This window comes from Pogona vitticeps, chromosome 5 (assembly GCF_051106095.1).
Source record: "Pogona vitticeps strain Pit_001003342236 chromosome 5, PviZW2.1, whole genome shotgun sequence".
Classification (NCBI taxonomy): domain Eukaryota; kingdom Metazoa; phylum Chordata; class Lepidosauria; order Squamata; family Agamidae; genus Pogona; species Pogona vitticeps.
The window spans coordinates 145566940-145639028 of NC_135787.1; the positions used below are offsets into that span (position 1 = coordinate 145566940).

Here is a 72089-nt window from a genome sequence, read left to right on the forward strand (position 1 = left end):
AAAAATCACAAAACATGCTTGGGCATATAAGCTGAGCTCTGAGGTGGTTTATTAGCCACATTGCAATGACCAACCAATCAACCCATGAGGGTTTGCATTCATACAACAGACAACACAAACAATTATACAATACAATACAAATTTATTCTATAGCCAACAGCCCAATAAACAAACAATTATAACAACAACAAAACCCTACAATTTGTATACCCATGACCTTGGTAACAGCACCAATACAGAGATTGCTTATGGAATTGCAAAGTTCAAGTGTCCCTTTGAATTCAAAATCAGATAAAAATCCAAGACATCTTCCTCAACTGGGCTGGGTATCTATAACACAGGAGAATCTCCATAATTCTAAAGTAAAATATCAATACAATTGTATGCAATTTATGAATTCACTATGTAGATTCACCCCTCCAACACAAACATATAAAAATTATGTCTAAATCAAGTTGGCAATGGCCTTAGCAGTCCAACTGGCAAGTCTTCAGCTCTTTTTCTGAGATCCAAGCCTCTTACTCACAGCCCTTCTGTTTCTTAGGCCTAGCCCCTTTGGGCTGAACCAAAACTTCATAGGGGTTACGTGTTTCTTGTTTGCTCTCTTTATTAAGCAATCAAAAGCAGATTACAGGGATCCAACAAGAGTATGACCGTAACAGTATGACCACAGTTTCTATAGCAGTGTCTACATTTATATGAACCACCATTAATGAGTTTTATCTTTCTTCAGCCATTAGTTTTCTAGAACGAAAGGACTCACAATAGTGTTTTTGGAATAAACTGCTGTCTTTCTGCGTTGACAAACAGATCATCTTCCAGCAAAGATGAGCACAGAAGATTCTGAATCCCTCCTCATTTCAGAGGGCCAAGGTAGATGTGATTTGCTTCTTCTTGTTGTTGTTCATCATCATCGTACCGTGTTTCCCCAAAAATAAGACAGGGTCTTATATTAATTTTTGCTTCAACAAATGCATTAGGGCTTATTTTCAGGGGATGTTTTATTTTTTTCATGTACAGCAATCTACATTTATTCAAATACAGTCACGTCATCTTCTGGTTGCTGCACAATGGTGGAGGGCAGGGTTTCACTTCAATAGGGGTTATTTTTGGGGTGGCGTTATATCACGAGCATCCTGAAAAATCATACTAGGGCTTATTTTCAGGTTAGGTCTTATTTTCGGGGAAACAGGGTAGAACTGCAGAGCTGGAACAGACCCTAGAGATTACTGAGTCCAGCCTCTGTCAAAGAGGCAGAGAGGAAACAACCTCCCAGCCTCTGGCTTAGCGGTTAGATACCTAAGCTACTGAGCTACCCAGGATGATGGGAAGACTTTAATAAGGAAGTGCCAGCCTGTGACATATGCCAATTTTAATCAAATCATCACCAATTTGCACTATCTTAAAAACCCTTCCAAGTACAGTAACCATGGGATCCACCACAAAAGTTAAGAGAGACAGACAGCTTCTGCTTTATTTCCCAAATGTAACTGTAGCATGGCTTGTTTGACATAAACTGGTCAGGGAAAGGTATACTTTTTTTTTCAGTGACTCAGAGATTCCTGACAAAGATTTATGAACAATAGATGACTGCCTAAAAACAGTTTGAGGTACAAAAGATGAATTCCAGTCAGTAGAAGGCATTACATGCGGAAATAAGGCCTCACCCTCACTGGAAGACTTCTAAGCAGAAGCTGGGCAGCCATTTTGGGGAGGATACTGTAACTCTGATTTTTCTGCATTGAGCAGGCAGGGAATGGGAAAGCTGAGCTAGATAACTCAGCAGCCCTGAGCCCATACTAGACAGAACCCTGTAGATTTTTCCCCACAAAGTGAAATCTCAGATATTATGGTAGCTAACTGAGACTAATTAATGAGGTGGCAGTTGTACTTGATTGTGTGACCAGTATTCAATCAGATTTTTGCCCTGTGACAGCTATTCATAATAAATGACATTTCATTTTCAAAGTGAAAGAGAATCACAGCATTCTTCTTTAGTCCCTCCAGTGGGAGAAAACCAGTGTAGAAATGAGAAAGGGGGAAGGGACAGAGAATCTATGACCACAAGACTAACAGATTTATTATGGCATGCCTTTTCATGGACTCTGATGAATCTGATGAACATTATGTTTCAACACATATGTTAGACTAGAGCAGTGGTTCTTAACCTTTGGTTACTCAGGTGTTTTTGAACTGCAACTCCCAGAAACCCCAGCCAGCAGAGCTGGTGGTGAAGGCTTCTGGGAGTTGCAGTCCAAAAACACCTGAGTAACCCAAGGTTAAGAACCACTGAACTAGAGCAATTGTTCTCAGGCCCGTGTCCCCAGATGTTCTTGGACTGCAACTCCCAGAAATCCTGGCCAGCACAGCAAGTGGTGAAGGCTTCTGGGAACTGCAGTCCAAGAATATCTGGGGACCCCAGTTTGAGAACCTCTGGGTTAGAGAGAGAACATGTGTGTGTGTGCGCGCGCACGCACGCACGCACATGTATGTATGTATGTATGTATGTATGTATGTATGTATGTATGTATGTATGTATGTATGTATGTATGTATGTATGTATGTATGTATGTATGTATGTATGTATGTATGTATGTATGTACATAGTAAGAGTCCAGCAGCAAATCTCATGACGCCTTCTCAGCACTTCTAAGGGGGCGGGACGGAACCTCAAGAAAGCAGAGGAAAGTACCATGGCCTGGTCTTGGGTAATGAATTTGGTAGCAATTGCAGCACTGTAAGCACAGAATATGTCTTATTGTTGCATTTCCATGTGTGCAATCATTGACAACCAACCAGAGACAGAGAAACCCATGTTAAAAATTTGATTGTAGCAAATGCTGAAATTCTGTCAAAACTACAGAGGAGATGGTGGATCTTTTTGTATTAAAAGATGGATGATTAGAAATCATAGTGTCTTGCTGCTCTTACAGACAGAATCCTGGGAAACATGGATCATGAATCTGATGCAATACAGCTCCCTCTTCTCCTCAAGTGCATGTCACAAAATATCAAATCCACAGAGATCAACCAACCTCAGCAAGATCAATGAACTGTATTAAGTATGATATGCTTCATATGAGAAAGCCAAACTATCAAAATGGAGATGCCAGCACTTTATTGGAACAAATGTGCTGAAGCAACTTTGAAAAGAAGTTTCAGGATACATATCAAAAGAGAACAGTTGCATTACCAATTAGCCTGTGTTTAATGTGCCAAGAGGCCAATTTCAGTAACCATGTTCTGTGCTTAATGTGAATGTCTGGAACAGCTAAAAATGGTCTCTGACAGTAAATTCTCAATGGAATGATAAATCCATGCACTGTTGTTTCTTTTCAATGCTGTAGTCATTACAGCCAAGGTCATGTTGAGCTTGCATATAAGCAAGTCAAATCAAACAGATGGGAAAGATGTAAAGCCAAGAAATCAGTTATTTACAACAACAGGAATCAGTGATGCAAAACATTTCAGGATCAGACCAGCCTGGAAAGAAGGGCAACACTGATGATCTGCTTTTGCCCTTGCCAGAATATGTGAGACCCAAATTAAGATCATGTTCTTTCTTTATTCAAGCTGGTGAGATTTATGTGTCGGTCTCTAACTCCAGCTAATATAGCATCATTCTTAGGTCAAACTCTGTCCAAAGCACAATTTGTAACATCAGTTAAAAGTATTTAACCAGGAAAGGCAGACCTCGAAGGGATTCATATTTGGAGACTGAACAAAGCTTATGGCGAACTCCAAGGTGGAAAAGCAGAGTCAAGTCATTTTACAACAAAACGGAGAATTAAGAATCACTTTGTAGTTGAAAAGCAGACCAACTGGCAAGTCAGAACTGCCACTCCATGGAAAGAGAGTAGAAGAGGTGATAAATCCAGTGGATATGGCTGGATCAAACATGCATGTGTGTCATCTGTTGATTGCAATAGCTAATAATGACTTGCATATGCGAATGAGCCCTTGTAGATTTTCAAACTATAGATGGTAGTTTCTTTCATATTGCTTGACATCACCTGAAATGCAACTTTTTGTCAAACAGGAAAGCTCACATGTTGAGCTTTGATTCAACAGGGGCTAGTTAATAAGCAAGCTGGGAGAGATTAGAGTTTAGGAGAACAATCTCTTAGTAATGCTAACTCCTCAGATCCTCCAGAACCCTAACAAACCAAAAATAAAATCACCGGGTGACCTTATTCATTTATGTATTTATTAAATTTATACCCCAGCCTTCTGTTTTAAAAAATGGCACTCAAGGAATTAACAGTCATAAAATTAAAGGAAACCAGGTGTAATTAAAACATAAAAGCAACTAAAATGCACTATTAAAAAGTGTCCATAATTTTTTTTTTTTAAAAAAAGAACAGTTCCAACCAATTAAAATCCCTTCAATAGCAACACAGATTAATTGCCCAAGGTTTGACTGAGGACCAGAACATACAGGATGCCAGTTGTGCAATGAGCAGACAAGCTTTATTAACAGATGAAGATTATGTTATCCTAACACAAGATTCATTCAGCTCACAGGTTGCAAATTAGTTTGATTTGGTTCAGTGATTGGTCACTGGGAGGTAAACAAGTAATACATCTCTTGAAGTAATACATCTCTGGAGGCTTAACATTTAATTAATTTCTCATTTTTAAGCCAGGGTATTGTAGAATTTGGCCTGGAGTATATGGTCTCTGCCTGCCAATTAAGTGACAATGAAAGGTTACTCTCTCGTAACATGGAGTGGTACAGCCTGAGAACGGACATAGAGAAACAGTATTTAAACACACAAGCTGAATGTTGCCTTAATACTTAGGGCAACATTATTTTTGATTGATTGATTGATTGATTGATTAATATCCCTCCCATTTAGACCGAAGTCTACTCTGGGCAGCTAACAACAATATTAAAATAAAATAAAACAACAATATTAATACACTAGAGCAGGGGTCCCCAACCCCCAGTCCGTGGCCTGGTGCCAGTCTGTGGCCTTGGCAGGACTGAGCCACGGAGACAGATCTCCCCCCCCGCCCCCTGCATGCACTCCCCCAGTGCACGCACACACAGCCCGTCCACATGCACGCACGGGTGCCCGTCTTAAGCCAGATCTTAAGTTGGCTCTTAAAAATGCCCAGCAAGGGAGCCATACAAATTTCTGGGTGGAGATTGTTCCAGAGCCGAGGGGCCACTGCCAAGAAGGCCCACTTTCTTGTTCTTTCTCTCCGGGTCTCCCTCGGCATTAGGCCCCTCAGCTGCCCCTCCTGGCTAGAGCGAGTGATATGGGTAGATCTAGGTGGGAGAAGGCATTCTGCCAGATATTGAGGTCCGTTTAGGGCTTTATTTGTCATCATGAATACTTTGAAATCAATGCAGAAACGAACAAGTAGCCAATGCAAGGCGCCAGAGTCAGGGAGATATGTTGATGTTTTCTCACCCCAGTAAGAAATCTGGCTGCTCCATTCTGCACCATTTGAAGCTTCTGCATCGATGTCAAAGGTAGTCCCACGTAGAGCACATTACAGTAGTCTAATCTCAAGACTACAAGCGCATGGACCAGAGTGATGAGGCCCCGACATCAAGATAGCGATGCAGCTGGGCAATCTGCCAAAGATGAAAATAGGTGGTGTGAACCACTGACAATACCTGGGTTTCCATGGTAAGCACCGGATCAAGATGTACCCCCAAGCTGCGAACCTCAGTCTTTGTGCTGAGAGTCACCACCCCAAAAGTGAAGGAATTTCCCAAACCACCAATGTCTGGGCCACCCACCCTCAGGACCTCCGTCTTGTCCAGGTTCAGCCTCATTCGCCTGCATCCATCCCAGTACGGCATCTAGACAGTGTTGAAGGGACAGAACGGCATCCGCTGTTGTAGGGGGAAAAGAGATGTACAGCTGGGTGTCATCAGCGTACTGATGACACAAAGCCCCACACCCTCTGATGACCTGAGCCAGCGGCCTCATGTAGATATTAAACATCATTGGGGAGATAATCTAGCCCTGTGGAACCCCACAGTTGAGATTCCACAGAGCTGATACACTGTCCCCAAGCTGTACTTGGAGGTAAGAGGGATGGCTTGTAGAGGATGGGCCTTTTCAGCAGCTGCCCCCAGACTATGGAATGCCCTCCAGACTGAGATTTGTCTGGTGCAACACTGATGACATTTTGGTGCCAGGTCAAAACCTTCCTGTTCCAGAAGTTTTTTAATTGAAATAATATCAACTGTGGGTCCTGATGGCAATTTTTAGAGTATCTATTTTAATTGTATTGTAATTGTTTTATCTTTTTATTGTATATTAATTGTATTTTAATTGTTGTAAGCCACCCAAAGACCTTTGGGTAGAGGGGGCAGCATATAAGATAAATAAATATATAAATAAATAAATAAATAAATAAATAAATAAATAAATAAATAAATAAATAAATAAATAAATAAATAAATAAACAAACAAACAAACAAACAAACAAATAAATAAATAAATAAATAAATAAATAAATATCTGGTGTCACAGGCTGAAAGAGATGAAGTCTAATCGGGCAAGGCAGAGCGCTGGACATCTCTGCTTGATTTACTGTGTTCAAAAAAGGAGAGAGCTCCCGGTGGATGGCGTTCACTTTAGATTTTATAAATGCCGCAAATTGGTCAAGTGAGATATTAGTAGGAGGCCTATCACTTAGACCAATTCCAGATTGATCGCGGACTATACGGAAAAGTTCCACCTGCTGATTTGAAGCTTTGCTTATCAGGAAAGCAAAGTGAGCTAGTAAGATAATGGTTAGTCACAATCCTGAAAGCTTTCCAATTATGTTCCGTCTCCAATTGCACTCTAGCCTTCTCCTGTTCTGCTTCATAGCTTGCAGCTGCTGGTTAAACTAGGGTGCTGGATGAGCTCTGCAATGGAGAGGGCATTTAGGAGCCGTTGTGTCAACAGCCCTGGTAGCAGTGGCAAGCCAGCCATCAAACAGAGCCTCGACAGGAGCACCAGTCAAGTCAGCCGGAATCCCTCTCATGGAATCCTGGAATCCTATAGGATCCAGTAGCCTTCGAGGGCAGACCATTAAAATAGGTCCTCGCTCCCTGCAGGGAGGGAGAGCCACTGAGAGGTTACATTTAGCTGCCTAGAATGGTCCTCGCTTGACCAGATAGGTGGGATATAAATAAAATAAATAATAATAATAATAATTTAATTAGGCAATGATCCGACCATGACAATGGGACCAACACAAGGTCTGTCACTATCAGACCACACTCTCTCCGCTTGGGGGAGAATACGAGGTCTAAGGTGTAACTGCCCACATGAGTGGGGCCATTGACCTGTTGGGACATGTCCAAGGAAGCCATGATTTCCAAGAACTCAAGAACCAGACCGGAAACTTCTGCCTCTGCATCGATGTTGAAATCACCCAAGACCAAAAGCCTTGGGGATTCAAACAGTGCTGCAGAAATGAAGTCCACCAGCTCCGGTAAAGAAATGGCTGGGTCGCGGAGAACACAGTAACCCAGCAAGATCCCAATACCATCCCTGGCCCCAACCAACACGTGAAGGGCCTCAAGACCTGGTGTCACCCCCATGGAGCGCCTAACAACCTCTAGAGTGTTTTTATATACAATGGCTACTCCCCCCTGGCCCCTCCAGTCTACCCTGCTGCTGAACTGGAGGGCAGGAGAGTGTCAGGGGAACACACCCCTATCCAAGTCTCAGTTATGCATGTCAGGTCTGCATCCTCCTCCAGGATAAGGTCTTGAATAATCTGGGATTTATTGGATACAGACCTGGCGTTAAGCAGCACTAGATTTAGAGTGGAGGGGTGGCTGGTCTACCTCGAGTCTGATGGTTGGTCACAGTGCCAGAACAGTGAACAGCCTTCAAATATCTGTTCACTGTTCTTCTGCAATGAGTAAAAATCGAATAAATAAATAAATATCTCCTCTACCCATAATCACTCTGATATTAAAAGAAAGGCCCTCCACTCCATGTCAAACAAAAGAAAGGAAGAAAAAACATAGAAATTACAAATTAATACAACAAAAATACAACAATATTCCATGTAACAAATTTAATTAAACCATAACATAAAACAGACATGTAATTTTAAATTAAACAATAACCAGTTTAAACAATTTAAAAATGAGATATGAAGAAAGAAAGAAAAAAGAATAAATAAAAATAGAATAAATAGAACATTGTTTTATCATTATTTGCTATTGGATAATTACTATACTGTAGTAGAAACAAGGTGCATTAAACACAAGATACAGGTTTAAGCAACACATTTAGTTTTCCTTCTGTTAATTGTTCTTACAACTTGCCCTCCAAGGATTCCAGGATGAAGGTTTTTGTTTTTGTTTAAAAAGAAGCTGTTCCTGTGTGATTACTTTCTGGAGCTTTAATTTAGCTGTAACAAATATGGGCTCAAAACCTGTGGGGTTTTTTTGCCACCCATGTGGAAGGCAAATGGCATAACATCCAGTTGTTTCTAGCTGGCAATTAATGAGTCACCACTGGAATTTTTGGGACACATGTGCCCACCGACTTGGCATGCACTCCAGACTCCCCGGAAGGTTAATTGCCATCTAGAAGGCACTGGAAGTTACATTGTTTGCCTTCTGGATTCACAACAAAACAATAGGATTTCAGCTATAATATATGAATGAATCTTGGTTGATACAGATGCCTTCTTGATAGGGATCATTTTTAATTAATTTGGTTTGGGGTTTTTAATATATATTATCATCCATAAAGCTATCAGTATTTCTCAACCTCTTTTTTAATGGCTGTTAAATGTAACTAATTTGTGGATCATATAGGATGATTCCTATTTTGATGAAGTTCTTCCATAGAAACGAGTTATTAAACAAACAAGACCAACATGGCCATTTAATATTGCCTTTGTGTCAGCGTATTTATTATGGAACAGTTTAAAAGGAAAAGTATGCACTGAAAAAGTTCAAAAGCAGTTTTCTCAGAGCTCAAGTTGGCTTTGCTTCAAGTATTCCCCAAAGACTAGCTTTTGGATAGAAGTGACTGCAAGTTGATTTTAATAAACTTCATTTTTATCTGTAATAACCCCAACAAAATTGGACACAATGGGGAAACACAGTTGTCATTGATTTCACGCTAGCAGATAGAATTTTGTGATGAAGAAGAATGAATTTTAAATCTTCCAAGAGAGATTGCTGGCATCATTTTTTGCATGTCAAACAGTCATGTACAGTACTTTGAAACTGTAAGTGGTATTCATTTTTATGGCGGAAATTTCTCCTTCATTTCTTTATTTATGGAGCATTGGATGGATATTACCAAGAGTTATTCTGGAAGATAAATTTTGCCACAAGCAAATTATAATTGTTAAAGTAGATCTGTTTAAAAATATTTATCAAATGATTCTCATGATGACAACTGATTTTACAAATACTCTTCAAAGAGAAAATGGTTCACATACTATATGCTTCAGTATAAGAAACATGTAGCAAACACAGAATTGCCACAACTAGAGATTATTTAGTCAACACAGAGGTATCACCATTATGCATAGGTTAAGGGCTGGTCCTGTTATTAAGCAAACAACCACCACAACAGCTGAGATAAAATATGCTGGACACCGATATCAACAGATTAAATATTAGCCAAGGTTGCTTAACCCATTACTAAATGTAATAATTATGTTGTTATCTATTGTTATTTCTCAACTAACCAAAACCACCTTTCAGAACAAGGCTCAAATTCTGTCACTCTATATTACCATATATTCTTCTTCTGTTGTTTCCTTTAATAATGGTTGCTGTTTACAGAAGAGGAGTCTTAGATCATTACTATGTGTGAAATGCAATTTAAAAAACTGCTACCCCTTTATCTTATAGCATGGTAGATAGAACTCAATTATTTTTAAAAAATCAAATTAATTTAAATCACATTTTTAACAAGGATTTGAATTTTTAAAAATCCAATTTGATTTAAATCAAATCCACTATGTCTTAGAGTCTTGCATGAATTGTTTACCATGTAGTCTCTGTATTCTAACTGTTATATCTGACAAAATGGACGTGTTCCACAAAAGCTTACATTAAAATATAGCAATTAGTATTTAAGCTGCCACATCTTCTTTTGCTTTTGGTTTCTTTCAAGTTTCTTGCTGAAATCAAACTGTGGGTTCACAGTGTAATGCAAGTGTATCAAAATTTGATATGTTTTGTTATTATTATTTTATGGCCAGAGAGGCAGAGAGATACTTTTACGATTTTCTGTTTCATATGCCAAAATATCTCGGTTGCCCTGGTATGCTCTGCATTTTGCACAGAACATGAAGGGGTGCCATTCGCTGCTTTGCCTTTGGCATTAAAAAAATATATTGGGCTACCTCATATGAGTCTGAACAGTCTAATCCCCTTTTCCTGAAACGAACACAGGGCTTTGTCCCTTCAGACCATTTCAGGTAGTGGAGCACTATTGTTAACTGACATGGATACAGGCCTATTTGTGACATTTTAGCTGAATTGTCTACTTTTGCAAAAAGAAGGAAGAAGACAAGGCCTCACACAAGGGGCAAAATAAAAGTAAGGCTATATTGCCTTATGGCAGAATGGGCAAACCCAGGCCCACAGGTCTCCTATGCCCCCCAAGACCTCACCCCATATGGAGAAGAAATGGTTAGTCACAGCCCAGGGGAGGTCAATTTTAGCCATTTAAATGCTTCTCTAAGTCACAGAGGCCTGTTTAAAACTCCCACCTAGTCTTTTAAAGGTGCCCACTTGCTGATATGCACTAAAACAAGGCTGTGATGTCTGAAATAGTCCTCAGAGGGCCAAACTGTGTTCCCTGGATGTTTCTGGGGGGGCATCCTTTGCTATTTTTTGCACAGAAAAAAAATCTTAGCAAAGGTAGTGTGGGGGCTGCAACATAATGATAGTTGTATAGGCCAAGAATGCCCCCCCCAGTTGTTCCAAAGTGGCTCCCACCTACCTTAATTGAAGAAGGTCTTCCAGAGGTACTACAAAAAGGCAGTGATCATTTTCATTAAAACAAAGTATGGTCGGCTTCTTCTTCCTCAGCGTACACAAGCAAACAGGAAGCTGCCATACACTCAGTCAGATCAGTACTTGTTGACACTGCCTGGCAGAGGCTGTCTAGAATTGCAGGCAGGATTCTTTCTATGTTGATCTGGATATGCCAGAGAGGGAAGCTGGAATCCTTTGCAGAATTTGGCCAGTGTAAATGGGAGGGGATTTTCTTTGAGTTTGGGCTCGAAAAGAATTTCCAAATGTCTTTGTATGCAAAACAGAGAAAAGTTTATATGTAATAAAAATTCAATGTCGTACCAAATGAAACCAGCAGATATGTATACTGTTAACTTCTCTGGATTGCTGCCTTTCCCCTTCATGGATTGCTGCCTTGTTGTGGAGAAGAGGATTGAGTAATTCAGAGAAGCTATGGGCTATGCGGTGTAGGGATACCCAAGGCGGACAGGTCATAGTGGAGAGTTCTGAATAAACACGATCCACCTGGAGCAGGAACTGGCAAGCCATTCCAGTATCTTTGCCAAGAAAACTCCACGGACAGAAACAAAAGGCTAAAAGATATGACAATGGCAGATGAGCCCCTCAGGTTGGAAGGCATCCGATGCTACTGAGGAAGAGTGGAGGACAAGTACAAGTAGTTAAAGAGCTAATGAAGCGAATAGGCTCAAGCCGAAAGGAGGCTCAGCTGTGGATGCGCCTGGAAGTGAAAGGAAAGTCCGATGCTGCAAAGAAAAATACTGCATAGGAACCTGGAAGGTAAGATCTATGAACCTTGGTAAGCTGCATGTAGTCAAACAGGAGATGGCAAGAATAAACATTGATATCCTGGGCATCAGTGAACTAAAATGGACGGGAATGGGCAAATTCAATTCAAACGATTATCATATCTACTACTGTGCGCAAGAATTCTGTAGAAGAAATGGAGTAGCCCTCATAGTCAACAAAAGAGTGGGAAAAGCTGTACTGGAATACAATCTCAAAAATGATAGAATGATTTCAATATGAATACAAGGCAGACCTTTCAACATCACAGTCATCCAAGTTTATGCACCAACCGCCCATGCTGAAGAGGCTGAAATTGACCAATTCTATGAAGACTTACAACACCTTCTAGAACTGACACCAAAGAAAAGTGTTCTTGTCATTATAGGGGACAGAAATGCTAAAGTAGGGAATAAGAGATAAAGGAACAGGTAAATTTGGCCTAGGAGTTCAAAATGAAGCAGGGCAAAGGCTAATAGAGTTTTGTCAAGAGAACAAGCTGGTCATCACAAACACTCTTTTCCAACAACACAAGAGGCAACTCTACACATGGACATCACCAGATGGGCAATACCAAAATCAGATTGATTATGTTCTCTGCAGCCAAAGATAGAAAAACTCTATACAGTCAGCAAAAAGAAGGCCTGGAGCTGATTGTGGCTCTGATCATCAGCTTCTTATAGCAAAACTGAAACTTAAACTGAAGAAAGTAGGAAAAACCATTGAGCTAGTCAGGTATAATTTAAACCAAATCCCTTATGAGTACACAGTGGAAGTGAAGAACAGATTTAAGGAACTAGATTTGGAGGACAGAGTGCCTGAAGAACTATGGATGGAGGCTCGTAGTATTGTACAGGAGGTAGCGACCAAAACCATCCCAAAGAAAAGGAAATGCAAGAAAGCAAAGTGGCTGTCCAACGAGGCCTTACAAATAGCAGAGAAGAGAAGGGAAACAAAATGCAAGTCTGTATATTGTCTTCCTGCTTATTTAACTTATATGCAGAATTCATCATGCAAAAGGCTGAACCGTAGGAATCTCAAGCCGGAATTAAGATTGCCGGAAGAAATATCAACAGCCTTAGATATGCAGATGATACCACTCTGATGGTAGAAAGCGAAGAGGAATTAAAGAACCTCTTAATGAGGGTGAAAGAGGAGATAGCAAAAAATGGTTTGTAGGTCAACATAAAAAAAACTAAGATCATGGCCACCGGACCCATCACCTCCTGGCAAACAGAAGGGGAAGATATGGAGTCAGTGACAGATTTTACTTTCTTGGGCTCCATGATCACTGCAGATGGTGACAGCAGCCACAAAATTAAAAGATGCTTGCTTCTTGGGAGGAAAGCGATGACAAACCTTGACAGCATCTTAAAAAGCAGAGACCTCACCTTGCCGACAAATGTCCGCATACTCAAAGCTATTGTTTTTCCAGTAGTGATGTATGGAAGTGAGAGCTGGACCATAAGGAAGGCTGACCGCCAAAGAACTGATGCTGTTCTGTTAAATTGTGATGCTGGACTCTTGAGAGTCCTCTGGACTGCAAGGAGATAAAACCTATCCATTCTGATGGAAAACAGAGGAGAACAGTGCTCACTGGAGGACAGCTGAGGCTTCAATACTTCGGCCATCTCATGAGAAGAGAAATCTCCCTGGAAAAGCCCCTGATGTTAGGAAAGTGTGAAGGCAAAATGAAAAGAGGACGACAGAGGACGAGATGGTTGGAGAGTGTCATCAAAGCGAACAACAGGAATTTGACCCAATTCCGGAAGGCAGTGGAAGACAGGAGGGCCTGGCGTGCTCTGGTCCATGGGGTCATGAAGAGTCAGATACAACTTAACGACTAAACACCAACAACAATCTTCTAAGCTGGCCTGTAGTAAACCAACCATTTCAGCTGCACTGCATTTCATTATCCTGGAGATACCTGAAAGGGATTAACAGCAATGACAGATAATTAAGGCATCTGTAACATCAAGCATATGTCTGTATAATGGAAGACTAAGAGATGTGGGGAAGGAGAACTTAGCATTCTCATATAAGGGCAAAATTTGTCTCTTAGGAACAGGTCTGTCTATGCTTGAGGAAACCCCATTTAAGGTAACAATACAGGTTAGGAATAAGAGAACTAGCTTAGCTAGAACTTTATTTTTCTAAGTGTGTACCTTCTTTGAGATTATCTGAGATTTGCTTCATAACTTGCTGTGACCATGTGCTATTTTACTAAGAATCTTTTCGAGTAATTCTCAAGTTTTTAATTTTTTGTTACCATTCCATCCTCTTTTTTGCTCCTTTCTTTTTAAAAATAGATAAAATCCTATCCATGTGTTGGCTAGATTTTAAAGGCAGAGGAAATCTAGGTTCTATTTTTTAGTGTCTCACCATAGGATACTGTGGCAATTTGTTTCGATGGGGAAGTGGCTGCTTTTGTGTGTGTGTGTGTGTGTGTGTGTGTGTGTGTGTGTGTGTGTGTGTGTGTGTGTGTGTGTGTGTGTGTGTGTGTGTGTGTGTGTGTGTGTGTGTGTGTGTGTGTGTTTTGAGAAAACTTCCTGGAAAGCATTGATCAAAGGAGCTGGACTATCTGGGAGTAAAAAAGAAGATTTTGTTCTCTGATTGAGCTCAATGGGATCTCTCCTCCTGTAGCCTCTTGAATGCCCCAACAAGGTGCATGGCAGTACTGTAGTACTGAGCAGGTAACAGGGCAACAGCCAGAGATCAGAAGAGACAGATGTTAACTAAACAAGTTCTGACTTCTTTCATGTTACCTTAGTTGGAAAGTTTACTCCTAGTTCAGCAAATCCTGTTCCTTTACATATTACTATGTCTCATTCTGTGGAGCAAAGTATAGAAGAGGGAAGCATCATCAGTGTGGCTGGAGTTGGTGGGATTCATGGTAGGTCTGCATGCATGCATGTGCATCTTCTGTTGGGCAAGGACAATTTTACTATTATATAACATAAATGTTAACATTTTCCAGTTGTAAGGCTGAATGGTGCATCCATTTTTAAGTCAGGAGACAAAAGATATTTAAAGTCTGGGAAAAACTGCACCATTTCAGCATAATACATATATAGCAACTTGAATGCTTTGTTTTGTTAAGAGACAATCTTCAAATTAAAAAAAAAGGTGACAAAAATATTACACACAAAAAATAGGCTGCATTTCCTTTAAAAAAAAAAGTGCTGCAGATAATTAGTTTCCCTAATTTTAAACACATTTTTATTTCATAAGTCATGAAGAATCTTTATCCATCGGTGCTTCAGCTGTTCTCATACCAGCTGCTTCTGGCATTTGTTTTAGGATGCCAAACCAAACATCAATCTCCCATTCTACAAAGGTTTCTCCTTTGGCTGATGACATATTTCTGACACTTTCACAATCTTTCAAAATCTTCTCTGGATTTGGCAGTAAAGGATCATTGAAAACACCATACCAAGAGCCTGGAAAAGAAAGATGTTTATGGTATTATTTGGCAGCTTCAGATATCCTCCACAAACAGTCAATGCACAGCAAGAAGATTTCATTTGCAAACCTCTTGGATTTACGTGCAGATGAATTCTGCTATGCTGAAGTTCTTTTCCAAAGTAATTTTAGAAGCATGACTCATAAATAGTGAGGTTTTAATTAAACCCATATATACCACACTATGTGGAACTTGCATTTATTCTAAAAGATGGATTACTTTAAGGGTGAAGAAAGCATCTCATTCTTTGTGTTGCTTCTCTAAACTGTATACTGGTGCCTCTCTCTCTCTCTCTCTCTCTCTCTCTCTCTCTGTGTGTGTGTGTGTGTGTGTGTGTGTGTGTGAGAGAGAGAGAGAGAGAAATTTTGCAGCAGTTGGAAAAGGATTTTCATTCTTCTCTGTTAAACATAGAACTATTCCGTGATGGAAATCACTGAGTTCATCAGAAAGGAATCGTGACATTAGACAAAAAATGGCTTTCCTGAACTTTTGTGTAACTGTTATAATCATGGAAAAACCCATTGCTCTGAGTTTATTGGTTTATTTTATCGTTGTTTTTAACATAACTGCACCAGAAAGAGTTAATTTACATATGTGTTAGATGAAGCAACATTTTAATTAAGTGCTATGTGGAAAATAATTTTTAAGCAATTAGTATTATTCAATGAGCTATAATGGCACAGACAGTTCTAAAGGTATGAAAGAAATACATTCTTTTTAGAAGAAAGGGATGTATCCATGGAAGCTCACACTGAAATATAACAGTCTCTAAGGTGGCTCTATTTTTTTCCCCCACTGCTTTTGTCTGGATATTCTTGGCACCAGATGCAGATTTTTGTGGATTTTTGTCTGCAAGTCTATAGCTAACAGTCAAGGCAAAGGATAGTTGAATCTACCTGATTTAAGAGAGAACAGCAGCAGAAAAAAACAAAGCAAAGTTTGTAGTCCTGAGTACCAGACTTTTACATTTAAATGAAATACTCTTTAAAGAAATTTTGATAGGATGGAGTCAAAAGTATTAAGATGCCAAATAATCTACAGTCTGAAATTCAATACTTAGAATTGAGCCGGTGATCTGATCCATTGGTATCAAACACTGACCATGAGCAGAGTTTTGGCTGCAATGCTACAGTGCCACGAGGTTCCTATACATATTTACTTATATACTAATACCACTAATTTGAAGCCCTCCTGCAGGTGCACCTCCAAATGACAGTAGAAGGGTGGTTACAAATGACAGGGCCCTTGCAGTGATATAAGAAGTAAATAAAACATTTCTGTAAATTTCTGAAATGAAGAATTTGCCTCAGTTTTGCTGTTGCTCTGTTCATGTCCCTTGACTAGAGATGGTGGTATTTGTATTTGTATATGAATACCCCTGCACAGGTGGACATAATGAGGGTCCAGTCCCCTGGGGCCGGACTGTCCACTCACCTGTTCGCTGCTGCAGCCGGTTCTCCCTCCCTTCCAATAGCTCCGGAGCTCATGGGCAACTAGCCACTTCTGGCAGAAAGAGGGAAGGCAAGCCTCCCTACCAGGCTAATGAGTGGCTAGTTGACCATGAGCTCTGGAGCGATTGGAAGGGAGCACGGAGCTGGCTGCAGCAGCGGACAGATGAGTGGATGGTCAAATACGAATACCCCCATCTCTACCCATGACTTCTTCTTTTGTGCTGTGTTTATCAAACTGGAAGTTTGTCATTGTTGCACAGACCTAAAAAGCTTTAGGGCCAGTATCTTGTTCCGAGTTCCAACTAGAGTAGACCCACTGACTTAATGGGATTTACAGAAGTGCTGACTTATTATTCAGTAATTAATTCAGTAGGCTTACTCTTAGTTGGGACTAGCAACAGGATAAGAGCTAGGTGCTTTGAGAAGTAAAACAAGAAGGCTTGGAGCAAAAGACTATGTTACCACAGCATTTCACAAAGCCACCTAGATACGTGTTGCTATTATGGAAGATGCTTTTTCCACAAGTAGCACATTTTTATCAACATATTTTTATCAGGCATTTTAAATATGTTTATTTATTTATTTATTTATTTATTTATTTATTTATTTAATTTTATTTTATTTTATTTTATTTTATTTTATTTCTATCCCGCCTATCTGGTCATACTAGACCACTCTAGGCGGCTTACAATGTTTTAACATGCTTTAAGAAACAATTTTTATTTATTTATTTATTGGACTTATATACCGCCCCATAGCGCTACAAGCACTCTCCGGGCGGTTTACAATTTAATTATACAGGCTACACATTGCCCCCCCCCAGCAAGCTGGGTACTCATTTTACCGACCTTGGAAGGATAGAAGGCTGAGTCAACCTTGAGCCGGCTACCTGGGATTTGAACCCCAGGTCGTGAGCACAGTTTTAGCTGCAGTACAGCATTTTAACCACTGCGCCATGAGGCTCATTGTTTTAAATGTTTTAAATATTCTGTTTAATCTTATTTTTAATGCAAACTGCTTAATTTATTGTGATTTTAAATACATGTAGTTTTTCAGTTGTTAAATGCCATCGTGTATCTCTTTATTGAGAGAAAGGTGGGGTATAAATTGAATAAATAAATAAGAAATAGGTGTAGAAAGAATATAATTGTCCACAGAGTCAGTGTTGCACATTGTATTTGATAGACTCCTCTTTCTCAGAAGAAAGTGATATGGAACTCAGAACAATGTCAGAATTTCAACAGATTATTTAAAGGGGGGATATAAATAATTCACAAGTATACACACATACACAAAATATGTTACTTAATCTAACAATGATTGGCTCAATATAAAACTAGTATTGTATAGCAGACAGAAAGCTCTAGCAAGACTTAGATACGTTCACATCCCTGCTTAGCTGTGAAGCTGACTAGTAGAGACACAACAGACAGCTATAATAGTTTATAATACCTCAAGGAATGCTAGTCCGAATGCTAGCCCCATAACTATTACCATATTCTCCTTGAAGAATTTAACTAGGATATCTCTACAAAACTGAAAGAGAGAAAAGACAAAATTAATAAATTAATAAAAATCCTAATAACTCATGACTTCAAAGGTGAACATGGGGAATGGGAATGACCTAAACTGGTGGAATCATGCAACTACTTGCAGGATAGACTATTTGGATTTGGTACCAAAAGGGAAAGCCAGAACTCTGCAACTAAATATTTTTCTAGAAATGTAGTTTAAGATTTGGAAATCTTCTGTCATCATAGCAATTTGATAGAACAAAAGAAGATTATCACTTGTCTAGACTAGAATTGATTTAACAGAACTGGTTACAGACTGAATCTGGTCTCACAGGAAGGATCCTGTCGATGAGGTGGTGTCATGTCGGGGGGCGATCAGGTCCCTACAAGCAGGATCCTGCTTGCCAGTTGAACTGCTGCTGTCATTAATAAGGTTGTAGCCTTTTTATTCCTCTTATGGTATGTGTCAGTTATTTAAGGGATGACGGGTTGTTTAGTAGTAGGCCTACAAATCTGACTCTTACCCTTTTGGTGACGTGTTTGGGAAAGATAATAGAGCAAACCTATACTCCTCTGTAATTTGAGATGATACTATGAAAATTCAAGCAGTGCCTTGTTCCCTCTGTGGAAACGGTAAGAAACAATATAATTCTTTTTACCTGTACATATATAGACTTTTCACAGAAAGATGTGTCTTGGTCTTCCGGGGCACAAGTACAACCTTCATTTGGTCCCCAGTCAGCTTGCCCTTTCACTAAACCACAACATTTGTGCTGAAAGAGAGAAAATAAAAAAGGAGACAGTGAGTGTTCATGACTAGAGATGGGCATGAATCAGAAAAATGGTGATTGATTTTGATTCATGAATCATTAAGGTTGATGAATCACGTATTACAAATTTATTTTTTTCCTGACGAATCAATCGACTAGTCAATTTGTTTTAACTTTAAAACCCTATATAACGGCTCTCAAATCACCTAGAGACTCCAAATTTGCAAGAAATATTCCCCTGACTCTCCCCTACAAGCCCTGCATGTTTGGTGAAGTTTGAGTTTCAGACGTCCAAGTTATACTCCCACTACGTGAGTCCCGTTAAGAAAGTGCCCTTTGGCAGCTGGCTTGGGGAAATCCAATCTTCACAATACTTGGAGGGATTGTAGAGGGGTGTCGGAGGAAGCTTCTCTGTGAAACTGGTGCCTCAGGTGCTTTGGGGGTCATTTTACAGGGTTTCTAAGTAAAAAAAAAAAAAGACAAATCAATTCATCAATTTGTCAGAAAAAATAATAAATTTGTAACTTGTGATTCGTCAGTCTTAATAAATCACAAATCAAAATAAATCACCATTTTTCTGATTCATGCCCATCCCTACTCCCTAGCTACCTAATCAGTTACATAAGCACAAGAATCTCAAACCTCACTCATGAGGTTTATGAAATTTCTCTTTCAAAATGCTTTGCAAAGAAATCTCTCTTTTTTAAAATCACATTGATTGAGAATGGGAGAATATTTTGGCACATTAGTTTGTAACATTTTACTTTAACCATTTTTCTATAACATTAACTAGTATTATTTATTTCAAGAAGAAAAGGGCACAGTACGGCTATTACAGAACATTTAATGTGGCCATAACAGATTATTTATGCATGGGTCTGAAGGTAGGTCTTTATAAAGTTTAGTTGGTTATGAAGTAGAAGACAGCAGAAGTTGCTGGATCTATATTTTCATTCAACATCAGCATATATTTCATGTTATAAATAAACATAACATTATTATTCCTGCAGGCAGATTATTTAATTTCTTTGTACTGTGTTTCCTCAAAAATAAGACAGGGTCTTATATTAATTTTTGCTCCCCCCACCCCAAAAAAACCCCCCACACATTAGGATTTATTTTCAGGATTTTTTTTTTCATGTACAACAACCTACATTTATTTAAATACAGTCATGTCATCTTCTGGTTGCTGCACGATGGTGAAGGGCAGGGTTTCACTTAACTGGGGCTTATTTCTGGGGTAGGGCTTATATTACGAGCATCCTGAAAAATCATACGAGGGTCTATTTTCAGGTTAGGTCTTATTTTCGGGAAAACAGGGTATTCACCATGGAATATAAAAATATTACACCAGCTGAGTATCACTTGCATTCACTGAAACAGATTCTGCATTTTGCCAGATGGTTATAAGATAAACAGGCAGCTTTTTAAAAAGTAGTTTCCATGTCCGTTTTAGAACACATAATTTTGTTTCCCTTTTCAGTTTCTCAAGAGTTATTGCACTGAGTTTTACCTGGTGAGGGACACATGTCCATGACAGGAATTTACAGGACATATTGAACAATCCCAAACATTAAAGACATTTCAAAATTCCTAACTGTATGGTAATGACAACCCATCCTCTATCCTTTGCCTGCCTAGAATGTAATATTTTAAAAACCTATTAAGATTATTGTGAAACACATCTTAATAGAACCTTACTTTTATCAAACTCACTGTGTTCTTAATTTGTTGTGGTTGTCTTTCCAACAGAAAGTAACCAACAGACATGTAACAAATAGTTCAACTAAATGGAATTTTGTAGGCCTGCTTTTTCACATTGTCATGAAAAGAAAGTATTTTACTTACACACAAAAAACAAAATTGAAATGTTTTGGGTACCATGTCAACAAGAAGCCAAATAATAGTAATTTCCTCCATTAGCTAAAGCAGATGCTTGAATAAGCTCCACAAGGTTCTGTGTGTGTTTCAAAGCTATCTGAGTGGGTACTTATTAGTGTAGAGAATTCTTTCTTTATAAAAGCATGTGCTTAAACACATATTTCTTTTACCTCTAAAGCTGAATAATGGAATTCTCTTCAGGGGCAGAAATAAAGAATATTCCAGCTTGACAACAAGAATGTGATCCATTATTCCTCCAGATGCTTCCCCCAACCAAGCTTCTGCATGTATGCAGTCACCTTGAAAATGAACCCCATGCCTACCCAATGACCAACAATAGAACAAAGGCAAGCTTATTTTCAACTTCTTAATCTGCAAAACCTTATGGTTAAAAAAAGAGAGAGAGAAAATATCCTTTATCTCTTTTCTTCTAAATGCAGAGCTGGTGCCTTGTCTGTTTCTTACCTAATTCATGTACAGTACAAACAAATCTGGGCAATTTTAAAATGGAGTCAACATAACAGATAAACCTACATTTGGAGATGCAATTTTGACTAGCTTTAATTGACCAAGCCTTGTTCAATCTTCAATAGTAAAATGTAAATTGTCACTAGGACAGTACATTTTGGCTAAAATTGGCTACATTCATATTTCTAGTGTGATAAACCCAGCCCTTTCTTACATCAGACATGTTGACAGTGTTTGGCCAGGAGCAACATGACTCCTTGCCACCTGTCATCACAAGCTAGCCACACATGTTGGATGTTCCTGTTTCCCATCACTGTACAGGGATTTGACAGAGGTTCAAAAGAGGCAATACAATTATGTCATCAGAAGCATTAGAATGCCTTTAAAGTGTTAAGTTCATCTGATCATCCTAATATGAGATTTCTCAATTTCACAATTTGTTAATTCACTTGCTTTTGTTGTGTGATTAGTTACTGGCAGGCAAACACAGGCTTCATTTGCAAGTGTAATTTCTTGGTCAAGAAGGTATCCTAGAAGTTTCTCTGGTGGGAAAACATTTTCTCACATTCTAATTTGGAAGATGTTATCTTGTCTATTTCGGCCCTTTGAACAGGACAGAGTGACAATTCTGAAGCACCAAGTGCACTAATTAAATACTGCACTTTTATGAACTGAAATCCTAGGCATGCACAGACATAGGAGTTACACAATTTTGCTCTGCTGGAATGCAGACAGACAACCTATAGCCCTTCAGATATTGTTGAACTACAAGTCGCATTACAGATCATGTATATAGGATTGATGGGCATTGCAGTGCAACCACAGCTAGAGACGATGTTGCCCACTCCTCCCCCAATGCCCCATATAAATGCCACTATATAAGAACTTCAGTCTCCTCCTTCCTTTTAAAGACAGTAATTGACCTCAGTGCCTTGTGAAAAAGGTGGGTGAGGAGTCTAAACATAACCAACTGTAGGATTGTGAACTGTCCAGGTGGTAGGAGTTAGAGTGCCTGTACTTTTGTATCTTTATCTGCAAAATCAGCTAGTGCAATTTACCATGATTGCCTGCTAATATCTGAACATGATTAGACAATACAGTAATAAACGTTTACTTCGTGGGAATACCTCATACCTCATCTGAACACCCACATGAAATGACTTGGTTTTTAATACAGAAATTATATTTTAATCATTTTGTATTTAACCCAGCATTTTGGAGAATGTACATATTTGTATTTGTACTTTTTAATCTGCTAGTATTATATCTGTTCAGCTGGCACCATGCTTGTGTATATATTATTATTTGTACTTAGGTTTTAAATTAGTGGAAGTTGAATGACCGAAGTGGTCAAAAGAATAAAGGCTGCTCACTTTTATGTGATGAGCTAATGTGGGGGCTAATCTGGGGGCTAATGGTGGAAAATTTGTCAGCCATATCCCTGTACCACAGGAAGCGTTGTAGTGGCCTGCATAGGTTTCTGTAAATGATTATTCAGGATATAGAACTCAACTTTCTGGCACAGAAGTGTTGGGTTATTATTTTTAAGAACAAGAATATGCAGCCTTGACAGTATTTCTTTTTCTTAATGATGAGACACTAGGGTACATGTTTCCAGATAACATACTTGTTCTGATCTTTTGAAATAAATAGAATTTAAGAAATAAATTAACTTGCATTAATCTCAAATTTGCGAAAAATGGCCTGAAACTCTCGATCCATTTGTGCAGAACCTGATAACTTTGCAGCGTTTTCAGCAAAGGTTTTGTCCAGTGTTTCTTCAATCTGGAATGGAACAAACAAGATAAATCAGTGTTTTTAATCTAAGTTCTGTCAAACATAACTGATCAAAGAAGAACAGAAGAGTCCAGTACCTGAGGTTTAAAGAGCGCTCCCAAAATGCCTGCTACAATCTGGAGAAGCAGGATTGCTAGGAGTCCAATGAAAAACTGATGGAAGAAAAAGAATGAAAAATGAATAATCTAAGTCCGAGGTGGAATTACTACTGTTGATTTGGCCATATACTGTATATTTAGGACTGGACATTCAGAAGGCAGAGATTTTCATACGATAGTGACAACATGCAAAGGAGAACTGCCATTCTTCTTTTGTACATATTCAATAGTTGTGTAAAAGGGAAGAGTCTGTAAAATGTAGCCATCCATGCAAGGGTCAGAAAAATGGCATCAGCTGTGGCCCTCCAGATCTTGGACAGCAACTCCCATTAGATCTCTGTTACACACTCAATTTGCAGTGACAACATGTGGCAACATCTGGAGGAGCACATATTCTCACATGTTCCCTATTTCTACTGTACAGTCTTGTGCAGCAAAGCTGCATTTTCTCATGGTAGTCATATTATGACAGTGGACACTCTTCAAATCCTCATGAGAATTATGTATTGCTTTCCATCCATCATCCTGATAAACTGCTACTCCAGTGGCATGTGGCTGTGTGCATTGCCACCTGTGATGCAATTGGATAGTAGGTTAAGCTAGACCATGGGCATTTTAATAACTAAAAGCTAAGCACTGCTCTTTCCCCTGAAATATACTCCCTCCTTAACAACTACTGGGTCCCTTTTGGGGAGAAAGGCAGGGTAACAGTAAGTAAGTAAGTAAGTAAGTAAGTAAGTAAGTAAGTAAGTAAGTAAGTAAGTAAGTAAGTAAGTAAGTAAATAAATAAATAAATAAATAAATAAATAAATAAATAAATAAATAAATATTCCTATCCAGTCTGAAATCATAATCAGATTAAACCTATTGCAATTTATGGGATGTGTTAGTTGCAACTAGCATACAGAACTACTTCTGTGTATTCGGTACCTCGGAAACTCTGTAAAGGTTTGCCATAAGTAGGAATTTACTTGATGGCATGAATTTTTGATTATTATTCAAAACTATTCAAAAATACCAGGCTAATAATAATAATAATAATAATAATAATAATAATAATAATAATAATAATAATAATAATAATAATAATAATAATAATAATAATAATAATAATAATAATAATAACAACAACAACAACAACAACAACAACAACAACAATAACTACTACTACTACTACTACTATTACTATTACTATTACTATTACTATTATTCATTGGATAAATGGAGTGTATAACTTGTACACATAAGAATACATGTGCTGTGATGTGCACATGCAAAGGTTGTGTCCAGATACAGCTCTTAATCAGAAGAGTGGAGCTAGCGGTTGTATCACCAATTTCACCTCCATGTGTTCATTTCTAGTCAGGACTGTGTCATTAAAGAGCAAATAGATCTAACTTTATCCTGCCTAACTCCAAGCTGACTGGGAGGATATATGTGTAGGATTTGGTGAAGAATGTCTGAATCCCCCATATTCTTCCCAAATCCAGCTTTTTTGACAAGCAGATTTTTGTTAGCCTGACTAATTTTTCTCTACTTCAAAGTTTGTGGGGATTGGTGTAGACATCAACTGCAATTCTCATTTACCTACTGTAATGTGAGCTCCTATGGGGGGACTAAAATCTGTTCTACTCCAAACCTTTCATTCATTTAAGCATGGTAAACTGCTGGCAGAGAAAGAGGTTGGATGACCATGTACTAAACAGTTGGTGACCTTGGAAAATAAATCTTGTGTGATTCATAGGTGACAAAACTATTCAGTAACACTCATCTCCTATAATCCATGGCCACTTAAAAGGAACAACTATGCATGCCTTTTGGGATTGAAAAAAAAAGTCACTGCATTGCATGGTGTTAGAAAAAGCAGGGGGGCTCAGACTTACAGCAAAGTAGAATGCTGTCTAAAGATGTAATGGAATGTGCTGAATACTTCTAATTTTCATACCTTTCATAGTGTGCTTTATGATTAGTAATCATCTTTGATAGTAAGTATGATTTCTCAATTATAAAAATCTGTTTGGATCACATATCTGAACACTGAGTATTTCAGCTTTTAATGACAAACTATCTGTAATACACAGTTGGATTCTCAAACTGGGAATGAAACTAGTCATAGTGAAGGGGAAGAGTTATGGAAAAGCCTAAATAAATAATAGAAACCTACACAGCAGCCTTTTTTTTATTCAAAGAAGAGCCATTCTGTTTTACTCAAGTTTATTTGCTGCTGTAGCCTCCAATCTCATGTTTTCTTTATTTATCAGACGTTCACAGAGCAAATGTTCCTGTTCTTGCCTCTTGCTTTGGGACACTCAGAAACTGCTAATAAAATGTTTCACTAAAATGTAGTGAATTCCTGTGAACCAATACATGAATAACAGTACATGATTTCACGACTCTGGATGTTGGCTAAGAAAGATTAAAATAGAGTTGCAATGCTGAAACTTTACCAGGAGGAGCATGCACTCGCTTTCCTGAACGGCACCACAGCAACCCAGGAAACCAAGCACCATTATAATGCAACCCACAGCAATAAGGAGCTCAATGACAGCAAACAGGCTTCTGTCTATGTTGAATTCCTGTGGAGACAAAGATAAAAGACCTGAGATACAAACAACAAAAGAATCAATGCAGAAAGGGTTTTTTTAAAAATGTGGGGTTAAAAAGTAACCAATTCATTCCACTTGTTTGTTAAAAATCATAATCATCAAGAAGATCTCTGGCACCGTTCAAGCATGAACTAATATATAAGCTGCTTGAATAATTTAGTGAGATGAAGCACTTTGTCGGGAGTTCATTTTCTCAAGTGTACCTTGTAGGACAGAGATCATCAACCCCTGGGCCACTGCCTGGTGCTGGTCCATGGCCTGAGCCCAACTGGGCCGTGAAGACAGACCTCCCACACCCACCCCGCATGCACTCACCCCCGCAAAGGTGGCAGAATTGGAAGTGGCGGTGGAGGGGGGAATCCTGCATCAAGACCCCACTTGACCCCCAGAGGACCCTTTGCAATCTGTTGCTTCGCTCCCCCCAAACTCTTAGCCCCTCCAAAAGTTACCGCACCAGAAGGAACACTTTCTCTATCCACGCCCAGTAAAAAATACCTGCGGGACCAGTTCTGCCCAGCAACCCTTGATGCCAATGTCAAGCTTTCCTCCCATTGGTCCTTTATTTACCCACCGGCCAATCCTGAATTCATAAAAGGAACTCCGGTCCAAAGGGCGATCCTAGGAAATGATGGGGGGTTGGGCGCCCACATTGGGGATTCTGCTCCGGCTGTAGCCCGGGTCCTACTTCCTCCCCCCCTGAATCCCACCCCCTGCCTGCAGGATTCCTGCAATCTCTCCTCCCTCTTCGTCTCCAAGGGGGAAATGGCTTTTAAGAATGGAGAATTCAGAGATTGGCTGAGGGGGAAAACCATCTGGCCAATGGAGGGAAAGCCATGCGGGTGTCATCAGGGGTTGCCAGACAGAACAGCCCCGGGTTGCCCCAGGTAGAAAGCAAAAGTCTGGAGGTTCAGAGGGTAGTGCTCCACCTTGCGACTTTCCCCAGGGGAAGATTCGGGCACACTCCTGCAGGAGAATGCTGTGTGCTCGCAGACTTGCGACTCTCTTCCATTGGGGAGCAGCTCTCCTGCTGCTGGGGGGCTGCCTCGTTGGACGGGGCGAGTACCTGGATGAGCTAGATTTCCGCCCCCTCACCGGTTCATTTCTTTGGGGTGGGGCAGTCTAACGGGCACCTCGGGGTCCTTTGGTGTGCCTCCAGATGTGCACCCTGGAAATCCACTCCTTTTCTTTCTTAGCTTGCACGGCTAGTGGCAGGGGGGAAGAGAGTTGGAGGGAAGCAACTTGGAAGAAGGTGCGACCAGCCACAGAATTCCCCCCCCCCATTGCGCACATAGTTGCGCAATTCCGGGACTGGTCATGAGAACTGAGGGCCGGGTTTCCAACTTTGCAGGGGTCAGGTTGCAGCAGTAGGCGACTTATGCACACCTCTGCAAGGCCAAGGGTCTCCTGGAAGTTCTGAAAAGAAAATGTTTGAGCAAGGACAGGAAGCATTTGATCAGCATCAACTTGCAGTGGATATAAAAATTTAACATTAAAGTTTACATGTTAACATGTCAAGAGTTTGTGATGTAAAAAATGATACAAGATTTTTCAGAACTTTTTCCACCTTTAAAGAGACCTATGAACTGTACCTCTCAGTTGAACAACAAACAAATCTTTTAGGTGGAGGGAAGTAAAAATAAACAACTGAAATAATGTTGTTGCATATGTGTGCACACCCTTAAACTAATACTTTGTCAAAGCACCTTTTGATTTTATTACAGCACTCAGCCTTTTGGGGTTTGAGTCTATCAGTAGGGCACATCTTGACTTGACAATATTTGCCCACTCTTCTTTGCAAAAATGCTCCAAATCTGTCAGATTGTGTCTCCTGTGCACAGCCCTCGTCAGATCATCCCACAGATATTCAATTGGATTCAGGTCTGGGCTCTGACTGGGCCATTCCAAAACGTTAATCTTCTTCTGGTAAAGCCATTCCTTTGTTGATTTGGCTGTATGCTTTGGGTCGCCGTCATGCTGAAAGTTTCCTCCTCATGTTCAGCTTTCTTGCAGAAGCCTGAAGGTTTTGTGCCAATATTGACAGGTATTTGGAACTGTTCATAATTCCCTCTAGCTTGACTAAGGTCAAGCTAGAAGAAATTTAAGGTCAAGCTAGAGATCCCAGCTGAAGCAAAACAGCCGCAAAGCTGCCACCACCATGCTTCGCTGTGGGCATGGTGTTCTTTTGGTGATGCACAATGTTGTTTTTGCGCCAAACAGATCTTTTGGAATTATGGTCGAAAAGTTCAACCTTAGTTTCATAAGACCATAACACTTTTTCCCACATGCTTTTGGAAGACTACAGATGTGTTATTGCAAAATTTAGTCAGGCTATGTATGCTTTTCCTCATAAGAAAAGTCTTCCGTCTTGCCACTCGATCCCATAGCCCAGACCTACGAAGAATACAGGAGATTGTTGTCACATGTACCACACAGCCAGTATTTGCCAGATATTCCTGCAGCTCCTTTAATGTTGCTGTAGGCCTCTTGTCAGCCTCCCTGATCAATTTTCCTCTAGTCTTTTCATCACTTTTGCAGAGACGTCCAGTCCTTGGTAATGTCATTGTTGTGCGATATTTTCTCCACTTGATGATGACTGTCTTCACTGTGTTCCATGGTATATCTAATGCCTTGCTAATTCCTTCAACAACCTACTGCATAACAACTACCCCCATGCACGGATGGCCCTCCATTCACGGACACCGGTGGCAGCAGCCCCCCCCCCCCAGTGCTTGGAAGAATGGTCTTTAACAAAACTGGTCCCTGGCATTAAAAAGGTTGGGGACCACTGTTGTAGGAGAAGAGCCAGCTTCTGTGGCCTAGAACAAGCTACAAACTCTCAGAGTACCTAAAGAAGAAGGAAAGAGTAAACTACTTCTGACTATAGTGTATCTAGGAAATTCTGGAAAGGGGTGCGATAAATCAGAACTGAATTGACAGCATACACTCATTACTAACCTTTTGCTCTTTTAAATGGCATCAAAAATCTGATGCCCCAGAACTCTGCTACTCTGTTTCACAGCCGGAGAGGCCTTGTTTGTCCAATACCCAAGGACGCCCCACTATTACAGCAGCAGAGGACATGGCAGTTGTGTTGCTTACAGTGTATTGGCCAACACAATGCATATTGCTCAGATGTAGTGGGGAAAGGGTTAGGCAGGACATAAGAATATCAATATTAATCCATGTCCTGACAACATGAAAACCATAATGCACGTGCCATATCTACAAACAGAAACATAAGACTTTAAACCCAATAATTAGTCTCAATTAGAGCAGACCCACTGAATCAATGGGTACCTGGTGACACAATATTTATTTATTTAATTAATTTATTAAATTTATACCCCGCCCCTCTAGACCATGTCTACTTGGGGCGGCTTACAACATAAAATAGGACAATATAAAATATAAATAATCATAAAATACAATTAATAGATTAGTTAATACAATTAGATTAAAATTAGCAGAACAGAATGAGATGAAAGAAAGAAAATAAAAGACTTAGCTGACTGGAAGGAAGGCCTGCTTAAATAGCCAAGTTTTAAACTGTTTTTAAAAAACACCCAGCGAGGGTGCCAGCCGAATTTCTGCTGGAAGGGCATTCCACAGGTGAGGGGCCACCACCGAGAAGGCCCGGTTTCTAGTTTTTTTCTTCCGAGCCTCTCTCGGCGTCAGACCCCTCAACCGTCCCTGCTGGCTAGCATGGGTGATCTGGGTAGATCTGGGTGGGAGAAGATGGTCTGCCAAATATTGAGGTCCCAAACCATTTAGGGCTTAATAAGTGATCATTAGCACTTTTAATTCGACACGGAAACGGATGGTCAACCAGTGTAGTGCAGACAGAGTGGGGGAGATATGTTGGTGTTTTCTCACCCCACTAAGTAACCTGGCTGCCGCATTCTGGATCATCTGAAATTTCCACATCAGCCTCAAAGGCAGCCCCACGTAGAGTGCATTACAATGGTCTAATCTCGAGATTACGAGCGTATGTACTCGAGTAGTGAGGGCCCCCCGATCAAGATATGGACGCAGCTGGGCAATCCGCCATAGATGGAAATAGGCGGAGCGGACCACGAACGCCACCTGGGTTTCCATGGTAAGCACCGGGTCCAGATGTACCCCAAGCTGCAGACCTCATTCTTTGCGGAACGGCATCCACTGAAGTAGATGAAAAGGAAATGTAGAGCTGTGTGTCGTCAGCGTACTGGTGACACGAAGCTCCACACTCCCTGATGACCCCTCCCAGTGGCCTCATGTAGATGTTAAACAGCATTGGAGAGATGATTGACCCCTGTGGAACCCCACAATTGAGGCTCCACGGGGTCGAGACCCTCTCTCCAAGCTGTACTCTCTGGGGCCGGTCCTCCAAGAAGGAACGGAGCCAAGCAAGTGCTAGGCCACCTATTCCTAACTTAGACAGCCTCCCCAGGAGGATATCGTGGTCAATGGTATCAAAGGCTGCTGAGACGTCAAGGAGGACCAACAAGGACATATTGCCCCCATTGGCCTCCCTCAATAGGTCATCCATCAGTGCGACCAGTGCCGTTTCCGTACCATAGCGTGGTCTGAAGCCCGACTGGAATGGGTCCAGAGCACTGGTTTCGTCCAAGAGCTGATCTGCCACCACCCTCTCGACCACCTTGCTGAGGAAAGAAACATTGGCGACGGGCCTATAATTTCCAATGTTGTCCATCTCCAAACTTACAATACTTATGTAAGTTTGACTGATTGAATGGATCTACTCTAGTAAAGACTAACAATTTGATTTAAGCTGGTTTAGAGGTTGCTCAATAAACAGCTTACCTCCATCTAGTGAGTAGAAATTAAACAAAGTCTATGTGTGTACAACTTTTCCCTCTAGAAGGAAAGCCTCTGTGTGCATGGGCTCAAGTCTGCATAGGGTCTTTTTAGATATTCTGTTAATGAGCAGGGGCTAGAGAGGGCATGATTCTGCTTCTCTCCATCTGCATATTCATATTTACAGATTTTTAGAATCCCTCAATGTTGATGCAACATAACAGAAGGCAAAGGACAGGGTCTCAGTTAGGAAGAGGATGGTAACTGTTTGTTGGTTTATTTCTGTATTTGATCTCTTGCACCCATAATATAAACTTATGCTGGCAGGATAGGACAACCATCAGATTGGTAAGATACAACAGAAGCACAGTATAAATGGAAAATTAAAAACAGGTTTCTGTGGCTGGGTGAGGTGGTTGAAACCTTCTCCTGACCTCTTTCACACATTAGGCATAAAGAAAGGGGTGGAACACTATTGATGCCATTGGTGTTCATGGGTAAAAAGAGCAAATAACATCACTGTAAGATCTCTTGCCTTCCCACTTTTAAGACACTTACAGAATGGTCAGAGTGCAAATTTATGAAAATGAAGGATTTGAGGGTGAGAAGTACATTTCCCCTGATCATATGCATTTGACCATAACCATACCACTTTTACCTTTAAGTGAAATTTTTAAGTTAAAAAAGGAAAGAAAGTCTGACTGAACAATAACCATTATATTTAAAGTATCACATTGAGCACTCAGTGGATGGGTTAACAAGGTTTCTACTAGTTCTGCTGTTGGCATTCAAAGCAGCAGCCAAGCCCTGTGCAGAAATTGACAGAGAACTGAATAACCATCTACTTTTTTTTATGAAGTTCCACATGGCAGAGGAACTAGAGACCAAATTGCTAACATGCACTGGATTATGGAGAAAGCCAGAGAGTTCAGGAAAAACATTTACTTCTGCTTCATTGACTATGCAAAAGCCTTTGACTGTGTGGACCACAGCAAACTATGGCAAGTTCTTAAAGAAATGGGAGTGCCTGACCACCTTATCTGTCTCCTGACAAATCTATATGTGGGACAGGAAGCAACAGTTAGAACTGGATATGGAACAACTGATTGGTTCAAAATTGGAAAAGGAGTACGGCAAGGCTGTATATTGTCCCCCAGCTTATTTAACTTATATGCAGAATACATCATGCAAAAGACTGGACTGCAGGAATCCCAAGACGGAATTAAGATTGCCAGAAGAAAGATCAACAACTTCCAATATGCAGATGATACCACTCTGATAGAAGAAAGTGAGGAGGAATTAAAGAACCTTGTAATGAGGGTAAAAGAGGAGAGTGTGAAAAATGGTCTGAAACTCAACATAAAAAAACTAAGATCATGGCCACTGGTCCCATCACCTCCTGGCAAATAGAAGGGGAAGATATGGAGATATTGATTTCTAAAATTAAAAATGAGAAAATGTATTTCCTGGACAGCAGAGCTATCATTGAGAGGGTTTATGTTTCACAGCCAAGTACTGTATATATCTTGAAATCATTAATTATAATAGAAAGGAAAGCACACTTACCACTTGTGCAGGTTTGCTGACACGCATCCATATAGACATTCCCAGAATAACACATCCACTTATCTGTTCAAGAAAGAAAAAGTCACCATTAGCAATTGAAAAAGAATGTTAATCGTTCCCTTTACACACAGTGCCTCTATGGTTGTGACAATGATTTTGGGGGCACAGAAAGGGAATGAAAGCTAGTCATGTATTACACACCATAGACTTCCACACTGCTGACATTATCACCCCATAAGCTCCAGCTGCCCTTATTCATGGGGGTTTCCTTACTTATTGGTATCTATGCGTCTTTTCATTCTTTTGCTCCAATTTTCAGGGCAAAGTTTCTGGATATTTATTTCAACAACAACAAAGTCAATAGGTATATGCAAGGACTAGAAGGTTGTTGCTTTCATCCCTCCCCCCCCCCAACCCCGTCTGCTGTTAACTTTCTCAACCAGAGTCATAGTGTATGTAGTCTGGCTGAGCCTAAACTGAGTCTTACAACTTATCTGTCATTAGAAGAGGGGATTATAATTGTTTTTTCACCTCCCGTAGTTTGCAAATTAGTTTCCTTTGTTTTGTGATTGATTTCAAGTGCTAAACACAGCTTCATTTGCAAATCTGTTTTCAGATGCATGAAAGTCTGGAAAAGTACAGTGGTGCCCCGCATAGCGACGTTAATCCGTTCCGGATTAATCGTCGCTATGCAGAAACATCGCTAAACGGAACGGAAAAAGCCATAGGAACGCATTAATGCGTTCCTGTGGCTCCCAAACTCACCGTTCAGCGAAGTTCCTCCATAGTGCCGCCATTTATTTATTTATTTATTTATTTATTTATTTATTTATTTATTTATTTATTTATTGGACTTATATACCGCCCCATAGCGCTACAAGCACTCTCCGGGCGGTTTACAATTTTTAATTATACATTTTCGCGCCCTCGGTAAGCGAGGGCAGGCGCAAAAACACTTGCGGCGGCCATTTTGGGCACCCAGCGGCCATTTTGGAACCACAATCAGCTGTTTAAAAAAACATCGCAATGCGAAGATCAATAAGCAAAACGCTTACCGATCATTGCAATGCGATGTTTTGCCTGTTCAGAACATTGCTATGCGATCGCATTAGCGATCTAAAAATAGATTGCTATGCGGATTCATCGTTAAACGGTGCGCTCGTTAAGCGAGGCACCACTGTAAATCTGTAATGTATAGTTTGACCTTCAGATACAATCTTCCACCCTTGCATCTCCAGATGCTCTCCAAATGCAAATCCCATATTTCCCAGCCAGCACAGTCACTTGTAGGGAATGATGGGCACTGAAACTCAGTAACTTAATGGAAGTACAGGTTGGGAAAGGCTGACTTAGAACATATGTGTAGGATCAAAATGGCAGTACAATGCTTCCCTTCCCTTTCAACCCCTCCCAAGAAATCACTGTTTTCCTCTCCCTCATAATAAGTGCAGATGAACTTTCGGTTTGGGGTAATCAAGCCCAGCACACCCTATGCAGACAATGGAAATTTGGGGGGCACAGAAAGGGAATGAAAGCTAGTCATATATTACACACCAGCAACAACATACAGTAGTACTTTAGAGTGTCAGTGCTCTCCCCACCCCCAATAGAATAGTATTGTCCTCATTGCTTTGTATTTCTATTCTCATCATCTCTTATCATTGACATTGATGGCCAGAGAGATGAGCATTGTAGTCCAAATATTCAGAAGGTGCAAAGTCATACAGAAGAGCAAACTATGTAAATAATGTGATCATATAAAATTTTATTTCTCAATAAAATCATTGGAAAACAATGAGAAATGCAGTATTTCAGTTAGTAACAATTGTACAATACTAAAAAATGAATTAATACAATACAAAAAAAGCAAAACCAAAATACATTGAATGCATTTAGGTATAAAAATCCATTTTAAAAAAATGCTAGGCAGCCATTTACTTGGGAAAAGCTTGCCTGAATAGAAAGGTATTCACCTGCTTGTAGAAGGACAGTAAAGATGGGCCCAGTCCAATCTTCTGTGAGAGGGAGTTCCAGAATCTGGTAGCAGCAACAAAGAAGGTTCTGTCCCATTTGACATAAATAATTTAAGATTTCAAACATTTGAATTCTGAGAAAGTGAAACTGACAGATTTCTTCATTCTGTTAGAGGGCTTTAAGTATTCATCTCTTAAAAAACTAGAATAGAATGCTTGGGGATTCAATTATATTTGTGGTGCTAAAATAGGGCTTTCACCTCTCTTTTTTCTGACAGCCTCTTCTTCTTTGACCACTATGGTAGCCAGGTACAACATGACCCTCTCCATATTGGGATTATATGTTGTGGGAAACTTCTGCTTAAAGGTTGTAGCTGCATTCTGTTCCAATGACGTGCATACACTCCTGACAGGAAGCAGCAGCTGCCAGCAAGCAGGGTAACCCCTTCTTCTGCCCTTTCACTTAGAGGTAGAGCATAAAATCAGAGTTATTTCAGCCAATCCTAGTTACGATTAGGTAACTAGTATCCTATCTGAATTCTAACAACACACTAAGTAATGATGCTAAGTAAATAAAAGAGCTCTCAGGGCGTTGCTGGTAGGCTCCACTGGTTCGGACAGCTGTGCTGTCGACTCCTTTGTTCTAAGGCAATTAGCCTTCCTTTGTTCCGTGATCACTCATATTTGGTGCCCGAACAGGGACATCAAGCTGGAACATCAACATCGCCTGAGGCAATCAAAGCAGCTCACCTCACCCGGCAAGGGCTCGAGACACATCCTCATATCCTTTTAGGATCCTGGTGAGTATTATTAGTTTAAAAAATACCCTTACACCGCTTCAAAAACAGCATAAGAAAGACTTTATTTATTTGCTTCATAGAGAAGGTCACCATGATGTATCTGATTCAGTAGAGAATTTACTGAAGGAAATAGGTACTTTTTGTTGTTGGTACCCGGAAGGCGGCAGCTTTAAGGTTTCATATTGGGATAAAATTGAGAATAAACTTCACAAAAACCCTGTTGCTCCAGTTAAAGTCCTCCATACATCGCATCTTTGCTAGGATGCGATTACAAAGATCGTGAACCCTTTGTTAGCCCAGCCTTTAGCTAACCTTCCAACAGCCCCTCAGATTTTGCCACCCTCTAAGCCACCAGATCTCCATGAAAATAGAAACAATCCTTCTTCCTACGCAGCTCCTGCCACTCTTGCAACAGCCCCTTCTCCTCTTTCTGCTCCTGCCCCTCCTCCCTCTTCTCCCTCTCCTCATTCAGCAGTGCAGCAGATGTTATCTGATGTTATGGTCCAAGGAAACCCGGAGGATGTTGCTGCCACTCTCCCTCTTATGTCTGTTTGTCCTGTGCTTCATAACAATCAGGGATACCGTGTTCATGTAAGTCTTCCCCTTGCCATGTTTAAAAAGTTGAAAAAAACGTGTAGTTGAAAATGGTCTCCATAGCAGTTTTACCCTTGGGTTGGTTGATGGGTTTTGATGGAATGTAAATCTTATTCCAGCTGACTGGAAAGTCTTGATTAAAGCAATGCTCAATCCTGCGCAATTTGTACTTTTCATGCAGGAATGTAAAGACACTGCTGCCATTTTGGCCATGGATAATTTACAAAACAATATTGCTGCGTCTGCATATATGTTAAATGGAGATGGACTCTTTGTCACTATAGCACAGCAGATTACCATCCCTAGCAGGGGATTGGCACAAGTGGCTGACGTTGTTAGAGCAGCCTGGTTAAAAATCCCAGACAAAGGTACCCCTTTAGGGTCATTTGCCAATTTTCATCAGGGTCCTAAAGAGGACTATATGTCTTTCATTAACAAACTGCAAAGAGCGATTGAACGGCCGGTGGAGAATACTGAGGCTGCTGATATTTTGATGAAACAGCTGGCATTTGGAAATGCTAACATAGATTGTAAAATGGCCCTTCAGGCTATTTACAATAAACCAGAGACTGACATTGCTGCCATGCTAAAATCATGCCAGAATATTGGCACAGAAACTCACAAGGCACAACGTTTGTGTCACAGCCATGGCTACCTCCTTGAACCCTTCCTGAGATTGTAAATGTTTTTCCTGTGGCAAGGAAGGGCACTTCAGTTGGGAATGTAGATCAACACTCCAAAATAATAAACATCCTTCTAAAAATGTCCCCAGTGTCAGAAAAGTTATCACTGGGCTAATCAATGCCAATCTGTTCCAACACCGGAAAACTCCAAGTCGGGTGGTCCTCCACCCCCGGGTCAAGTGGGGGGAACACAGTGAATACTACCCTCGTTCAAGAAATCCAACTTGCTACTGTTAAAAGTGCCAGTCATGAATTGATTACAGTAAAAGAGGTTGACTATCAATTCCCTCTAACTGTCTATGATTTTCTGGCTGACTGCTTAGAGAAAAAAGGCCTTCATATGGCTCCAAAAAAGATACAAACCACACTTCTGTTTCTTTATCTAGGGCACAAACTGTTGCAAGCTACATCTTCTCCATTCTTACCAGAACTAAAAACTCCATCTCAATTTACATTAGTACAGTTGCAACAGTTCCTCAGTCACTTAAATTAGGCTCGTCCATTTTTGTGCCTTCCTACTCATGAATTGCAACCTTTGTTTAATGCACTTCAGGGACATCAGTCTCTTGCTGACTCCATACCCATCACCAAGGCTATGAAGCATGCAATACAAATTAATGCAGCATTGCGACGTACCATGGCCCACTGCATTCCTTCCTTTGGTCCCTTGCAGCTGGTTATCTTGAACACTCCCCAATTGCCTACTGGATTGTTGTGTAGCCCAAAGTCTGACAAGGCCGTTTCTGTAGCAGAATGGCTTTATTTATCTAACACTCTTCCCCAAAATGTTTACTCCACTCTAAATGTGATTACAGACCTTGTAATCAAAGGATGCTATCATGCCAAACAACTCACAGGTTGGGATTTTCTGTGTTGTTATTTACCTATTTCCAAAGCTGACCATAATCATTTAATGTCTACATCACTAACTTGTCAAATTGCTTTTGCAGACTATATTGGTGATATATGTTTTAATCCACCTAGAGACCCTCGCTTAACATTCATTCAGTAAGTACCCTTTCACTTTTCCTCTCTTTTCTCTGCTACTCCTCTCCCTGATGCTCTAACTGTTTTTACCAATGGTGCACCTACCAGAGGTGTGATTACCTTTCAGCAACCTCCCAGGACCTGGAAAACCTGTTTTACTTCTATTCAAAGCTCTGTTCAGTGTTCTCTTGACTTTTCTTTACTTTCCCTGTTTTTAAAAACCTCCTTGCTGCCAGATCACAACCTTTTTTTTTTTTGGCAGGTCACATCCAATGTCATACTGGATTTCAAGATGCTATCTTGGAGGGAAATCATCGTGCAGACTCTGCTCTTCGTTCCTTGTGCCCCTCTTTTCCAATCCTATTGACAGCCATTCCTTATCCCATCAGAATACTAAACAACTTCATAAGCAATTTTCCATTCTGCTTTCTCACTTTCTGCAATTAATGGGACGTTCGGCTTTCCCATGATATTCCTTATAACTGCACAGGACAGGCTATTGTGGAATGAGCACACTGCTCTTTTAAATTTCTCCTTTCAAAACAAATAAAAAAGAGACGGATCAAGCCCCAAAATGTTCCAGGTGTAGTATCAATAGCATTGTTCACATTAAATCATTTAACTATATCTGCAAGTTGTCGCCAGTAGAGAAACACTTTCATAAAGAAATCCCCATGGAACAGCTGCTGGGGACTTATAAGCAACCTCCTGGCCCTCAGTGGGAGGGTCCAGCTCCTTTACTAACATGGGGCCGCAGCTATGCTGCTGTGCTTACTCCCACAGGTTCCTTGTGGACCCTGGCTCAGTGTGTGAGGTCATATCATGGGAAGAATGAGTTGGCATCACAACCTGCAGAACCAGATTCCGGAATTCAACCCAGCGATGGCTCTGGAGTGGGACCAGATGACTGCACATCGCCGGAAGCACCCAGCCTGACCTGAAGGCACTTTTAGCACAAAGTTACTTGAGGGATGATAAAGACACTGAGTGCTGATGCAAAAAGAACTCTAAATCAGCAACAGATCCCAGAAACTCCTGAAACGTTTCTAGCAGCCATTATCTCGCAGCTGAATGCCAACTCAGTAACGCTGTTGTGTTGCATTCTCATTCTTGGAATTCTGCTCCTCATGCTCCTTATAATTTGCTGATGTTTTATTCAATGTATACCAATCTTCTTTTCCATAATAATTACCTGTCTCAAAGCTTTGCCTTCAGGCCTTCGCCAAAAAGATTTATATGTAGTTCACAAATATATGAAAGAATAGATGCCTTTGCTTAAAAAACAAGAAAAAGGGAGAATATGGGAAACTTCTACTTAAAGGTTGTAGTTGCATTCTGTTCCAGTGACGTGCATACACTCCTGGCAAGAAGCAGCAGCTGCCAGCAGGTGGGGTAACCCCTTCTTCTGCCCTTTCACTTAGAGGTACAGCATAAGATCAAAGGGTTATTTCAGCCAATCCTAGTTATGATTAGGTAATTAGTATCCTATCTGAATTCTAACAACATACTATGTAATGATGCTAAGTAAATAAAAGAGCTCTCAGGGCGTTGCTGGTAGGCTCCGCTGGTTCGGACACCTGTGCTGTCGATTCCTTTGTTCTAAGGCAATTAGCCTTCCTTTGTTCCGTGATCACCCACAATATGTGCCTAATAAATTTGGCCAGTTCAGATAAACATTTGACTATCATTTGAATATCGTGATAATTTACAAATTTTGTCATAAATAGAATGGAAATGACGTTTTGGGAGAACATGATATTGAGGGAAACATCCATCCTTATTAAGCAAAATTTCTGGAATCTGAATCCTGAATAGATACACATTTTAAAAATCGATTTTCAAACTAAATAGATTGGTTCTTTGCCCTTTTAATAGTATCTTTGTCTCATGCACACATACATCAAATATATACTACACTATAACATGATAAATCCGAGGAGCTAAGGGGCTTGGTGATAGACTGGAAAGTAACCAGGATATCAAAACTCCAGTTATGTCTGGAAAGTCAATTTCCTTCCCCCCCTCCTGCAACTCATTTGGTGAGATCCCATAAATGCAGTAAGAAGCAATGTACAGTATTTTTAAATGGATTTTTTTGCACTTAATCTGTGAATAGGCAACTTGTGGCCCTCTAGATGTTATTGGGATAGAACTTCCATTAACCCTACTCAGCACACCCAATGGTAAGACATGGGAGTTGCACTCTAACAACATATGGAATGCCATGACAGTCAGTCTCTAATTAAATCAAATTCTCCAATCTAGCAACAGCTAAGAAAGCAGCCTTCTTTATATGCATCCCAACCTATATTAAGAGCCTGACATACAGAAAGATGTAAGGGTTTCATGTCTAGGACCCAGTCTAATGTTATAGTAAGTCACAATGTTCTATTAATTTTGGTGAAGATCTTCAGAAATCTGGGTTTTGCTCCTGATATTGGAACATGAACACCTCTCAGAAAGAGAGACTTGTGTTTTTCAGTCCTCCGGAGAGATACCTGACAAAAGAGACTATCTGTTGGGTGGCTTTGCATATTATTAGCATCACAGAACTGTAGTCTTTCTTCTCTTAACAGCCTGTCAACATGCAATCCAGTCCAGGTCTCATGTGTGCTAAATGGCTGGAATTTAATGCTTTAAGAAGTATCAGAGCATTTTTCAACCTGGATTTCACTTTTTAAATCCTGCCCTGGCATCACAAAACATGATTTTTTTATATATATATAAAGTAGAAGATTATTGAAAATGCTACTTCAGTGTTACCTGAATTATATTTGGTTCATATAATAGTAAGTTTCCACACTTACCAAAAATACGATGTTGAAGACGAATATGGAGTACTTTATGCAGGTGTCCACGCCCATGTTGTCGCCCTAATTCAGCAGGAGCAACAGCCAAAAAGAAGCAAAATGTCTCAGAAAGGTCACTTTGCAAGTAGTTTTTTGGAGGAAGCTCAGAAGCTGCTTCCTTTTCTTTGATAACAGAAACAGAAATTCTGAGGAGAAAATACCTACTATGATTCAAACCTTGCATATTCTGTAGATAAATATTAACCACGTTATTTAAAAAGCACCAATTGTGGCTGTCAGTGACTATGTCTGGGCATGTTACACTTTACAGAACCAGCATACTGTTTTTGGTCTAAAACCTGGAAAGTTAACATGAAATTGAGAAGCACAGAGAATAGTACTTTTCATGCACCCCACAGGAAATGACACTGATGAAGAGCATCTAATCTAGTTTTTAATAGGCTGTCAGTGAGAAATTCCTGTTACAAACTCCATTTATCTTCCTAAAAATATGTGTGGTTTGTTGTTGTTGTTTGCAATAGGGACAGTAAAATGGTTAAGTGTGCTGGTCATGATTTTAAATTTTTAGAAGGCAGGGTGGGTAGGAACAGCTAGGAGAGACCTTTCTTTCGTTTGCATTTGGAGCAGAAACACCCTCCTGAAATTTTGCAGTAAGGTGCCTCTCTGCTTTGCCCATGAACTGTGGAGCCCAGTTGCTTTTTTCCAGACATTTGTAGTAGGTCAAAAAGACCTGCTTCCTTTCCTCAAGAATTCTCATAGAAGAAAGCTTGGGCATCTTCCAAAGCCAACCAACAGAAAACTTACTCATTGACAGGTAGAGTTTACTTTGGTTCTTTCAGCTGCACCAAGCCTTCTTAGTCTAATGATCAACCAGCATCTGATCATTTGTCATGTAAAACAGACAGTGCTGTAAGAGAGAAAGGGTGCCAATCCCCCAAACACCAACATTTTCCATTCCTGTGCCAAGCTCCATTGAATGTAGTTGTATTATCATTTCCTTACCTATTGTGTGACTTTGTAGTGGCCCTTATTTTTTTTTAAAAAAAGTGTCAGCATGCAGTAATCAAGAGCTGTTCAGAAAAGGTCACTGTAAACAAAAGTACAAATGCCTCTTCCTCCTCCTCCTTTTCACCCTCCCATAGGGTTGCTTGGGGATTGGTCTATCCTTCTCTCTTGATGGTAGGAGAGATGGTGCCCACCTAGAAGTCATGGCACTAAAGTTAACCGGGAAGGCATTCTGATGCAGGGCACCACCAGTGAATGTTAAATCCCAGTTAAAAATTATTAGCTTTAAACAAGCAAAAATTACTGGAGATCTCAACATTAACCAGTTGCCAGTGGCATCCAAAAGTTGACATGCTTGTTTTTCCTCATATAATAAGGACTGATAAAGCAAAGAGAAGGTTGCTTCCTAAAACATTTCAATCCAGTTGAAATGCAGCTCATTCTTCCCTTCATTAATTTATGCTTTTTCTCAATAAGGGGACTTGAGGTAGCTTACAAAAATATTCAAATGACAAATACCTTTAAAAATACATTACATTATTCAAAGGGAGTTAAACATAACACCACGTTAAAACAAATGAACAAAACACTTTAAAATAATCAAAATCACATTAAACGGGGTTTTCGAAAAAGCACATCTAAAGTGCCTCCTTTGGCAGCAAGTTGCTGAACAGAAAGATGTCTGTGTCAGATCCGAGGTTCCAGCACCATACACCATTCTCAGCTGTCCCATGAAGGCTGCTGGACAGGTGAGCTCTTAGGGTTCACAAGAAGCCACAGATTCTTTCTACAACAGATATTCCTCTCTGTTTTGTTGTTTCTGTGGAACTCAAATATTTAACATGAAAATCCATCAGGGTATCCTTGTATAAGTGGTTCATCCCTCCCTTGCACAAAAGGATAACTTACATATCACTCATGCTGAAGTAGTTTTTCTTCAGATACTTTGTGTTTTTTATTCTACTATTTATGAGTAAAAATTGAATCAGTCAAGCTGATACTATTTTAAATACTTTTCATTCCCTATACAAGAAAGCTTCCAGTCCAGAAATGTAAATACTTGTTATCATAAGAAATACTGTTAGAAGTACTCACCAGATCCAACCCTGCTTAGTTTCCAAGATCAGGTGTATCTAGGGTGATATGGCCACATGCATACTTATAGGCAGAAGGCTTTGATTTTCCTCTTGCGAGGCCAGGTTAAGAAAGGAGGTGAAATTCTGTCTCTTAAAAGACGTCTTTCTTTGTCAAAGCATCTAGCTTGTGCCTCCCAGCAGAGCTTGTTAACTTTAGTTTTATGACTAGCTCATGCACTTCCCTGCTGTTGGGGAATTCTAGGTGTTGCCATACAAACAACTAACCTTTCCATGCATTTGCCCCCAGTCCAATAGCCCCCTGACCCGCCTTGAGGAGTCTCAGACTCTGATGTGCTCACAGTTCCTGGATGATGGGGAAGGGTGTGTGTGAAAAGGTGGGGGTCCAGAGTAGATTGAGTTGTCTTGCTCTTCTATACTTAGAGTGCAAACATGCTGCCCCACACAGCCCCCCCCAGCATGCACATGGGGCAGCTGCTGCTTCCTGCTGCCCCTTCAACTGCACCTGCTGACCCACTCCCTCAATCCCAGGTCCCTTGGTACTCCTGACAGCCAACCTGATTCTTCTATCAGCTGTTGAGTGGGGTCTCCAATAAGCTGTTCATCTTATCACACCTGCTATCTCACCTGGCCTCCAATCAGCTGTTGAGTGGGGAAGCCGGATGCTTGCTCTCCCTCACACGCCTACTAACTCACCGGCCTCCGCTGCCGCTCCATCACCATAACAGGTCCTCCTGCATCTGCCCATGTGACTGGAAATCTCTGGCCAGATTGTCTAGCTGGTGGCCAGCCTGGCTGTCCCTGAGGTGCTGAAAGAAGAAAGGAAGGTGAATGACAGCGAGGCAGCAGCCGAGTCCTTTGGCTTTTCAGTTGGACAAGCAGACCAGGGTGAAGAGCCCTCTTTTGCTTGTCCACCTGCACCACAGTCTTTTGTCTGAATCCCACTCCCACTGGCCAATACCGGGATAGGAAGGGAACTCCTCTCCCCACCAGTCAATCAGAGGCAGTAGGGGAGTCTCTGGCAGCCGCCCCTCCTCACTCCACCAGACCATGTGGCTGACGCCATGCCTGTCCCAGACCCCCCGCATACACACACACACACACACACACACACACACACACACACACACACACACACACACACACACACACACACACACACACACACACACACACACACACACACACACACACACACACACACACACACACACACACACAAGCCCAGGTGAGGCCTTCTTGGCAGCAACTAGGCAGCAACTAGAGGTGCCCAGGTAAGTCTGGACCCCATTTAATCATAAAAAGTACTGTTAGGAGACATTTTAAATACAATCTATAATATAAAGAATAAAAGGATGGACCCAGATTTACCTGCGGCCCGCATTGTGGGTTGGACATTCTGGCGTCCCAACATGGTGGCTCTACAGGGCAGCACTGCCTGGAACCCTGAGCGCTAGAATCCCGGTCGGATTGCCCGAGTACAATCTGATTGGCCGGCAGAGTCGGGGGTGGGGAAGACTGTTGGCTGACAGACCTGAGGGACAGAGTTTTCAGTCTGGTCCACCAGTGCAGCATAAAAGAGGAAGGGACACTGGCTGAGGGATCAGTTTGTGTTTGGTGGCACTTCCCTCCCTCATCTGCCCTATTTTCTGTTACATTAGACTGAGTTTTCATTAGCTGAGGGATGTGAAAAATATGCTGTGATGGGTTATTGGTTTCCTTTCATCTTTGTCACAGCTTTGTCGTGGTTTGAAGCACTGGGATGGATCCGGTGTGTGTGTGTTGGAAGACAGCAGGCAGGGATGGGGCTATGGACTGCTCTAGCTTGGGGAACAGGAGCCCGGCCTTGCCCCTGGATGGCATATTGCACTTTTAAGAAGTTTTCAGGAGAAGGACTTTGGGTGAATGTCATTCACTTAGAGCAATCAATTATTTCCCTCTGTTCCTCAAATTCTGTTTCCCGCCTTTTTACCTCAGTCAGGGTCTGTCAGAGTTTTGTGTCAGTTTTAAAAATGAGTCTGTATGTTATTGTTTAGAACTGTTAGAGACAACTTAGTAATGGCAGTGTTTCCATGTTCAGAATATTTACATAATCAGTAAGCTCAATGTATCAAAGTAGTAAAGAAATGAATGCAGCCAGCAAGTTAAGATACCATAATAAATAACCAGTGAGCATGTTTTGTTTGTATTTGTAAGTAAAGAGAAACATTTTTATTATTTCTGTACCAGAGTCTGACTATTTGAATTCAGACTACAGTATATGCCAGTTGAAGGTAATGTGAGGTAAATCTGACTAAATCTGATTCAAAGGTAACTATGCCAAAAAGAGATAGTGTGTCTTTGAGGGAGATGTGTAAATTAAAATTACTAATCTGTGCCTGGACCTCTGCGTAGCTGTGGAAGTTGTCCCCCAACCTTTTTAAATCCAGCATTTCCACTTACTCTGCCCAATAGGTGGCAGGTAGCCACAGAGTGGCATATGCCTGTATGGTTTCCAAGGATCTGCCGTTCTGGGGTTGTCTCCCGCTAGGATCTGGGAAGATGGTAGCTTACATTGGGTTACATTCAGGTCTCCTGATGAACTGGTTCCAGTCCTGTTGCTAAGCCAGATAAAACTGCTGCTGTGGCCTTTTCCTTGCAGCCATGTGTGTAATGTGTTTATTCACAGGGCTGGCCCTTTTCAGCCATAGGCCAACAATGTATAGCTTTAATAAGCTGTAACATTGACACATATCAAAACTTCTCAAAGGAAGTTCTTTACCAAAAAGAATTAAAACAGTCAGTATAAATGTCTTCAGTTGATGTCCATGTCGTTCTCCCCTTCTCTGTTTCTTAAATGAGCTATATTTATATCATTGTCTTCAGGGAACAAACTGATCCTACTTGCAATCCTATTAGCCATCTGCCAATACCATAGTATTGTTGAAAAAAAAGGTGGCTGTATAACAGTGATTCTAAAAGAATCTCTGCAGTACTGATTGTTAATCAAAATATCTTTATCTTCCCTGAAAAGCACATTATTTTGATTTTGGCTGGTATTTTGCTGCACTAGTATACAGTGGTGCCTCGCTAGATGATTACCCTGCAAAACAACGAATCCGCATGACAATGAGTTTTTGCGATCACCATTGTGCTTTGCAAAACAGTGTTTCCTATGGGCAATTTTCGCTGGATAATGTTTCGGTCCGTGCTTCACAAGATTTTTTTTTTCTGGGACCAATGCTTCGCAAGACGAATTTAACAGCAGATTGGTAGCTTCGCAAAATGGCTTCCCTACGGGCGATCTTCGCAAAACTGGTGTTTTTGGGACTGAAAACAGAGATATAACCTAAAAGAGCTGTTGATCTTTATGTATTTGCTATCCAAGCAGATTTGGAAAAAAACTTATTTTCTATAGGTGCCACTCAGGCAAACATGCCACTCCTGCATACTTAAACATAAAGAAGAAAAGACATGAGAAATATTGCTGCTCTTTAGAATAATTAGAGTCATTTCATTTCCAAAACAGTCACCTTTGACATCTTCATGTTGGCAAGTAGCCTGCTCTTTTGTGGAAGTGAGTTCTACATCCTGGGAGCAGTTTTCAAAGAAACAGTTGTGTTAATCTGTGCAATCATAAAAAAACACACAAACAAACAAAACAAAACACTCAAATAGCATCTGAGCAGCCCCTGGAAAGGCCTCTATCATGTCCTCACCAGGCACTGCTGTGAGGATGGTGGGACCAAGACAAAGCCTTCCCACCTCCAAATCAGCTTAAATTCCCAACAGACTCATACAGAGATATACACTCCTTTGGGTAGCCTGAATCCAAGGTATTGAAGGCTTTATAGGTCATAATAATGAGCTTATTTGGGAAATGAAATTTGGTACATTGAGGTTCAAGTTCCAACACTGGTAGAGGAAAAAAGCCCATGAACATAGTTATGTCATGTTGAGCATGCAATTTCTATAGCACAGCCATGAATATTCTTTTCCACCCTTGACTCTTGCATTTATAAAAATCCAAAGCTCTCTTTCATGCTCTGTTTGTGTCTGGAGTGTCTCTGTAAGATTCCGTTCATGGGTGGATTTCGGAATAGAGAAAAAACAATGTGAGAGAAAGACACCACCCATCCGCAACCAGAAGAATTCAAAGCTGGCATTCTCCTCCCTGTTTGGTTTGTTTGTTTGTTTCTCTGAGTGCATTTGAAGAACTGCTTGTGCATCAGGTTACTGGATGCCTCTGTGCACAAGCTCAGAAAATGGAGAATTGTTCATGCAGTCCAGTGTTGCGCAGGTATATTGCTACATTTGGATTCAGGATAAGATGCTTATTATTATTCAGGGCTAAGCAATTTTTATTTTTCCTCTAGAATATAACCTCCAGAATGCCTCTGCCAGCATGGCTATTAGCTAGGCAACCTGAAGGATTTGGGGCATTGCAGTTTCCCCCACCCCAAAAAAGAAACTTGGTTAAGGTTTCCATTACATGAAAGCACAATCTTGTATTGCAAGAAATGTGTATCTATAAAGAGGTCTTCTACCTATTCAAAATCTGAGAACAGTTTTGTGTTTTCAAACCCTATGACTCATATTGATTTGTCTTTTGTAGGAAGAGACACCCAGTTCATGGGTAGATTTTGGAAATGAGGGAGCTTACTTACTGGTACGGGATTTGCTAACATTTTCCACTGAACCATTTCCATTTTCTCCCAAGGCAAGGGCAGAACTTGTTGTGATGATACTAAAGGAATTATTGTCTTGTGTTATCTGCAAAGCGTATAATGAAAAAATACATAATTACTAAGTTGTTAATGTTTAGTACCCTCTTCAATAGGGATCAAAAATAAGCTTACTTTTAAAATAAACTCAGACTTTTAAAAAGAAAAGTATTGCATTTGGAGTTTGTGAAAATATCAGCAAAAATGAGTTTATCTTTTCTAGGATCAAATTTAATCCTAATGAGAATATACATTTCTCTCTGACTAACAAGTTTATCGTCCTGAAGCAAGATATATGCTTCAGCAATCAGACTTACTAATTAAGTCCGTGTTTACCTTCCAGTGACCAACTGCAACAGAAAGAACATTTTAAAAAAGTTACATAGGTAAGGAAAATCACTTGCTCAAAAAAAGAAAAACAGATGTCTTTCATCATTTCTAAAAATGTGCTAAATGTGCTATTGTCTGGTTTGATCTTCAGTTTTTGTCATCTGGAGAAAATCACAATTGTTAAATTATTTTCCCTTTTCTGTTTCAAATTATCCGCAGAATATTTTATTGTTGTTTTGACTACTTTACAAATAGTAATATATACATGAACAGGGTGCCAGTTTAACAAACTCAATGCTAGCAGAGTAAAAAGAACAAATACAAATATGCACATTCACCAAAGTGCTGAGTTAAAAACAAAATACAAAAAGATTAGAATGCATACATAATTTCAATTTTTTAAAAAAAATAAATTATTACTATTAATCATGTGCATCAGAAAATCCCGCCTTAACGTCTTGGTAGCCAATGCAAATCTCGCCACTGTATCTGTTACTGCCTTGCTAACTTTAGATAACAAATAGATTATTTTATTAGCGTGATTTTTATCCAATATATCCTATAGCAGACTTGCTATAAGCTTTTTCCTAGGTCTGGTATATAAGGAGCAGTGCTCCACATATGCAAAAACTCTGTGATAAATGATAAGTTAACTTGTAACTTAAAGGTTAAGAAAGGAGAGATGAAAAAGAATAATTTATATGATATATGGGGCAGATTTCTTGAATATGTGCTAACAAGAGGAAAAGGGAAAGCTCCAAATCAAGAATCAATGCAGTTCTGGAGAAGAGGACAATAAAGGAAGAAGAAGAATAAAGATAGAGGGAAAAGAGGATTACTGCAAGATGTCCTGACTGTGGTGGTGGGGAACACAGTGAATTTGTATTTTGGTTTATGCATTTTATGTTTATGTTGTAGTTTAATAATAATAATAATAATAATAATAATAATAATAATAATAATAATAATAATAATAATAATAATAATAATAATAATAATAATAATAATAATAATAATAATAATAATAATAATAAAAACAACCTCTGTGCTCTCAGTGTCTGGGTATACCGTCCCTCCAAATATTGTGATGCCATTTGAAATCTTAGTACCAAAAATGCTTTTCTAAGGAGAGGGGCTGATGATTCATGTAGATAAAATCTGTGGGATGATTTCAAAAAATACAAATAAAGTGAAAATAATACATTCTTAATTGCATTTAAATCTTGCTGTATATAACAATCCTGCAGCTTCTCCTTTGTATATTTGCAATTCTGCTTCAACCATATAAATTAGTGCTTGTCCATTTTATGCAATACCTTATGTTGTTTTATCTTTCCTTGGGATTATGTATTTCTCCTGTTTTGGCAGTATATGAGCGGGCATCCTAGTTGTGGGGCTTGGAGTTTGCAAATCATGAAGCCATCATAATGCATGAGATATAAACTTGTATTTCTAATCATAATGGGCAAAATTTCACCAACAAAAAGTTCAGAAGTTCCACTTTGACTACGTGTGGAATTCTTCATTCTATAGCCTTTCAGCAGACTTGGATCCATCTCAGCTTCCAGGACCAACCAGTGTCACTGACATGACCCAGCTACCCTGTCATCCTCATGTGGTAACCTGGGTACTTATGCAGGGCATTTGACAGTGCCTAGGAAGAATGCCCAAACCTACCAATGTGCTGCAAATTGGAGATGCTGGTTCAGTGGCACCACAACTTGTGGGCAAGAGCTTATATATTTCGCTTTAAGGTGCCAGAAGACTTTTGTGTCAAAGTTGGGCTGGTCATTTTAACTAGAATAGACCCATTGAATCAATGGATTGACATAATTTAATTCACCATTCAGCAAGTGCTTTAGTGGGTCTATTTGCTTTAGTTGGGATTACTAGCTGCATGCTGAAGTTATGCAATGCTGGTTTTATTTTATTTAATCTATTCTGTTCTGTTTTATTTTATTTTTGCTTTTAGGGGGGATCGATTTATTTTCAGTTAAGTAACTTCCAGAAAGATCATTAAGGATTCTAAAATATGGCCTGTTCGGTAAAGGTGCTACACTCTTTGCTCAACTCACAAAAATATCCCAACTGAGTACATAAATGAGTATTAATTCAAAAACTTATGTACTACGTGAATATAAAGAGAAATAACTACGTTCATATTCTGTTTCAAATACTGTATGCCATTTGAAAAGGAGGAAAAGAACAATACATAAGGCGAACAATAAGCTAATATTTGTCTAGATTAAGCTAAATAAACAGAATGGAAAAGTATTTCTACTAGCTCTACCATTCCAAGATTTGAACATCAAGGCCCTTCTGTCCATGGGCAGAAACTGAGAGACCATAACTTTGAATTTTTAATAAAAGTTTTGGCATAATTGCGACTGACTCTTGCACATCCATAACTAAAGACCCAGTGATTTCATTTAATGGATTTTTGAGCATGGGAGCAAGTGTTTTGTTTTGTTTGGCCAGGACCTAAGTGCACTCTCTCTCTCTCTCTCCCTCACACACATTCATCCATATTATCTTCAACCACACCTCAGTGCTTCAAAAATAGATGTCCTTCAGCACTTGGTACAAGACAGATAAAGAAATAAAGTTGGGCAATGTGACAGCAACACAGTCCAAAGCATTGTGGCAAATGTGGCTTTAATGCAGGGAAACTCAGTTCTTTCAGCAATAAACTTCCATTTATAGTAATATGCCAAGTGCAAAAGAAGTACTGGGGGGAGGGGGAGGTCTCCCTCTCTTTTTCTTTTTCATTGCTACTACTGCTGGAGCTAAAAGTTTGACAAGCAAATATGAGGGAAAAGGATGGGAGGCACATGAGATTAGATGGTCATAGGGTGTGGGCAGGACTTGACTCCTCTCTGTTGCATTGCAAGTATTCAATTGCAAGTAGTAAAATGGGATAGCTCCTGTCAAAATGCTAAGCCCCACTTTGATAAATGATTTATGGTCTTTAAACTTCAGCCCCATTGGATGTCCTGCGCTGACCAAGGTTCAACTGCAGCCAGGCTAATTCAGAATTCAACAGGAAAATCAACGGGAGGGAATCACATGTTTCTGCAGTGCCAATCTGGAGTGAGTGGGGAAGTGGGGATGGCCCCTGTAGGACTATTTCTACCCCTCCTAATTTTTTAGGCCAATGGTTCCCAACTTTCGATCCCCAAATGCTCTTGGACTAAAACTCCCAGAAGTCTTCACCACCAGCTGTGCTGACCAGGATTTCTGGGAATTGTAGTCCAAGAATATCCAGGAACAAAAAGTTAGGAAGCACTATTCTAGACCACCTGTAAGCAGCCCTTGATGTGGCCCTGGCTTGCCAAGCAGGTCATGGTTTCTCAGGTCCAGGGTTTCCTGGATGAGATGGATTATCTATCATTTCAATCTGGTTTCAGGCCTGATTATGGGACAGAGACTGCTTTGGTTGCCTTGGATGACCTACACCAGGAATTAGTCAGGCTCTGTGTGTCCCTGTTGGTTCTACTTGACCTCTCACTGGCTTTCAATATCATCAAGTCATAGTATCCTTCTGGCCCGTCTCTCTGGTATGTGACTTGCAGACACTGTTTTACGGTGGCTCCAGCCCTTCCTAGAGAATTCAGAAGGTGGTGTTGGGGGATTCCTTCTGACACAAAGAAGACAAAAAAGTTGTGACATTTTAAAGGCTAACTGCTACATTTTAATGTGACCTATTATGGACAAATCCACTTCCTCAGACATAATAGTAGGACAGCATAGCAAATATTTATACAACTAGTTATACACGGGCCCCAAATGAAGAGACTGTTGTTTTCTGGACAGAAATAATCAACAATGTGACATTTCACATCTGGCAATAACAATTAAGTCTCCTGTGATATTCAGTTTCCCTCCCAGGCAGTAGAGATTATGGCCAGGTATATATTGGAACCACAAAACGCAGCATCCACTCCAGAATCAAAGAACATGAGAGACACTGCAGACTAAAACAACTGGAAAAATCGGCAGTAGCTGAACATGCCCTAAAACAAACTGGACAAAACACAGAGGTACTAGACAACACCAGCAATCATTATGTTACACTGCAGAGGGAAGCTATTGAAATCCACAAACACCAACAGAGCTTCAACAAAAAAGAAAAAAGTTAAAAACTCAACAAAGCCTGGCTCCCAGCACTGAAAAATACAGCCTGCAAAAGGTCAGTGAACTCTACCCATCCACAAGGACCAGTGATCACTGCACACAAAAGACCAGATAACAACACCCATCAATCACAGTGACAGATAATCTCTCTCTCTTATCACAACTATATACCCACAACAAAAAACACTCTGATTACCATAATCACCCAATCTCCTGAAAAGGACAAAAGCTGATCCCACAGCTATAAATACTCAACTATCCAAACAAACTGCACCAGAGCACAGACAGAGTTCTGACTCCTGTCCTCTGAAGAGACTGGCAAAATGTTAGGAAGAAAAACCTTAAGAACATGGCCAAACATGGAAACCCACAACAACCATTGGATCCCGGCCGTGAAAGCCTTCAAGAATACAAGGTGTACTTTCTTTTTCACATGACTGTAAGCAGTGCAGTAGAGAGTAGATACAGTTTGTTGTTTTATCTATATCCTCACATGCTATCTGTGGTTTGTGTTGACTGAGAGGGATTTCTCTGGCTAGTATCTATCCAACATTAGCCAATCATTTTTTCCAGCTTTTAAATTCAAAGAAAGTCCTGCCTCTCTGCTGAGTAGTCTAACCCTGTCTTTTATTGGTTCGTGACAGGTTTTTGTTCCTATTAATCTATTTGTCCGCAATATACACAAGTGTGTAATTTCAAGCAATTGTAAGTAAATACACATTTTTATTCTTTCTCCTACAAACATCTCAGAGTAAGTTAACACACTCCCCACTGAAATTCGGCTGGCACCCTCGCTGGGTGTTTTCAAAACTCAACTAAAACCTGGTTATTCAAACAGGCCTTCCCCCCCAGTCAACTAAGTAATTTTTTCTTTTTCTTTTTTTCCCCTCTTGTTTCTTGACTTTTGCCACCTTGTATTATATATGTTATACTGTATGCTGTTTTAATGTGTTTTAACTTATGTAAGCCGCCCCGAGTAGACGTCTAGAGGGGCGGGGTAAAAATCAAATAAATAAATAAATAAATAAATAAATAAATAAATAAATAAATAAATAAATAAATAAATAAATAAATAAATAGTGAGACTTTATGTGCCAGTTAATGAGAAAGGGGTGGACTCTGGAACTTATAGCTTTTTTTTTCCCTTTCATCTCTGTACTTCTGCTGTGTAGCAAAAAAAAAAAAAAAAAAAAAAACCAGAAATGCAAAACTCTGCAATATAGTTGAGGCCAGGGATTGATTACACAGGGGAAAGTTAGTACATTAGTGACAATTGCGTTATTAGTACTGGCCAGTCACTAAAACTGCGGGGAATAAGCCAAACATCTTAGCGTTGGGAAAACCAATGAACACATGTAGTACAATAAGACACTTCTTCTGAATTGTGTTCCAGTCTACTACTTGTGGTTTGAATTAGGATAGTGTTTTCTTATCACATACCACATACTTTTTTTTAGTCAGCAAGAATGTTTGATTTTAATCTTGAAATATGTTTGTTTTTAATATGATATTTATATATTTTAAAACGTTTGATTGTTTCATAGTTTTAATGGTTGTGAGCTCCTTCAGTCCCCTATGAGGAGAAAGGGGACATATAAATAATATAAACAAAGGTCTTGTCAATGTCCATACTTCTATATTTAATATTTTTTTAACATTACTATCTATAGTCCCACTCAACCATGTGTATTGTATGTGTATATATTTGGAATTCTAGGTAAAGTTCTGCATATCTGAGGGATACATAGTATCCAGAAAAGCTGTCTAGTGCTCTCTAAACATATTTCACAAGGCCGTAGGAAGAAGGCATGATGATGAAATAGGCATGAATAGGAACAAAGAGGCTCACGAAAAGAATATTAGAGACTCGTTGGTAATTATTCAGTATTGTGGGATCCAAGGAGGGCTTTTTCAACAATGGTCTTATTATTCCCTCCTTTAAGCATGCTGGTATCCTACCCTGCTGCAAGGAGTCATTCACCACTCTTACTACCTACTCAGCCAGTCCCATTCTATCATCTGCAGTGGGAGTGAGAAGCAAGGACTGTGGCAGGGAGGGAATGGATTTAACCCCTTTCTCTCTCGCAAGGTTCGTCTTTTATTTATTTATTTATTTATTTATTTATTTATTTATTGATTGATTGATTGATTGATTGATTTGATTTGATTTGATTTGATTTGATTTGATTTGATTTGATTTGATTTGATTTGATTTGATTTGATTTATATCCCGCCCATCTGGTATGTTATACCGCTCTTTTCAAATGGCACTTCCAGATTCTTTGTTCAGGCATTCAGTTAATTAATGATAGAGCAGGATCAGGATTGTTTCCTCAGGCCTTGTGCTCAGATCTTACACACTGTAGAGTCAAATATATAATGACTCTACATGGGTAAGCTTCCATTTGTACTATCCCATACAGGGATCTGGAAAATGAAGGGTCCCTGCTCATATGTGCTAATGACTATATATGTATACATGCACATAGAATCCTTGGCTATGTAGGGTGCATATTTATTCGCATGGACACTTGATCAAGACTTCTCTGGTCCTGAAATACTTTATCCTTAGGAAAAATTACAGTGATCCAGTGTTGCTTATGCAATAGCAAAAACAAATACAAAGAAACCAACCAAACAAATAAAAACAAAAAAATCCAACATATGTATTTGAAAGAGAACAAATCAATTTGCAAACATGATTCATAAAACAATCAAGCCACAGTCATTACAACTAAATCTGGCTGTGTTGCAACTGGAAGTTTGAGGAACCAGAATCTTGTACCTACCATGGAAAATTGCTAGTCCGTGCACTATCAGGATAGGGAACATGAAGCTAGTCAATGTTGCTGAAATGCAACTCCCCTAATACTGTGAAATTGGCTGGAAAGGCTAATTAAGAGGGGGGTGGACCTGTAAAAGGTGGGGGATATATAGACACCCAGCTACCCACCCAATCCTTGGCCTTTCCTCCTAGAACAGGGATAGACTAGCCACTGATCTCAACAGGGACAGCTTGTCCAGTCCATATATCTTTATTTCCTTGGACAGATTGTCCAGTCCACATATATCTTTATTTTCTTGGGGAGAATGAATAACCTAATTAATAATGTGTTGGAAAATAGTTGTTCATGTTTCATTTAACTATGCTGGCCATCCACATTATACTCAGGCCACCCCAATTCAACATTTTTTGGCCACTGGCCTAGGAAGGTCAGACATTCCACACACATTATGCATATGGCGTAGCATGCAATAGGAGGAAAAATATATTAGACAAGCACATGATTGCATAAGTAGGCTGTTCATTGTGTTGATCAAACATGTAGGAATGCCAGTCTCACAAACAAATGAACTGGCTTTAAGCCACCTTATAGCAAAATTCCTCTACTCTGTTATAAATCACAGGCTGCTTCACATATAAACACAACCGATTAGCTGTCCTAAAACCTTGCCCAAAGATGCCACACACCCATGCACGCAAATGGCAGGAAACACTTCACAACCAATGGTTTACGTATGTGAAGGAACAAACCTCACAAGTTGAAAATGTTCAAGTAACAAGGAAAAAAATAATTGCCATTCAAAATAAGCTTGCATAAATGACATTCGCCCCCCACACACTTTGTTTAGTCAATGATTGATTGTTTAGTTTGCATGGTCTCCATATTTATGACAAGAAAGCTTTGCCAAATATAACTGTTGATTGGGTATGTGTAACAACAAATAAAAATAAACCTGAGTCAGCTGGAAAAAATGTCTGTTCCCCAGTTAACTAAACTATTGCGGTGAGAATAGAAAGTTAAGGCATTTGATGGAAAACTTTTATCACTTTAAAAAATCTCTCATAGATATATACTGCATGCTCTGAGGCCCACATTCATCCTTGAAACCTCCACAAAAGTCGTTAATTGGAACATAAAAGGGCAAATCCTGGGGATCTGAACAAGTCATTTACTCATCAATGTAGGTGGTGGTGATGACACTTGAGAACACAAGAGTGCACAAATAAAGAAATGTCAGTCACCTTGGAGTGTGGCAGAGAAAAGAATTTAAGCCAGGATGGAACGGTAAGGAAAATGTTAGAAAGAGTGAAAAGTCAAGTGAAATGGATGTGAACAAGAACCACAGTTGGTTTTGGACAGAGTGAAGAAAAAGCCAACCCATCTCAGAGCCTGAACCCCTGATCTCTGGCTATGGTCTTACCTCACATCAATAGGTGGAGTCTCAGAAACTGCCAACCCTTCTCATGTCCCATGGTTCAATGCTCCATTAGACAGTCCAGACACTACAGGAAATTCAAAACAGCAGCCATCTTCCTAGATTTAATTGCTGCCACCAATGAAGATGATAGTTGGGGTCGAAAGGTGGACCAAGCATCTATACCTGGCAGAGGGAGGGAAATCTGCTGTGGTGCTTGAATTTCTGGATCTGCCCAAGTATGCTGGATATGAGTGCCTTACAAAAAGAGACCATAAAAGAATTGAACTAGGAGATCATTAACAAACACACAAGTCCTTACTTGAAAGAGACTATAATGAAGACTCTGAGTATATATAGACTGTTATCCCTTCAAGCCAGTATCCACAGATCTAGGAGACTGGACAACAATTTTAAAGCTGGATGGCAAGATGGCGTCGGTAGTGGGCGGCTAGCGTTTTACCTCCGCCGCGCCGGTTCACCTCTTGTGCTCCTTTGCTATCTTTTTCTTTTTCTTTTTCTCCCCCCCCCCCCTTTCTTTCTCTTCCCTCTCTCCCTTCCCTCTTTCTGGACCCCCTCCTCACCCTCCAATTACTGGCTGCCGGATTGAGTACGGGGCCGCGGGGCTGGAGCCGGAGCTTAGACGCGGAGCCGGGAAGAGGTTCGATCTGGGCTTCCCGGTCTCAGCGGAGCTCGGACGCTCGGGTGCCTCGTTGTTTCCAGGAGGTGGTGTTTTCGGGCGCTTTCGCTTTTGCGCCGCTTGCGTGCAGCTTGGGGAGCTGATTTAACATCGTCGCGGAGCTGCCCTGCCTGAGAACGGGCTCTCTGGTTAGGCTTGAGACAGCCCTTCTCGGGGGAGAAAGGACCGACTCTAGTGGCTGGGCGCCCTTCCTCCCTTGATAATCTTCGCTCCGACCGCATGGTCGAGGTCCTAGCTTGGAACCGGGCTATTAGTTCTCCTGGGGCTAACTGCGGGGACCGCGCTGTTTATGAGACCTGTGGACCACCGGCTGCTGTGGTGTAGAGGCGGATTATCGGTGGCGAGGTGGTGGAAGGAAGATCCTCATCGTCCAAAGACCGAGCCAACTTGCTGGACGACCGCCATGCTGGGTTCCCTGCGGGTAGCTCCCCTTCCAGCTTCGGACTGCTCATCCTGCCTTTCCTGGTTTAATTCCAAAAACATCTTGCCACCTTTTCAAGGAAGGGTAAGGGAGAAACCAGGGACTAACCACTCTTTAGCCTGGTTTTTGCTGCCCCCGACGCTACCTGCGCTCATTATTTTGAGCCAACTCGTGAGTAACATCTTCACTTCGGCATTCCCTTTGGACTTAATATCATCCCAAACAGCCTTTGAAAAATTACCACCATTATTAAGTACATCAAGACCAGTAAAATTCAAAGGACAAGGCTGCGAGGTGGTAGAGGATGGACTTGATCTAGATGGGGGGGGGGTAACACTCTTACTATTTTATTATGTTATATTATGCTTTTAATATATTATTTAATTTAAATTAATTTACTTTGTATTATGTTTATAATTGTGTATGATAACGTATTATGTTTATTTGTTAAGTTTTATATTTTTAGTGTTTGTTTTCTTATTTTTTCTTCTTTTCTTTTCCTTTTTTCTTCTGTCTGGCATGGAGTGGAAGGCCTGCTTGCCCAGCGAGGGGCCTTTTAATATCCCGGTGGTCATGGGTAGAGGGCGATATGGCGCTGGCACAGCCCCTGTTCGTGTTAGTTGAACAGCGAACAGATGTTTGAAGGCTGTTCACTGTTCTGAGGCTGTGACCAACCCCCAATATCGAGGTAATCAGTTCAGCCAGCCTTCCACTCTAACCCTGGTGCTGTTGAATGCCAGGTCTGTATCGAATAAGCCCCAGTTGATTCATGATCTTATCCTGGAGGAGGATGCAGACCTGGCATGTATAACCGAGACGTGGCTCAATGGGGAGGGTGGTCCTCCCCTGGCCCTCATCTGCCCGCCCGGTTATGATGTCCAGCACCAGGGTAGACTGGAAGGACGGGGAGGGGGTGTTGCCATTGTTTATAAATCCAGCTTGGAGGTTACCAGGCGTTCCTCGGTGGTGAGGCCGGGTCTAGAGGCGCTCCACGTGTCGATAGGGGCCAGGGATGGAATTGGGATTTTGCTGGGCTAACGCGCTCCCTGCGGCCCAGCCACTTCCCTTCCGGAGCTGGCCGACTTTGTCTCCGCGGCACTGTTGGTTTCCCCAAGGCTTCTGGCCTTGGGTGATTTCAACGTGCATGCGGAGGCAGAGGTTACCGGGCCAGCTTTTGAGTTCCTGGAAACCATGGCTTCCTTGAACATGTCCCAGCATGTCAACGGCCCCACCCACGTGAGTGGTCACACTCTGGACCTGGTCTTTTCCTCCAATTGGGGCGAGAGTGGTCTGATGGTGGCGGACCTGGTGTCAGTCGCCTTGTCATGGTCAGATCACCACCTGATCAAATGTAACCTCACAGTGGCCCTCCCCCTCTGCAGGGAGCAGGGGCCTATTTTAATGGCCCGCCCTCAAAGACTTCTGGATCCGATTGGTTTCCAGGATGTCATGAGAGGGATTACGGCTGAACTGGCTAGCGCTCCTGTCGACGTCCTGGTGGACAGCTGGTCCACCGCTGCCACCAGGGCAGTAGACACGATCGCGCCCAAACGCCCTCTCCGGCGCAGAACTCGTCCGGCGCCCTGGTTCACCCAGGAGCTCCGGGCGATGAAGCGAATAAGGAGAAGGCTAGAGCGTAGATGGAGGAAGAATCCGACGGATAACAATTGGATAGCTGTCAAGATCGCAACTAACCTTTACCTGAATAAGGTGAAGGCTGCATGTAGATCATACTTCGCTAACCGGATAAGCGAAGCGTCCAACCAGCAGGCGGAGCTCTTCCGTATAGTGCGCAACCTATCCGGAGTTGGTCCGGGAGATGGGCCTCCCCCTAGTTTTTCTCCGGACCAATTTGCAGCATTTTTTAAATCTAAAGTGGAGGACATCCGCCGGGAGCTCTCTCCCTTTTTGAATGCAGTGAATCGAGCTGAGATGTCCAGCGCTCCGTCTTGCCCCGTTATTTTCGATTCTTTCCAGCCGGTAACGCCTGACTCTGTGGCCAGGGTGCTTGACCGCTGTCGGGCCACCACCTCCTCCTTGGACCCTTGCCCGGCCTGGCTAATCAAAGCAGCCAGGCCGAAAACAACTGAATGGGCCACAGCAATAATAAATGGGTCTTTCCTGGAGGGCAGGTTTCCGCCTGCCCTCAAGAAGACACTCATTAGGCCCATACGAAAGAAACTTAACTTGGCGGCGGACGAAATTGGCAATTATAGGCCCGTCGCCAATATTTCTTTCATGAGCAAAGTGGTGGAGAGGGTGGTGGCAGACCAGCTTCAGGCTCTCCTGGATGAAACAGATGCCCTGGATCCATTCCAGTCGGGCTTCAGGCCGCGCCACGGTACAGAGACGGCATTGGTCGCCCTGTATGATGACCTGCTGAGGGAGGCTGACAGGGGCAAAACGTCTCTGTTGGTCCTCCTCGATATTTCGGCAGCCTTTGATACCGTCGACCACGGTATCCTCCTGGGGAGACTCTCTGAGTTGGGAATCGGTGGCCTGGCGTTAGCCTGGCTCCGCTCCTTCTTGGAGGACCGTCCCCAGAGAGTTCAGCTTGGGGAGAGTGTCTCGGCCCCGTGGAGCTCCAATTGTGGGGTTCCACAGGGGTCGATTATCTCCCCAATGCTATTTAACATCTACATGAGGCCGCTAGCTGGGGTCATCAGGGGGTGTGGAGCATCGTGTCACCAGTATGCTGACGACACCCAGCTCTACATCTCCTTTTTACCAACTGCAGGTGATGCTGTCCTGTCCCTCCAGCGCTGCCTGGGGACCGTACTGGAATGGATGCAGGAGAATGGCCTGAGGCTGAACCCGGACAAGACGGAAGTCCTGAGGGTGGGGCCCCCCGTGGTTGGTGGCTTGGTCGACTCTCTCTCGTTTGGGGGGGCGACCCTGACTCCGGTGAGTGGGGTCCGCAGCTTGGGCATACACCTGGACCCGACGCTTACCATGGAAACACAGGTGGCGTCGGTGGTCCGCTCCGCCTTTTTCCATCTTTGGCGGATTGCCAGGCTGCGGCCCTATCTCGACACGGGGGCCCTCACTACCTTAGTGCATGCGCTTGTAATCTCAAGATTAGACCACTGCAACGCGCTCTACGTGGGGCTACCTTTGAGGTTGATACGGAAACTTCAGATGGTGCAGAATGCAGCAGCCAGACTTCTCACTGGAGGGAGAAAATACCATCACATCTCTCCTATCCTGGCTAGACTGCATTGGCTGCCCATCCGTTTCCGTATCGACTTCAAAGTTTTAATGCTTACATATAAGGCCCTATACGGTTTGGGACCTCGATATTTGGCGGAACGCCTTCACCCACCAAGTTCTACCTGGATCACCCGCGCGAGCCAGGAGGTGAGGCTGAGGAGCCTGACGCCGAGGGAGGCCCGAAGGGAGAAGACACGAAACCGGGCCTTCTCGGCGGTGGCTCCTCACCTTTGGAACAATCTCCCTCCTGAGATTCGCGCGGCCCCTACCCTGCGCACATTTAAAACTCAGCTAAAAACATGGCTTTATGTTAAGGCCTTCCCTCCTGCCAGCATTTAATCTAATTTAATTTATTTTTCTTCTTTATCTGTTATTTATGATTTATGTTATGTTTGTTAATCGATATTTTTATTTTATGTTGCTATAATTGTATTAATATTGTTGTTAGCCGCTCAGAGTGGTATAGATTTATCAGATGGGCGGGATATAAATCAAATAAATAAAAAATAAAATAATAAATAAAGCTATACTTCTGGGAATGTAAGATCTCAGGAATCCTAGTAATTAACTTATGTGACTATTAACATCAGTGGGCACTAACACAAATAATCTCATGGAATGTGAAAATCAGTGTGCAAAATTCCAAAAGGCTACTTTAGCAACGGTGTTGTGTGTAGAAACATGTTAAAACTGAGTATATACCGTATCTTGGTCATAACTAAGCTCATGAAACTATTATTCTAGCTGTTAGGTACTTCACAATAGAAATACACCACATTTTCTTCCAAATATGATTTGTTCCAAACTGACCAAGGTTGGTATAGAATCAGGGCTGTCTGGATAGCTCAGTGAGTTGGAACATGTGATAGTGTGATTCCTCACTGTGTCTCTCAGGAGAAGAGCCATCCTTTGCAGCCTTAGGCAAGATCCACAGTTCCAGAGTGCTCCCAGAAGGCTTTACTGATAAACTATTTCTGAATCTTTTATACCTAGAAACCCTGGGAAAAATTGGCATAAATCAGAATTCACTTGGCAGGACATTGTTAACAGACTCTTAAAGGGCAGACAAGGACAAGGACAGTATCCATCAATGAGTGTGTTTGAGAATAAAAGTTTTCCTAGGTTCATATTCATATTTCCATATTTTTAAGGGATGAATAGTAAATCTGCAATATTAAGAGAGGAAATTAACTAAAGAAATGATTAAATACTTTGATTAGTTTAGAATGGTATTGGCATACATCATAGACCATTAAAATGTTACAATATGTGAGCTCCGCCCCGTCGGGGCCAAATCTATGAACAACGATAACAAATAAAGTTTCCTATGGAAACTGCTTATTTCCACAGTGGAAAACCTATGAGCAGCTCACACAGGAACTAGCAGGCACAGGGTGGAACTGTGACGATGAAGCCCTCCTGTCTAGAAAGATTCTAATTGGGCAAAAGAAAACCTATACAGCTGGATGAGGAAATGTTGGTCCTCCAGGTATTTACATAGAATTTCAAATCCCAGAAGCCCCAACCAACATGGCCAGTTATAATGGCAATTTTCAGTTTCTGGGAGTTGAAGTCCAAAACACCTGGAGCACCAAATGTTCCCCAGCCCTGCCTCAGAACAAGCAAGCAATGCTACTGAGTGATGGGAGCCAATCGTGCACTATGGCTGAGAAGAAATCAAAGTTTTGTCACTAGAAATAGGCATAAACCACCAGTTTGGTGGTTCAAACTGGCTCGTTTATTGGCCAAACAGGTGTTTGGTGCTTCAAAGCTGTGCCTCTTCCAGCAGGTACCCACTCAGAGGCAGCAGCCTGGCTTCCCTGCCCCACCTGCTCTGGGCACTGCCTCTGAGCGCCTGCCAGAGGAGGCACAGCTTTGAAACACCAAACACTTATTTGGCCAATAAACGAACTAGCACAAACTGGCGGTTCATGCCCATCTCTATTTGTCACTGAAGACAGTTTGTTTGTTAAGGTGGAACTGCAAAATGTGCTTAATTATTTTTGTTTAAATATGTTAAGGAACAAATCAATACTTGGATATTGTATCACCTTTAGCATGTGGTTCTGTTGGCACAGGTGGATGCAGATCTGGTTAGAAAAGGAGGCTGAGGCAAGAAAAAGATGTTAGAGGTAGCCTATGATGAGTAAATCCCTTAACTAATTAAGTACTTGAGTGTCAGAATGGGTTTTTTTTTTCACTTTGACAGTATGCAGATTTCCTTGCTTTCTTTGTGGATTGGCCTTTAGAGCACTGAAGTCTGAACACTCATTCCATATACAGGACAGTCTCAATCATCACTCTGCAACATTAAGCTACTAATTTTGGGCCATCTCTAACGTCTGTGGCTTCAGAGTCAGAGCCATCCTCTTTAATCTGTAATTTAAAAGATTTACTGGTAGATCTTGACACTAGAGTGTTTATAGCCAAATTTTCTTTGTGCTGTGTAATTTGAAACAGTGATTTAGTAAAAAAAAAAAATTGTCGTATTCTCTAATGTCTGAAATCACAAAGAATTATGCTTTTTCTTACTGGATCCAGTGACTGTCAGAACAATAGCCTTTTGTGTGACCTTTTCTGTCGGTTTTATCTGACTTTGCTGTTCCTATTGGCTGAAGTTGCATACAGCAATAGGAGACTCAGGAGCTTTGTTTGCTGCCACCTGATGGTTAAATGGTTGTAGCACACTCAGTTCGCTGCACCCATCAGCTGCATCCCCATTGAGATGCCTTCCATTTGTGTGTCTTTCAACTCTATACTTGAATCAACTGCAAAATCAAAAACACTGACTTTTTTAGATTTGGAGAAGATTTAAGCATAGATATATCTATGCTATATATTTAAGCCTAGATAAAAGGCGTTATCTGTACATATTAGGAATTGAGCTAGAAAGGGATAGATGTGGCACTGATGCTAACCCAGAGTAGACCTTTGGTCTAGATGGGTGGGGTATAAATCTAATAAAATAAATAAAATAAACCCATGGATAATTGAATTTCTTGGGGGGGGGGGGGGAATGTGATTGTATGGCAGCTAACAACCTGAAAGGAACAGGGTATTCACAAGGTATGGACCAGAACTACCTCCCTTCCAATCTTTTCAGGAAGGGGATTCAGTTCCATGTTCAGGGGATTTGTTCCATGCACTGCCATAGTCATGTAGAATATAGTCACTGTGACCTGCAGCCACTGATAGACCACTTACAGATGAATGTGTCCAGTCTCCTCTTGAAGCTATTTAAGTCACTGATCCGCACCACATCTTGTGACAATGAATGCCATTGTTTAACTGTGCAGTGTGACAAAGTGCTCTCTTTTATCTGTTCCAGTGAGAGGATCAGAATTAGATAGTATAATAAACAAGCAGGAAGAAGGTGGGGTCAAATCTAAAGAAAGAACCAAGGTAATGAGAAACAACTATGAAGTCTAGATTTTCTGTTTGTTCCTTTTGTGACATTTGCTGAACTGTAATGTGAACACGGTGATGTCATAGGCTTCCCATAGCACAGCATGTTATTGCCAGTGCTGTGATTGACTCTTGTTTATTTCTAAAACTAGAAAAAGGAAATTACACTGGACTTTGTGCCATAAGAGGATTAGAAGAGTCCTGGTCCCACTGAGAATGGCATGAGAATGGCAAAGGTGTGTAGGCGTGTCTCCCAGATCTCTGCCATTGTCTGAAATAAATCCATCAAGAACAGGTGTTGTTCTCATATAGCCATTCTGACTGTACATAAAGCAGCTCCTTCTCTGATTTTGCTCCTTACTCAAGACTAAGACAGTGCTTATTCCCTTGGGCCACTTTCAGGGTAATAAATTAGTTATTTTCTTTATTTATTGCAATGAGTGAGAGGTAACTCTGTGCCCTTCTATAAAATCTGTAGATTTGTATCAAAGATCTTAAGCCAATTGGCACAAGCAATAAAGATAGCCCTTTCAGCCATAGGAACAGTTTCGTGTCTGAAGAAGTGATTCATAATCTACTAAAATCCCCACTGAAATAAATGTGTTAGGCTTCAAGATGCTTCAGTACCTTTGTTTTGGTTTTGATTTTTGCTTTGCAGCTATCAGAACAGGCTAATGTGGTTCCCTCTCTGAACAGATAAAATCAGAAATATATATGTATTAGGACAGCATATTTACTGCAACCAAAGTGTCACAAAAGACTGTGTGAGCTCTCAAGTTTTCCGGAACCCTTCATCAAGCTAGATGGTAACTCAGTGGGGATAAGGATGAAATGAACTAGTTGACCATAACGAAATACAAAATCTACAGTTCAAGTTTCCTAATCCCTGATTTAGGTTATTTCTTAGACAACCTGATGAAGTTATCAAAACAGCACAGAATTTTTTAACGTATTGGTTGGCCAATCAAAACATTGTCCTTACAGGGGATTTTGGATCCCACCCCTCATGGCCAGCATAGTTATCTTTCTTTTTTGTTTCTTTGGCTTGGGAATGTACAAAATTTAGCTGTTCAGCATGAGAATTCTACACTTTCAGAGGATTTTCTAGAATGTGAAGATGGCTCTCTATTACAGTATTTGACAATAACTATTAGATCAAGTTCCGTAATTTGACCTCCTGCTTTTTAAATTTTTATTTTGCTGTAGCACAGCATTTAAAATAATTTTCAGATTTAAAAACAATATTTAAAAGGGTCTAGTATCTCTCAACAATTGTTTTCCATATAAAAAGAAATCCATGGTTTTCACCTAAGGCTGCAGACAAATCAAAGTAACTTCAGGATTTCCCATTTTCATGAATAAAGCATCAGCCATACATGCGTTTCTACCTCCCAAAAGTCCTGAGGACAGTCCTAGGCCAGCTGTCTCCTCCAACCATTCACATGGAGACTGCAGTCCAAGGGCAACTGGAAGACCACATGTTCCCTCATGCTTGTTGCAATTACATGGAAACTCCATGACTTCAAACTTGCAATTTCTGATAACTTCCTAAAACCATTGTCCTTTTAGTAAGTTATTCAGCCATTTGAAAATTCCATCCACCATATGTTTCAGTGCATTTACACACATGTGCCTAATCTTTCAATGTATACATAATAAACCAGACTTATACTTTGACAAGGCATTCTCTCAATCCCAAAAGAGCTTCTCATGCTACTTTCTTCCCCTCTTCCCCCCCCCCAGACTTTATGACCAGAATCAGCTGCATCTCTGTAGGCCCTTGCACCTGTAGCAATCTATCTGGTTTCTGAACACACCAATCTACCCCAATTTTGGAAGCAAAACATGGTTGGGCCTCATTACTACTTGGGTGGAAAGTACCAGGAAATACCAGGTACATATCCAGCCTAAGAAAATATCCCACCTGAAACTCTGTATAAATTCTCTCATTAGCAAGAAATTAAAAAGAGCTGTGTGGTCATTACACATTAAAAACACAATAGGTGATACCTTTACAGACTGCTAAAGAAATCATACAATCTGTTAACTTTAATGTATCGGATGTCCAGAAACAAACACGTGGCTAAATCCAACTGCCAAGATCTTTTGGTCTCTTAAGACATTGGTGTGTGCCCGACAAAGTGGACATCTGAGCCACGAAAATTTGCAGAGTATTTAATTTCTTTAGTGGTCTGTAAAGATCGAAAATTGAAAATCTGACTGCAATACAGGGGTTTTTTGACATAAAGAAATAAAAATGATCACTGCAAAATAATCAAAACTGCAAAGATTGTTAAGCCATATGATGTTATCTTCCTTAGTATAGTCAAGTGATATATTACAGAAAGCATGTCATCAGAAGAGGGAACTCCTTAAGTGCTGAAAGAACCAGATTGTCACAGCATGGCTTTGTGTACATCCCATAGTTTGCAAGTATGCTTGCTTTGTTTTCTCAGGCTTTTCTGCACATAAACATGTACTCCATTCTGACTGCTCAGAGATGAATACTGTAGCTGCCCAGATCCTTTTTCTTGAAATTCAAATGTGATGCGAATTTCAAATGATATGTTCTCTGTAATGTATAATTTGATGATGATTTTAGGGTCCTAAACCGCCAAATAGCAAAAAAAATCATCATCATCATCATCATCTAAGAACTGCAGAGCTGGAATGGACCCTATGGAACAATCACTCAAGAGATTAAAACGCAATATTCCCTACTCCAGGGCAGGGGGATTTGGCTGTCAGGATGTTTTGAACCACTACTCTCTAAACATTGGCAAAATCAAAGGTTTCCTACCTCTGGTCTACTTTGACTACCAATTGTTTACAAGGTTCTTTAACAGAGGCCTTATAAAGCTCTGGCAGCTGGAAATCTTTAATCTGGATTTGCCAGTGATTAAAGCTATGGTGCTGGAGGAGACTCTTGAGGGTCCCCTGGACTGCAAAGAGAACAGACTTATCCATTTCAAAGGAAATCAACCCTGAGTGCTCACTGGAAGGGCAAATCCCGAAGCTGAGGCTCCAATACTTTGGCCATCTCATCAGAAGAGAAGCTTCCCTGGAAAAGACCCTGATGTTGGGAAAGTGTGCAGGCAAGAGGAGAAAGGGACAACAGAAGATGAGATGGCTGGACAGAAGATGAGATGTCATTGAAGCAACCAACATGAATTTGACCAAACTCTGGGAGGCAGTGGAAGGCAAGGAGGGCCTGGCGTGCTCTGGTCCATGGAGTCACAAAGAGTCGGACACGACTTAACAACTAAACAACAACAACAAAGCTGGGAATTTGTGTGTGTGAAACTTGTCATCTGCCATTGAGCTCCAGTGACAAGACACTTGAGACCAGTAGACAAGGATGAGCTTGAACCCACGGATTCAGCAACAAAAGATATGGCAGTGCTAGCCATCTGTCTCCTCTGAAATCCTGTTGCTTGTAGTTTTTAGCATAAGTGGAAGCAACTGTTGCTTCCATGAGGTTAACATTGGTCTGTATGGGGTTACACTCCACATGAAACACGAGGTCCACAATCTGAGTGTTCTTCTGGACCTGTCCATCTCTGTGGAGAAACAGATCTTGGCCATGGCCTTTTTTCCAGCTCAGACAGATGGCACACCTACAGTCCCATCTGGATAGGAAATCTCTAACGATGGTAGCTCATGTATTAGTAATATCAAGGATCAACGGTGGTATAAACTACTCCTGCATGTGTCTCATTAACATGCTTTGAGACATGTTAATGAGACACATGCAGGAGTAGTTCTTTTCCCTCCCCCAGCCAGCCCAGGAGTGGTTTTATAAATGCTAGTAGCCTGACATATCTGGGCAGGGTTCTTTGTTGAGATCTTTATAACACAGCAAGTACGGGGTGGGGGGGAAGAGAGATGGACCTATTACGGGGGATATCGTATCTTGAGCTTAAAAGGGAGCCTCATCTTAGGCTGCCTCTTAATGGACTATGAGAACTATATCAGAGGAAAGAAAATTGGCTTGTGTGACATCATACATTTTTACTTTTAGTTAAAGCAATCTAGAGATAGAGTGTTTAAAATTTGCTTGTCAAATCATTTAAAGATTGGAGTTGATTTAATTTTCAAAGCTAGTAATTTTTACTTTCCTTTCAAAACATTCTTTCTAGAAAAAGTGGGAAAGAAAAGGGGAAGGAAATGAATACAGAAAAGTATTTTAACCTTCAAAAGTAGTATATTAAATAGTAGTGATTAAAGAACAAAAGATTTTAAAGAACCGAATAGTGTATTTTCAAGTGAACATGCATGGATTTTATGCATTCAATATGCCCTACAGGTGCACTTATCTGCTACCCAACTAAATTAAAAAGCAGGAGCATATCGCTTTCTTCTCTGAGAATTGTTTGCCATAAAACGAGTTGAGCAGGTTTGGTCTCTTTGTAATGAAAGTGGTTAATAAAACTGAGCATACAAAATACTTGCTGTGATTTTGCTACTAGAGTAAAATGAGATATAAAATGTTTAATGCTGGCATTCTTGGAGCAAACATCAGTCTGACTTGCCAGAATCCATGCAGAATAGCTCATGGTACCATATGCATCCGTATTTCCTAACTTTGCAGCAGCTGTTTTGGGGTGAATTTTGTAGACCTATAGACAAATAGGTGAGACAGTTTGGTGTAGAGGACAGAATGACAGAGTAGGACTCAGGAGACCAGTATTCAAATCCTGCTCAGTCCTTGAAACTCACTGGAAGGTGGCAGTGGCAAAAATCATTCTTTACAATACTTTATTTATCTTGAAATCCCATTACAGTTACTACAAATTTTATGTGACTTGAAAGCACATAATGACAGCAACAATCAAATAACAAAATATGAATACACAAAAAGACCTGATCAGGAAAATTAACAAGGTAAGTATGTTTTTAAATATTTCATAAGGTCAATAGAATTGGTATTCTGATTATATTGTTACCCAGTATAATTAGAAAATAAAGGATTTTCCCCTCATTAAGGGGATTTTTTTTTCTGTAAACCTCATGGCTGCTTCAGACTGTGGCATTACTAACATGATTAATAATAGTACTAATCTTAGAACTACAGAAGTGGAAGGGACCCTATGGATCATCACGTCCAGCCCCTCTCAAGGAAGCAAAGTGGGGAATCAAACTCCCAACTGCTGGCTCCACAACCAGATACCTAAACCACTAAACTATCCAGCAGGTCTACTGTTGTTGGGATCACTGGAGATCTACTAGTTAATACCAGTAATAATGTCAATATTCAGACATTTATTAGAACATAAACAGTCATGGTTTTATAGTACAGCTGAGAAAATTCAAGAACTTATTGTGACAAGATATTAAATTCACTGGCCAGGTTTTTGAAAGGCATGCACCAGAGTTCCCTTGTTAAACTCCAAACACTTGTTTTGCTATTTGAGTTCGGGTCACAAATACCTCCCGTTTCGTCCTCCATTTTGTACTTTGGTGAGAATCTTGTTAACTTTTACAAAGGCAGAATTCACCAGATCATTGTGACCTTTCCAGATCTTCCTGTCCCTCTCCCTCTCCCTTCCATTCATTCTGTTCTTTGCTTTGCCAGCAAGACAATAAATAAATCCCTTTTGCCCCCCCCCTCAGCTATCCTCCCAGACCCCCTTGAGTGGAGTAAAGGTAGCTCATAAATGTCAACGGAGCCTATTATAGGAGGTCATCCAAAATGAAACTTCCATGTACAAAGGCAGCATCCTTTGAATACCAGATGCTTTGAACAACCAATGCAGGAGAGCTTTTATACAAGAAGCTTTAGTTAGACTTTCTTAATGGGTTACACTGACTGTCTGGCAACTTACTGTAAACCAGGTCACCTCGCTTGCACATGCATTAGTAGTCCAGTGGAATTCCAGCCTAAACCAGAGATCCTAAGCTTGCTAATATTGTGTTTCCGGCAATATCATCTCTTCACTCTCTTCAATCCCACTCTTGGTTTTTCCAATTCGCACCCTCCCCGCCCCCACACACACCCTTTTCTGGCTTTCTTTCATTCTGCCTAGCCAGCCTAAGTGATGGGGGAGCAAGAAAGAGCAGCTGCGTCTGTGCTTCAGAGCCTCCTCAAAATACCTATATGATATGCACATAGTGGCTGCTGCCTTTTTCAGGAGAACATCTGAATGCAGTGGAAAGGAGGCTGGAAAAATTCACTCAGATTCCTAAACCAGTGGCAGGGACACATAGCCCAGCCTGCCTACCTAGCCCCAGATGGAGAAAAAGAAACACACACACTTGTATTTCTTTCCTGCTCCATCTCTCTCTCCCTTCCATTTCCTGAACTCCAAAGCATCAGTTTCTTGTATTTATTTTATTGCCATCCTGAGCCTCTGCAGCTCATTTTGCCTCTTTGCTCTCTCACTGTCTTGTTCTGCCCTTCAGTGCTTTCCAGATTTAAAGCAAGTGGCTGGGGAGATGGGGGTGGGGGAAGCAGCCCCATTTTTTTTAGAGAGAGAATATGAGTCGAAGGATGGAGATTCAGGAACCTGAAATGGCACAAAACCCAGTACAGGACATGGAAAGAGGAACAGCAGCAGAGGAACAAGATGCATATTTGTATTTCCTTGCCATTTCTCTCCGCTCTACTGCTTTTCTACCTCCTTATTTCCCATTTCTCTACAGGTTCCTCCACAAAGAAAGGTGGTGAGAGGTAGGTGTACAAAATGAATCACCCTTCCTCACTGCTCTCAGAATTCTCATTCCACTGAAAGACAGTAAATGGCAGCTGTGGTCATTACAGGCAGTGGCTACGACGACACAGGCAAATAACATGGATTTGCTTTAATTATAAAACAGATGAGTTAACTTTTTAATTTTAGTTTTAACTTTTACTGGTCACATGAAGCAAAGGCCAGTTCAAATCAATCCCACCCTTTTTGGTCCCAACATGGAGGTTTTTTTTCTCTGCCACTGGACACTTCTGCTTTTTTCCAGCCGGAACAATTCAAATGGACTTTCCCCTAGGAGATCAGTTGCTTCCTTCTGTAAAAGGATGTGCATGTGTGTATTTCTAGTGATAATGTGGTAAAGTAGGCATCTGGGACATGATGTTTAAGGACCATGAGACTATCCACTCATGTAATCTGTCCCGTGAGTGTCCCCATTTTAAAAGATAAATTAGTCTAGCACTGAGCCATTGCATTGGTATGCTAGTTTAACACTAGATCACCTCCACACGGGGGAAAATTAAATTGTTATGAAATATAAATAACCCCAATGACATAAAATAGGAGCAACCATGCAGTGCTTCCTAGAGAGACTACCTTATAAGGTATCAGATACAATGCAATCAAATGTATGACCTGATACAAAATTGTATAGCTTTTGGTCCCACTCCTATGCCCTTGTCACTAGGCAGGACCTTTTAGGTGATTGGTTACATTTGACTCTCTGACCAAATATGGTGGCTTCCTCAATTCTACAGAGGCAATCTCAATATTATATAGTAGGTCCTAGGTTCTTAACCTGGGGTCTGTGTACCCCTAGCAGGGCCTGATGTCCTCACAGGGGGTCCGCAAAGGCTTGAAGAAATGTTACGATCTTTTGCAGTTAAAATAGAAAAAGCAAATAATGAATGAACAAAAGCAAGAGAGAAAAGGAAACAGAACAAAATCTTCATTTCCCTTTCTTGTTTGTGTAACACTTGGCTTTTCTAACCTACTACCTCCATTAAAAACAAAAAAGAGTAAAAATCAGTTATGAAAGGGATTTGTGGACTGCTGGTTGAGAAATTCCAATTGAGATTTTTCAGCTCAAGTTTTGGAAGGTTTATAGACTACGGGCCATACCTTTAGGCTATCCAAAGCAATTCAAGACACCATTCAACTCTCAGAAATCACAAGCATGGTCAGACCTGTTTGACAAGTTTAGTTTTACTCAGATCAAGATTTTTCCTGATATCAGTTTTTAAATCTGGATTAAAACTTTACTGTGTTTACTTTATTGCTTAATGTCCCCCACCCCACAATACACATCACTTTTAAAATCTGCAATAAAGGCTCTATTTAATGCACATTGCCCAGAGAACATAATATTAGGTGGTATGGCATGCAAATTATGTAGATAAAATACGTAATCTTCCTCAAGGAGTTATTGACTGAGTGTGAGCACTTCTAAATGAATGGAAACACCATATAGATATCCTGCCACCCTCTCCCTAGTAGATTTTCTGTGGTAAAGAAAAAAAGATCCTGAGAAACAGTAGAAAAACAAGAGAGGGTTAGGAGTTTTACCCCGCCCCGAGTAGACATTGTCTAGAGGGGCGGGGTAAAAATCGAATAAATAAATAAATAAAATGAGATAAGGTCATCTAAATCCTCATAAAATTCAGTGAATTGAGGCAAGGCAGTTACATTACTAAACCATAGTCTTAAACACTGTCCGCACAGAATTCATATTTGACTCAGTTCCTTCTAAGATTTTGAGGTGAAATTGCATGATATGTTGAGGTTTTCATGTCTTTTTGATGTAGGCACAGATTCTGCTCAAACTCGGCTGAGCAAAGTTAAGTCACTTCTAAAAGTTTATAGACTATGAAGTTTTCTTTTTATTCAGCTGCTGAAATGTGTCATAAGCAGTTTTGCAAGCTCTTGTTTTTTATGCCTATGGAACCAATAAAACTGCACAGAACTATTTTTAAAGGATGCTATGAAATATATTTTTTCTGTGCAGGCTGTGGAAAGATTGGCAGTGTAATCTTAGGCACACTTAGAGGTAAGCCATAGGCAGAATTATTCAGTAGTAAGCATACAAAATACAGTTTAGCCTCAAGTAACAGTGGAAGTTTATAATACTTTTTCTGCTGTAAGTCATTTATCTAAATGGGCATACTCCTAGGAAAGTAGG

General features: G+C 40.8%; 1 non-coding gene across 1 annotated transcript; it reads right to left on the reverse strand.

Moving 5' to 3' along the window:
* Positions 1-9527: 9527 nt before the first annotated feature.
* Positions 9528-25774, reverse strand: LOC110075141 (uncharacterized). Its single transcript, XR_013537078.1, has 5 exons — positions 25654-25774; positions 23186-23260; positions 18852-23096; positions 18131-18214; positions 9528-15204 (listed from the first exon to the last, which is right to left on the reverse strand). It is a non-coding gene; the product is annotated as an uncharacterized LOC110075141 (transcript).
* Positions 25775-72089: the final 46315 nt, after the last annotated feature.